At 50.8% G+C, this 59,399-nt stretch overlaps 8 protein-coding genes across 8 annotated transcripts; 2 read left to right on the top strand and 6 right to left on the bottom strand.

Moving 5' to 3' along the window:
- The first annotated feature begins 10,032 nt into the window (after nt 1-10,032).
- On the top strand, nt 10,033-13,562 carry LOC34621542 (2-methylisocitrate lyase). Its single transcript, XM_026335517.1, has 8 exons — nt 10,033-10,168; nt 10,982-11,095; nt 11,247-11,355; nt 11,821-11,960; nt 12,251-12,333; nt 12,586-12,780; nt 13,258-13,326; nt 13,488-13,562. The coding sequence occupies exons 1-8, from the start codon at nt 10,033-10,035 to the stop codon at nt 13,560-13,562; spliced, it is 921 nt and encodes a 306-aa protein (XP_026191302.1).
- Nucleotides 13,563-16,533: 2,971 nt separating this feature from the next.
- Nucleotides 16,534-17,554, bottom strand: LOC34621544. Its single transcript, XM_026335516.1, has 2 exons — nt 17,144-17,554; nt 16,534-17,076 (listed from the first exon to the last, which is right to left on the bottom strand). Exons 1-2 carry the CDS (start codon nt 17,552-17,554, stop codon nt 16,534-16,536), a joined length of 954 nt encoding a protein of 317 aa, XP_026191301.1.
- Nucleotides 17,555-19,507: 1,953 nt separating this feature from the next.
- LOC34621545 (trafficking protein particle complex subunit 3) lies at nt 19,508-21,098 on the bottom strand. Its single transcript, XM_022734753.2, has 6 exons — nt 21,039-21,098; nt 20,797-20,894; nt 20,472-20,571; nt 20,138-20,320; nt 19,750-19,833; nt 19,508-19,546 (listed from the first exon to the last, which is right to left on the bottom strand). The coding sequence occupies exons 1-6, from the start codon at nt 21,096-21,098 to the stop codon at nt 19,508-19,510; spliced, it is 564 nt and encodes a 187-aa protein (XP_022589843.2).
- A 59-nt stretch (nt 21,099-21,157) lies between these two features.
- LOC34621547 lies at nt 21,158-24,492 on the top strand. Its single transcript, XM_022734755.2, has 6 exons — nt 21,158-21,174; nt 21,450-21,531; nt 21,818-21,994; nt 22,062-23,315; nt 23,514-23,655; nt 24,395-24,492. Exons 1-6 carry the CDS (start codon nt 21,158-21,160, stop codon nt 24,490-24,492), a joined length of 1,770 nt encoding a protein of 589 aa, XP_022589845.2.
- Nucleotides 24,493-27,896: 3,404 nt separating this feature from the next.
- On the bottom strand, nt 27,897-31,481 carry LOC34622014. Its single transcript, XM_026335515.1, has 12 exons — nt 31,030-31,481; nt 30,691-30,878; nt 30,107-30,159; nt 29,803-29,986; nt 29,564-29,760; nt 29,310-29,372; nt 29,119-29,188; nt 28,874-28,965; nt 28,562-28,637; nt 28,371-28,438; nt 28,183-28,302; nt 27,897-28,073 (listed from the first exon to the last, which is right to left on the bottom strand). Exons 1-12 carry the CDS (start codon nt 31,479-31,481, stop codon nt 27,897-27,899), a joined length of 1,740 nt encoding a protein of 579 aa, XP_026191300.1.
- Nucleotides 31,482-35,195: 3,714 nt separating this feature from the next.
- LOC34622015 (transmembrane protein Tmp21) lies at nt 35,196-36,460 on the bottom strand. Its single transcript, XM_022735197.2, has 3 exons — nt 36,348-36,460; nt 36,135-36,250; nt 35,196-35,788 (listed from the first exon to the last, which is right to left on the bottom strand). Exons 1-3 carry the CDS (start codon nt 36,458-36,460, stop codon nt 35,196-35,198), a joined length of 822 nt encoding a protein of 273 aa, XP_022589197.2.
- A 5,476-nt stretch (nt 36,461-41,936) lies between these two features.
- LOC113146872 (DNA replication licensing factor MCM3-like) lies at nt 41,937-48,046 on the bottom strand. The gene is made up of 16 exons (XM_026335514.1): nt 47,771-48,046; nt 47,324-47,578; nt 46,752-47,064; nt 46,486-46,587; nt 46,121-46,287; nt 45,811-45,906; nt 45,133-45,575; nt 44,671-44,793; nt 44,228-44,479; nt 43,861-44,104; nt 43,405-43,596; nt 43,130-43,190; nt 42,753-42,939; nt 42,509-42,596; nt 42,092-42,192; nt 41,937-41,967 (listed from the first exon to the last, which is right to left on the bottom strand). Exons 1-16 carry the CDS (start codon nt 48,044-48,046, stop codon nt 41,937-41,939), a joined length of 2,931 nt encoding a protein of 976 aa, XP_026191299.1.
- A 6,799-nt stretch (nt 48,047-54,845) lies between these two features.
- On the bottom strand, nt 54,846-58,707 carry LOC113146871. Its single transcript, XM_026335513.1, has 5 exons — nt 58,644-58,707; nt 58,049-58,498; nt 56,706-57,612; nt 55,089-55,889; nt 54,846-54,978 (listed from the first exon to the last, which is right to left on the bottom strand). The coding sequence occupies exons 1-5, from the start codon at nt 58,705-58,707 to the stop codon at nt 54,846-54,848; spliced, it is 2,355 nt and encodes a 784-aa protein (XP_026191298.1).
- Nucleotides 58,708-59,399: the final 692 nt, after the last annotated feature.

Raw genomic sequence — 59,399 nt, 5'->3', positions numbered from 1 at the left:
GGTTTACTAAGAGACGGCAGAATGCAACGATGGGCAGGGCTATGGCATTTGAGAGGCACTCCAAAATAAGATGTGATCTTATCTGCATGGTCTGTGTTTTCTAGATCATACTCATGCACGAGGACACCACCTCGGTCAAAAACAAGCTGCAATGCCAATAAGCGGATGTGCATCCTCAGTATGTTCCTCTATCACAGCGCTGCTAAGCAGCCACCATTAAGGCTTTGCCTGACCCCGATGAGGCATTAACTTGACCCCACTGTACCTAGGTGATATTAGTATAGTTGTTCCCATGAAGCCCCATAACAAAATTACTGGGAAGCACCACCTTTCAATGCCTCATAGTAGCGACTCACTTGAATTGATCAGAAGGATTACAGCTGCTCTCGTCATGTGACTTCACAGACGCTTACTTTATATATCCTCTTCACCTCAACAAAGCAGCGCTCCACACGCGCACTTTCAAACACGAGTATACCTGTATGCCGTTCAGGCTCGACAATGCCCCGGGAAAACTGCGATAGCAAGTTAATTGGGCTTTGTATTGAGCCTCCTGAAAGGGATAGATGGCTATCCTCATGGACGACATCTCAGTATTCAGCCACAACGTTCAAGAGCACCTACAGCATCTACGGCGTACGTTTCAGCTGTTGTGGGAAGGTCAGTGGTGTGTGGAGGCGTACACACGTTGGATTTTAATAAGAATAGTTGTTTCTGGGACTTCATATTTTGGCTATAAAAGTTGAGCCAGATCCGGCAAACGTGAAAGTAATCAAGGCATGGCCTTCACCTTTACACAGCCACAGGGACATTTAGACTTCCTGTTTGCGCACTTCCAAAGTCCAAAGTTTATTTTTTTTGGAATCGCTTCTCCGTTGACCAATATAATTATGATAACGAAGTCTGTGACTTGAGAGAAGGCTGCTACGGCAGCATGGACACCTGGTAATCTACCTCTTCTATACTCGTGCCGCCGGATTGTGACTTATGCCTGCCTAACAACCGAGACTAGTGACGCACTGCTGGATGCCAATATCGCCCAAAAGAATAATGGTATTCCAAGTCACCAAATTGTCTTGATATCCTCATCGTTTCAGCGAAACCAATTAGCGGCACCCACTCAGAAGGAAGGAAGTGCGGCACGGTAATGCGTGGAAACATCGGCTGTGTGTTCATAAGCGTCATATTACTATTCATTCCAACCACGAGTCGTTAATGCATGCTTCCAAAAATCCTTTCAAAAGGCTTAGTAATCCTGGGGTTGCTCGCTGGCTTGGCCGCCTCCTGCAGCACGGCTTCACGGTCAAGTATCTATGACACCAGCACGGTTGCCGACGGGCTCACACGCAGCCCGTTGGTTCACATACGCGCAGCCCGATGGCTCTTCTCTGTAATAATTAATAAATTCTCTTCAATCTGAGTGCGTCCAAATCTTTTAACCCACGTCAAGGAGCTACTATTCTCAAAATCCAGGATGGCAAAAGGCCAAGTCACTACCATGTTTAGCTTGGCTTTTGAATTAGAACAAGGCAGGGCTCAGTCGCTTTCATATTCTGACTTTGTTTTGCAATGCCACTTCGCGCAAGCAGATTTTCACGCTCTTGTCTACAAAATAGTTGTATTAAAACTGCACCGAAAGGCTCCCACGGCCTTTCTGGTGACCTGGGATGATTCCCCTCTCAGAGCAGTAGGCGGTGCCAGACCCCGTTCGTCAGAAGCTGAAGCCTTCCCACTAACTCAAACCACAAATTTTGCAGAAATGCTGGTTCGTGAAAATGTCAAACTGATCTAGATATGTAGTTCATCGTTGGATTGCCAGTGGTCAAGGGTCAAAATAGCATGAAGGTCGTTATCGGCAGGCTCAGCAAAAAACGCCCATTTTATGCCTTTCCCTAGTCCTTTCATGGCTCATGACGCTGCTTGATTATTCCCAGCTTATGTGTGGGAAGCTTTGTTTCCAGACGCTTCCTCAGACAGCGGTTTGAGGTTCGTTAGTACGTTCGGGTGTGCTTTAACGACCCGCCTGCATACAGACTATACCATCACCACTGCAAACAACTCTCAGGCAGACAGGCAGACGGCGCACACCACCCATACTCTTTTGCAGTATCTGAAAACCTGTGCTCACACAAATCCATTCGCTTAGCTTAAGCTTTTCCCTTGTGCTTTGTGGACCTTGAATATAAAAGTACGCCCGTCAAGCCATTGTTCCGCCCCATCCGTGTTCTGCACAGACTTCCTCTCCAGAACGAGCCCAGACCCGGTATTCCGGAGTCAGCAGCCACCCTTAGCAGATCTCGGGTTTTGAGAAACAGCTGACTAGTGCACGCGACTCTATGTGCGGAGCTTAAGAACGACAACCAAACAGAAACGATGAATGGCGGTGTGTATCGTACATGTAGATTGGGTGCTGGCGGACCTCTACAATTTTGAACTGAAGGTCATCTGAAGAGGACATTTGCCGCCAGATGGGCAGAAGCATTTGCCAGCTATCACGAGTCAAAACTTCTTATTCACTCGATTTCCCTAAAGGTTCGACGTTCCGCAGAGCTATCAACGGTGAATTTCAAAGAATTCAACAATATTCAAGCTCTTCTCGTTTTCTGCAGCGGAGTCAGTGGTCGTTGCGAAGGCGAAGGATCTGCGGGGGGCAGTAGAAGTTGTGGCGTCTAGGACTGATAAGGTAAAGAAATTATATGGAAGGTTCTACTGAAGTAGAGTGGTAGCCGCTAGCCCCAATGGCTGATAATGGAGCAGTTCTGGGCTTTGTATTTGTGGAAGACTTTGTGGCTGTGTTTGGGTTCCAAATTAGTCGTCATGGAGTATAATCCTCGCGGTTCAGGGAAACTGTCTTTTCTCATCGTACGTCCTGCTTTTCGCAGCTTCCATCTTCTATGCATTTTGCTCTAGGAGTTTTCTTTTGTTTCTGCTAATGTATTCTCTACACTCAAATTTATGCTCAGGCACGTTCAGCTATGGTGTCCTAGCATCATTTAGGATGGCTCTTCTGAGGCTTGGCAAGTGACTGTACTGCGCTCACCGCCTACACTTGCAGGCAAAGACCTCTATGCAGCGGAGTCACTGTAGAACCAGCGTGTACTTCTAATTCCTTGGCATATTTTACCGGTTGTCTGCTTTATCGGAGAAAGAGGCTCACGTATTTCAGTGATTCGACAACAGCGAGCCTTCGCGCTTCCGCAATCGCTGTGGTACGCTCCCTAATTTGTTGTTGTGTTAGTTCGTGTGCCTTTCTTGCATTTCGTTTATTCTTGCGGCCGAATGCCCACTTTGACTATCTTCCTAGCATTGGGTTTTGCCTTTCTGCCGGCTAGGGGAGTGGCGACAGAGCGGAGATTCTTCCGCTGTCCTGCAGGCATAGTGCATCGAGGGGAAAGAAAATAGCACGAAAGCATGTGTTTGAATGAGTGGGGAAACATTAAGCGACACAGTCCATCCTCTGAGGACGTTCTACTATATTTGTATTACTATATTAGAATAAGTAAACACTCACCTACTTATCTTGTATGTTTGGCTAGCATACCTGCTGCAGAGTGGTTTCAGCTCAAGAAAAAGACGCAATGTTGTGTGCGTATACTCTGGGTGATATGTGCAGCTGACTGCATTTTTGGAGTGCTTAGAGGATGCATTTACTATGATCCTAGCTTGTCTTTTCACCTCACGTCCAAACTCTGAGGGAGTTGCGTAGGGAAAGAAAATAACTCTTTTAAGGACAGTTTAAAACCTGCCGTCGAAATTTGTACTCAGTCTAGAATTAGGCGTCTGTGTAGAGACCCCAGGTGGAGCACTAGACGGGGTGTAAAGTCGTATTCTAATGACGATTGACCTTTTCTCAGGCGCTAGAGCTTGCATACCAGCTATTATTAGGTGAATTTCGCACGGTGTTGGTGGACGACGAAGGCAGCGGTAGTAATCCTAGAGAAACTTTTTTCTGGAATGCGCCTGGAGGGAGAGTGATCTGCGGGAAGTAAACTAGGGGATGTTGCGAAGCATACGACGGTTTGATGGGTAAAGTGTCGAAGTTAGTAGGAAAGCAAACAAACTTCCCACACTGCAGGAACGATTGGACGAGAGGCCTCAGCCCAAAGCACAGCCTACGTGTCAGAATCGTCTTGGGCAAGTTCGCAGATCTCAGAAAGTGTTTCGCGACCCATAAGTGATGTCTACATGGTTATGATACACATGGAACAGAGGTGGTCGGATAAGGGCGTCCTACAATTGAGCAGCCGGCGGTCACTCCAAAGCCTAGAAACGGCGCCCCAGGCACATCGGCTAGATTTCAATCAAACAAAAACTACCGCCACTCAGCACCCTCCGAAACCAAATTTTAAGGCTCCAAGCATGTTCCGGTATTACAAGGAACCCAATGAATGACGCTAACACAGCTGTGCCTATGTCTGTGCCGGGCAGGGGTCTCCCTCGAATAGTCACCCAACGTACCGCTGCTAACCCTAAAGCTACGTCAACACCACAGAAAATCCTTTGCCTAGTACACTCACCGCTGAGGGCATCTGGAAGCCGCAAACTGCGCAGGCCAAAGCGCAATGTCACACCAGATGACGCGGTGAAGGCTCTGATGTCAACATGCAAGATCGATTTCTAGAGGCAATAGGAGAGGGTTCGTAACCTCTCTTCGACTTCCTAGCGTGTGTTAGTTGTCCGATAGTCGTGCCACTACATGCTGCAACCCTCATTTATGGTCTTCAGTCCTAATCTGAATGAACATTTAGTGCACATGCATCAGCTTTATGAAACTCTGGATCCCGAAGAAGAAGAGGCGATTGCTCACCTCCCAGTCTTCCTGACAGGCAGACTTTGCTGAACTACTACAATATTGAGGATCGGGCTGCAGATTTAGCGTTAGGGGAGTGGAAAGATCTCACTTTTTTTAGCATTCTGCGCTTCAGGATCAAGCTGTCATCTACCTTTAGGCGATTAAAGGGGACAAAACACACTGAGGACTTGGCGAAAGTGTCGATACGTTTGCAGATGCCAAAGCAAAAACAAACAACCCTGAATGTAGGTGTTTAAGCAACAGTTTACCGCGTCATACTACAACATTTTAGTTCGTGAGTGCAGGCTATAAAAACGCTCTAAAGTGAACGCAGTACGATTGAAGCAAGCTGCGATGTGGTATAAGAACACAACGGAAAAATTCCGGACAGAGATTTAGAGCAAGCCAGAGCTAGTCAGACAAGGTAAAAGCTGTTGAAGCAGTCTGCGGATATACCGCACTGATCAGCACCATTCAGACAAGAAAGATTTTTTCCAGGGGTGGAATGGGCAGCGTTTTATGGTGCATAAAGTTTCGAACCCGTCAAGAGTATTGCAATCATTTAAGGAACTGCACTCTTGCAGACTAGAGAGGATTTAGTGAAGAACAGATACAGCAGCCTTGCGAAGACACCAACCAAGGCGGGAACCAAGATTATCCGTTGAGGAGCAGAGGCTTTGTTGGGCTGAGGCTGAAATGGTCCAAGTTGATGAGAAGAAAGGACCCCAGAAAATGCGCACTGATGGGCCAAGGCAAGGCGCGCACAAGATGCGTGATACGGAGCAACTCAAACGCATGGAAGTGGCGGGCATGGCCCGCAGAACTTTGGAACGACTAGCGACACAGACCCGCCTGGTGCTGTAGACTACAAAGAAGAAGCCAAGGGCAGACTTTGATAGTGCGCGGCCTAGGGTGCAGACCCTAGATGTAGTTGTTGGCTTTCATTCATGATTTTGATATACAACTTCATTTTCCTGCTTATTAGTTGCTTCTGGTGGCGAAAGATAAATATAAGTGCTGGATGCAAGAGCACGGGGGTCAAGAGCTCCAAACTCACGGTGATACAGTAGCCAGCAGGTCGTTCCTCGCATTAAGCGTGCTCAGGGAGTTGGTGTCGAACTCACCGTGCATTACCCGGGAGCTCACCTTTAAGCCGCTTTTAGTGATTACTTTGTCACTTCAGTTTGGTGCTGAGGCTCCTACATTCTTAGCAAGAGACCTTCCGAGCCATTACGACTTCCTGGTTGCCCATGTTACCACTATCACTTTTATCAATGCAGATGGGCCATGAAGGAACCGCGTCGTCTAAGAGCTCAGATGAAGGAGGCTCTAGGTGTGCATACGCAATGTATTTTGCTGACTGGCCTGAGTAGTCTTGGCCAGCAGCGAAACCCGGCACCACCTGCCGAAAGAAAAACAGAGAAGGCTAACTAGAGTCGCAGCTGCAGCGCACCGCCAGATGGTGGAGGGCATTCAACGGACGGGATAGAGGGTAGGAAACGATCTTTGAATCGTAGCGGTTAGAGACATGCAAACAATCAGAAACCGCGACCAACTCGTATCAATAAAGCATATGACTTGGGAGCTGCAGCTAATTGACAGGAGCACGCAGAAAAGGCAAATAGTAGAGACAGGATTGACGACGAGTCTCCTAAAAGTAGTAACCCAGTTGCAGCTGAGAGGTGACCTGGTCTGGATGCCCACCAGCGTCATGAGGTCGCATGGAACACCCATATTTAGGGCCCGTTTCGGTGGTGCATCCAAAATTCTGGACATCAGCAAACGTGCCTACAAAATTCATCTTCCCCACAGAGTGCTGCAACATCCTTTAGTTTACGTGTCTGTCTTGCAGCACGACCCGACACGTCCCCGTCATATGCTTGAGCTAAAATGTTTGGAGGAGGCCATTCCAGATATTGCTGGTGCTGATCCGGAAACGAGCATGATTTCCTGCTAAAGAGCCGTGGAGACGGAGAGGAAGAAGAGCTGTCAGTCAAGCGGAAAGGGTCTCCGGGGAGGGCCGGGACGTGGGAACCTCTGTAAAGCTTCGGGTGTAGCCAAGACCCTATTCTAGCCTTCAGAGCTACCTGTACTAGTCTTAGAGCCTGAGAAAGCGTGGTGAACTCGGCCTGCCGGATGCAACTTGAAATGGTATGTGATGGCTATTTTCTTCAGAGGGGGGGCAAGCTGGAGGAACTATGGGGCCCCTTGCCGCCCATGGACGGTGCTCGAAATGAGCAAGAAGAACAAAGGTTTTTTAATAACTTGCCTGAAGACTGCTAGCTCCTTGGCTTTGGCAAGAACGCATGGAACAATGTCGATGCATACTGTGTGAAGCAGCCTATCTACACTTTCCCCTGCCTAGTGTAGTTGCTCGCCACTCGCGAAACGTGCTTTGTGTTCATTTTTGTGAGGTTCAAGTAAGTTTGCTCCAAGTTCTTGTCGATAACGTCATCGCGTAATACATACCAATATCAGCAAGTGCATGACCCCATAACGAAAGTAATTGAAGTCCAGAAGTAAATTATGGAAAGGGCTTTTGCTGTGTAATTCAAATCATGTCAATGAGGATCCGTGCTACATTCATGCACTACAAATTTCATATTTGCGTGTTTCCCCCCCCATGGCACTACACAACACCCTTGCCTTCAGCTGCCTTCTTTGCAGTTGAAGGCTGTATTTCAGCACTACCACCTCAAGACCTATAGGCCTGCATGCTTATAGTCCATCAGCGCCTCTAGTTCGTCAACATGGTTAGTGCAGATGCATGACTGTCCGTGAGCAAATAAGGATTTCGCGTGGCTACAATACCTGGGGCGAACGGTTTTCCAGACAATGTCGTACCTGCTTGCCATTCGCAAATATTGAGGAGTAACAAGGAAATTGAGCTTACTTTGGGGCACGGCTGAACAATGAGGAAATAAAAATGATGCTTTGAGCTAGCTGCTTGTGAGTGATGCGGCATGACGCCTACTGGGGCATTTAGAAGGTTTTTGCCCCATTCCCTAAATTTGCTTGCACGAAGAAGTGCACGGAAAGACTGACTTAGATTACCAAGGAAATTCAAAGTGCTGAATTTGTGTAGAATTTTTCGATGTGGTGAGCCAGTGAATAGTGTCTAGTACCGAAGGCTTTTGATGTGGATTGTGGGTCGTGACTTGCAATTTCGTAGCAGCCGGCCAGTCGCACGTGAAATCGCGATGACAAAGATTACAGGCCTGAGCATGTTTGCAGTACTTGCACAGATTTACAAAACATGATGAGTGACACTCCTACAAAATGTTTCCACAGGGTTGAGGAGAGTGGACATCGAGCCCAGGATCTCCGCTCACGCGCTCAGCCCGCAATGGATGCTCTTGCTGCTGCATTGAGCGAACCAACCTTAGGTCAGCAGCAGAACTTATCGGCAAGCTGAATTCCAGGGGTAGGTTGGCTTCGAGTTCCCTGGACTCCGGTGGGAGGCTGTACGATTGCGGACGGGCTGTCTGGCCAAGAGCTTCCGTGCCTGTTGGGGTAAAATCAATTTTTGCAAGGCATTTTGCCGACATTACGACCCTGGCGTCTGCCTGATGGGGGTTATTGAGTGGAGCTTCACTCTCTGCTTGGTCCTCACGCGCCTACGCTGACAAGACTGACTTTCCCACGCGCATACTTTTGACCCCAGCACCTACATAGAGCCCTTGTTACTAGACACAAGCCATTGCGTCAAAGGTGCGAACACATGTGTGCAAAGCCGTCACTCAAAGACTGCTGGACATCGTGAATTGTATGCGGGTTCACTGATGCATGCAGAGGAAGATAAGGTTTGGGAATACTTGCATCTCCGCAATCCCAATGGACGCCAGTGTCGGTGGCTACAAGCCGATCGATTATCCAGGAGATTTTACTACTTGAACACTCTCCAACACTTCTATGATTGATCGGCTTTTTTTTTGTTAAGCTGAGCAGTATCTTGAAGCATCAAATTACGGGGCAAATGTGGATGGTCTTCTTCGCCACAGTGAGTTTAGTCACGACACATTCCTATTTAGCTTTCGATGAATACGCCAGCATTCCTGCAGTTGCCCGAAGGGCCAGAGTACCCTTTAGTTCGAGTATATATAAGGCTCCTCTTTCTTTAACTTTTAATGCCTTATGAGCCTTTAGCTGACCAAAAAAAGCTCGCGGCCAATTGTGGGTGTAGTTCGTTACACTACTGGACATCGACCGGCGTACGAAATGGAGATAGTCATTTAATTTTAAAGGGGAAGGCGTTTTCCCATGTGGTCTGTCAAAGTTCACACAACTAACTGGACGTCCAGCTGGCTGCCGCCAAGCTTCTGACTTTTGGTTTAGCTTTGCCAGTATATCCTCATGTGAGGAGTCGATAACAGTACGTCCGAGAAAAGGGGAGGCTGTCCTTTAAATATAAAATTACTGGCATTTGTTTTGGGCCTCCTCATGGAGAGCCAAATTTGGACACTTTGCTATACTCAGATGCAGCGTTGAGATATGACCGAGCGAACCAGGCGGAAGAAACAATTATTCAGTGCGCTGCAGAGAGCAGCACTATAAAGCGTTCTTTTCTCAATAGTAAGTTTATATTGAAGTAAACAATGAAGTGGAGTAAGGGGCATCACATACACTTGTCTCGACTCTCCTTACCGACGTCCGCTTCCAGCCATCCCGCCTGCTGGGTGGTTGTCTTTGTTAAAAGTATTTCACAAATATTTGAGCCCTACGGCTGTTTTCGACGTTTCAAACGATGTGTTATCCTGCTCAAAAACACTCTGTAGAATGTTCTTGCAGTACCCTGTTAACAAAGAAATGTGCGACTGCGACCAAATCCCGACTACCGAGTGAAATGCAAACTAATGGATTGAACCGCACTTAGACTATTCTGCTAACACTCCTCATATTTTGCAAACATCATGTAATTTCACGTATAAGAATTAGCTCTCAAAGAAACTGAGGTCCAGTGATCAGCATGCTACGAAATGTGAGGCGGGGCTGAACATAAGTTTGTTCATTATTCCGCATTGACCTTCAACAGTTAATGGAAGCCATGGTATGAGCATTTTTATTTTTATAGGAAGAACAGGCTAGTGGGCGGCAGTGGACTTCGCCATATTGGGCATCTAAGCTGCTCTGCTGTAGAGCCAACGCCTGGCAATGCGATCTTCCATCACTTCTCATAAATCGTATTTCTTGAAATCGATTTCTCGATAACTTGGTAAATTTCACTACTTTTTGTGTGAACAATGGCGTCAGGCGTCCACGCTGGCCGCAGACTGCGCACCTTGATGGAGAAGGAGTTTCTGCTTATCCCAGGAGCGTTCAATGGTATATCTGCCCGCCTTGCAGCACAACAAGGCTTTAGGGCGCTCTACCTCTCAGGTCAGCATTTGAATGCTAAAGACCTTACAAGCTATACAAAGAAGAATGGGAAAAGGTTTCAGAAATGTGTTGTGTATGGTTGTTTAGTGATCAAGTATCAACTCACAAAGTGTAGTGCTGTCTCCTTGTCATTTTGTGCTGCTCTACTGTGGATGCTTTTTACTAAAAAACTCATGATTGGCAGGAAGGACTTAAACCATTCAAATACATACCTAAAAACGAGCACACAAGAAAAGAGCTAACATTTTAATTGCTCTGTCCGGGCCCTCTTCGTCTCATTGCCTTTTCTCTCAATTTAACTTGCTGCAGTGCACATACTTCTGTTACCCTGTGCATTATTTGCCACTTCTCCATATATATTGTGAGTGTGAGTAAGGGGTTTATAGCGCTTTCCTCATAATATGATAGAAACCCTGGGTCGTACATACTAGTTGCTGCAATAAGCAACTGTGCTTCATCTTAAGACTGAGAAGGTATCATAAGAATGGAAATCACAAGATATGTAGATATCCTCTAGCTTTAATACAAGGAAAGCAAATCGAAACAGCGATGTAGCGTGCGTGGATTTTTCCCCATTACCTTCAAGGGTTTATTGCATCTCTGTGACACTTTATGTTAAAGGGAAATCTAGGTGAAGAGTTAGTTTCTAAGAATGACCTTGTGCATTTCTTTGAGAAGACTGCAATGTTCGTAGATCCGTGAAGCAACACACACCGAATCCTAGGCTTGGAAATTTCGCATTGCCCTGTATATGTGTAATGCGTAGTGGTCATGACCTGGGATTTATTATGGCTTTTGTACATTTAATTTCAGGAGCTGCTCTGAGTGCTTCCCAAGGTTTGCCAGATATTGGATTAGTCCCATCAGAAGATTTCTGCCGAACAATCCACGAAATGAATCAAGTAACTTCTCTTCCTATCCTAGCAGGTCAGGCAGTAAATATGAAGATTACATTCTTCTTCAGGTTTTATCTACTGTCACAATGATTAGTTATAAGGCAAGCTTGTTGCCACATGACTCTTTTGTAGCTTTTTCGCTTGCTTATTGTTGTGCTAGTTCTTGCGTTTTGGGATGCCAGATGCAGACACGGGCTTCGGTGGAACAGAAAAAATAAGAAAAGTGGTCTTCGACTTCCACTTTGCTGGTGCAGCGGGGCTGCACATCGAAGATCAGCAAATGCCTAAAAGGTATTGAAAGTAGCAAAAGTCGTGCGCCCTGTTGTTCCACCCTTATCAAAGGTCTTACCTCTGAGTTTTGTATTGAGCGCATGACTGCTGTCAAGGAAAGCTGTTTCTTTAGGTGTTGAGGTTTATTTTGGCCAACAATTTGCGTCGATTTCCGTTTCCCTAGCTGCGTATTATTTTTGTCGTCTAATTTGCTAAATTGTGCTATAAGGGGGCTACCTGGGGCAAGATGTATCGGAAACAATCGTTTGGGCTTTTTGATGCCTACATTCTTTTTCGTCTACATGTGACCATCATTGCATCCCGCACGAGCTGAGAGGGCCGCTTAATCACTGATTTGTGACTCCGTCTTGCGTTAAAATTCTGTACCAATCGAAATGAATACGGATAGATTAATCATACCCGTCAACAGCTGTTTGCCCACCGCCTATATATCTGTATGCAGTCCCAAGTTTCTTATGTTTTCAGGTGTGGCCATCTTTCTGGCAAAACACTCATATCAGTTGATGAAATGAAAAGGAAAATTGAAGCCGCAAAAAAAGCAGCCGAAGATTTTACCAGCGGAGATTTTATTATTTGTGCTAGAACGGATGCATTTGCTGTAGAAGGTGAATACCTAGCAGTCCCCTGTTTAACGCATGATTAGTGTGCAGTCTACATAGTGCATTTTCACTCTGTAGAGAAGTTTCAGTGCAATGCTAGCTTTTCTGTTGTTTCATTTGCACTTTTGATGGCTTAGAAAACTTCATCTGCAAGTTCCGCATTTTACTTCTGCACATCCATGGGAATGCCTTTCGTCTATTTGTTTGCTTCGTTCCATTCGTCGTGGGGGTTTTACACTGACATTGATTACTTCTAGCAAGAAATGGTATCCGTTCCTCTGCTGACGTAATCTTAGGCTTGGAGGGAGCAATCGGCCGCGCTTGTCGCTATGTGGAATCCGGTGCGGATATGATCTTCCCAGAAGGACTCAACTCTTTGGTCAGCAAGACTAGTTTTTCTACTCCTCCAGTTGGCGGTTTTTTGTGTTGCTTACCTTTCTTCATGTTGCCGTTCCACTAGTTGGTCTTCCTTCTATCACCCTGTGATCAATTCCTTAGTCGTTTACCCCGTCTCGGCTCCTGAGCCCACTTTGTCTCGCTGTACCCACCTATCCATGAGCAAATCTACTTGCGCTTCTTCGTTCAAGTTATAGTGTTTGCCGCTTCTTGTTTTTCTTGTTACTTTCCTCAGTCTGCGTTTTCTTCATTTGCTACTGCCTTAAGAGACGTACTGGGCCCTGCTCCTGGAGGTGGCCCTTTCCTCTTGGCGAATATGACAGAGTTTGGTCAGACACCGATGCTAAAGGCAAACGACTTCAAGGACGCTGGCTTTCATTGCGCGATTTACCCTGTTTCCGCTCTCCGTGTCGCCATGAAGGCTATCCGGGTGCGGTGACAAGAGAAGGAATCGACATAGAAAATAAGGGTTCCACTCTAAGTTTAATTGTTTCACTACTTCCCCAAAATAAACGCAAAATTTTAAGTAATCAATATCGCTGTCAACACCAGATGTTTAGTTGGCTAATTACATGTTAGACAAAGCCAGGAGAAGGAGCAAGAAGCATGGAGGTATTTTTACGCTGTACGTACATGGAGAATTGTAAGCCTTGTGTGTGTATACACATATATGCAGAATCGTACATTTGCTGGGTTGTTTTCCAAGCGACGAAAAGGGTTTACAGGGGAGAGGGTCTAACAACTCTTACATTCACTCACGTTCAAGTAGGACTATAGCAACCTGACGCAGGCATCCAGATACATGGATATACTTCGTGTCTCTGCATGTTTTAGATAGCACATACTATTTGCTACCAGCCTTAAAATGAGACGCATGTGATTGCTTTCTGGGTACGCCTGGTGGTAGGAGATGTACAGTGAGCTCAGTACCCTTGAGACCCTTGAAGGCCAAGTTCAAAAAATGCTTTCAAGAAAGGTGATTACAAGCAGGCCACCTTCATTTACAATAATAGTAGACGCCTACCAAGGTCATTTGGGCAGCTAGCGATATGGTTGGCTGCATACACGTATACGTGTAAATATTTCCTCAGCAGGCTTGCTGATCACTCTGCTATCTGCGTTGTTGCTTGTCTTTAGGATTTATATGAGACGCTGCATTATAACCCTTCAAAAGAGTGGTATTTTCCATCTACTGCACTTAAGTCGCCTTGAGACGCTCCTACCAACGCGTGGTGAAGTTGTGCAGCTGCACCATAACTCGATGCAATGTGAAACAGGAAAAACAACGGTGCCGCTTTGCCCAGTACTAGCGGACCAATTGATGTTTACCTAAATTTTTGTACGTTGTACCTTTCTTCAGTACACCCAACATATGTTCCTGTATACATTTACATACACGGGTTAACATATGTACAACGGTGCATTTCAAGGGTTGTGATATCGATATGGAGGGTTACTGCAGGCCTGTTTTCTCCTATTCAAGCTTTTCTGTAGCTTCTGGTGCTTCCCTTCTTTCCAGAAGGCATTTTTGCAACTCCTGCCTATCTCCTGTATATAAAGGCTAATTAACCTATAACTTCTACTACACCCATATGGTGTCCTTCGCCTTCACCAAACAACGGGTAAACACTGATTAATAGGAGATAACAAATCGGTTTAGGCTCTTCATTGGGCGTGAGGAATAAAAATATTGCATAGTATAGCCAGGATGCAGCACTAATAATTCTGACAGTTCGTTTTAGAAGCCCAAAACAACTAAAAGTAAAACCCTAAATGTTGAAATTTTATTCATTTTGTCAAAACCATATTTCAAGCGTAAAAGCCCATAAAGATACCAGACAAATGCTAGAAGAGATTAGCATACCGCTAAATCCAACATCTATTTTCTTGAGTGCGTCTGACTGAAGTGGTAAAGACTCTCCTGATTTTGACTTTGCTCTGACAATCGGAAGTAGATATCCCAGTTGCTGCTTCAGTAGTTCATCCTGATTCCTTTCAAACTCCCTCAAAAGTGTAATATTTTGGTGCTCTTGCCGTAGTGTATCGCTAAGGGCTTCTACATCCTTCACAATTTGACCTCGGAGCTTTGAGGATATCTTCGCTGCTTCTTTTAAAGCCTTAGCCTCAGCTAACCCATGTTCTAGCATGTTAGCCACCGCAGATGCTCCCGACCGCAGGGCATACATTCCCTTGCCATATGTTTGATCCAAATTTTCTTGCTTATTTGAAACAAGAGAGCCGTTTTTATTATCATGTAGTGTGGCATTTGATGCTCCAGAATCATCAGTAAATTCTGCTCGAGGCGTTGCTGCACTTGGTACTGCTGTCGATAGGCTCAGTTTGCTTGGACCATATTGAAGGGGGCTATGGTAGTGTGAGTTGTTTACCTTGCCTGCTTTCGTCATGGATTTAATGTCAATTTCTCTGCCTTCTGCTTCCTTCTCTCCCAGTCCTGACAGCTCCTCTCTCCCTGCTACGTGGTGAGGTTCGTATTTGTCCTGTGATAGAAAGCTGTCGTGCTCCTTATGATTCTCCTCATCAGTACGTACACCCGAATGCAGCAAAGGGAAGCCGAAGGGCGCGTCGGCGGCAAAACGGTGGCGAGTAGTGCTGTTCTTCGAAAATGAGAGACAATCGCCCATTTCAGCTAGAATTAAAAGCAGGAGTAACTGCAAGTTTTTCTTTAAAAGTAAGCCTGAGTCTAATTTTAGCGCTGAAAAAGCCGGCTTGGGCCAATGGCTCTCGCTGTCGGCTAAGCCTCGAGAGGGTAGTGCGGGCTCCATTGCGCCCCTCCACCAACCACAACCATCCAAACAAAGGATACGAAATAACCTCCAGTCTTGGCAGCCTTATGATCTAAAAATAAAAAGATGGGGTAATTTTGGAAAACAATAGTTGAGGCCACAATGTTCTGAGCTGAGCCGGGAGCCCCAATGGTCATCCCGTACCCCAAGTCCACTCTACCCTTGTTTCGAGGCACTAAAGCAACGTCAGAAGACTTAAATAAAAGCATTACATAGCAGTTAAAAAGGCTATTTTATGAATGAAGCAGGACCGAACCCCTCAGCTCGGTGGATTTGTCTCCTTCCCTCCCGCACCGGCAGTGACCCCAACAAACCCACATTCCTCTGCTGTGCATCACTACCCACTCTCGAGCTAGTCACTCCCAAACACAGTATGTAGCTCAACCAGCAATCAGAAGTTAAGAAAATGACTCAGAGTCGAGCGCCCATCCATTATCCCCACCGCATATTTTGCAACGTTTCCATGCCACAGCCTCTCCCCTTGACCTTGAACTTCCGAAGATGCTAGTGTCTTTTTAACGAAGAAGAGTCAGCTTTGTATCCTTTTATCCCTATGTACGTCTGTTTAGCTCACGTACAGAAACCTACACTGTTGCCATTCTATGCTAATTGCTAGACCCTCAAATGTTTTACGCCTTCAGTTACGTCACGGTATGACCGTCTACATATAGGCATACATACACATAAATGCCTTTACACATGGACTTCAAGCAGAACAATATAAGTGTGGCTGTGCTCTATTGATTCATACGGATACCAATGTGCAATTCTTTACACATTTGTACATACACACGTATACGTATACTCCGCTTATCACACGCATGTTTCCATGTATATCTTAGTTCGAATATGTAAGCGGAAAAGGGTTCATCCTCTGCACACATGCACACCTACAAGTGAAAATCAGCTACCATCAAAATTACAAGCATATGGGAAACGCACTGTCTGAAAAAAACGTGTTAAGATGTTGCTGGCGTTGAGTCTTATCCCCCAAATCTTGACCACCAAACCCTAAATCCCTTAACACCGAAAATTGGAATGAATTCCCAATATCTTTGAAGCTCACCGAGCAGCCATTACACAATTCACGTGAAAGGCACAACTATTGTCGAGTCTAAGCCAGCACATTGCTAGCCAGCAAACAAACGTCCTGCCAGCCAGATAGCTACTCACATTGCCAACCCTCATAGCCGTCCGGCTAGAGACGCGCACGAGATTCCGCCCTTTGTGGTTTTGTACAGGACTTGCTGGTGGCTGATTGCCGTTTGCCGAGCGTATACACGGACTCATGACCATTGCAGATGACGGATTTTCATCTTCCCCGATGTTTGTGTCCTTTCCCAACTGACTGACCGTGTTGTGCTGGTTGCTTCTACTGCTTAGCAACTCTCGAGAAGGTCTTTATGCGCTGCGCTGGGCTCGTGGTTGAGGAACTCCAAGTCCTCTGGGCCGAACAGATCAATCTCCTTGGCAGCAGATATCCCACGTTTAAGAATTTCTTGTGCTCTTTCGTCCATCTTTTCACCATCTCTCAAGAAGAAGGGAGGCACGATGTTGTTTAGCCTGTCTGTAAAGTCTAGCTTAAAAGCCATGCACTCTACTCCCAGTTTTCCATCAAAGGTTACGAGTGGTGACGGGGGCAAGAACTCGGTCAGAGGAACAGGCTCTTTCGGATCTCCCGACCGTTTTGAAAGTGACTTTGCAATTAAGAAAGTGCTGAAAGACAATATTGCCTTATCCACCCGGAACGAATGTTCTCTAGATATGGAAGGCTCCAAGGAGAGCTCTCTGCTTATCTTCCTCTCAATCATGCTGTTCAATTGTCTGCTGCTCAGCCGTCCGATTAATTCTTCTGGGACCCTAACCTCTTCCCCTTCTGTATCAGACGACGGTCCCATTTCTGCTGTTTCTGTCGTGTCCACCTCGGGCCCGCAGGAGCAACAAGATAAACATGGTAGACCAACCTAGCACACAAACTCAAAACACTACGGGCAAAGAACTAAATTCACTCTCAGCCTCACCGCTGGCTACTGCTATAGGCGCAGCCACCAGAGGCACGCACAAAGGGCTAATGTGCAGAGGGCCTAGGTCTGATGCCCCTTGTACCTGCTCTCTCCCCCTCTTGTCCTCTTCTAAGAGAACTGCCTCTGCTAGCTCTTTGGCAGCCTTCAGAGCTCTTTCTTTTTCTTCTTCGTCGTCAAAATCAGGAAGCTCGTCCTGAGAAGGCTCTGGAACAAGGAATGTTTCCTCTCTTGGAGCAAAATGGATGGACTGAGCGGTGCCTTGGTGCCGCGACCGTTTGCCATCATGCACCAAGATGGATCGCCGAGAAGAGGGAGTCAAGGAGAGGGCACCGGTAACGGAGTCGAAAGATGCTTGGGGTACAATAGGAGTTGCCATTTTCTTCGTCTGCTTGTAGGGTAGGGCACGGAGAACAATATCAGCACGGACGGAGGGGATAAGGGTTGGGGTTCCTGGTAGTAGTCACGGACACAGGGGCGCATGTAGAGGCAGGACGTCAATCCACGGCAACCCAAAAGCTGGTTGGATGACAAGCAAGCCAGGCGTGGGAAAAAACGACAACAGGACACATAGCCAAGATAACAGGATCAAGGTTCAGGCAGCAGCGAAAGCAGGATCATGAGCATGTATGTTATATCTTCCTTCCCTCTTAATGAAACAGCCTTAAAGGCGGCTCATAATGAGTGTATGCATGAAAGGGATGCTAATAAAACATCGTGGGGAAGCCCCTCAACCCGCTTTTTAACTCTTCATGTTTGAGCAGAGGAGATTCACAATAGTGCGCGCCCCCGTCTAGTTCAGTCTTTTCGTGCTTTCCTATGGATTCCTGCGTTCATTTAAAACAGTATGGGGAACTCACTTAGGACGGTTCAGGATTTTGCTGGGGAAAACGGAGAAACTTATTGGCTAGCTGTCGATGCGCAGGCAGAGGAGATGTTTGACGTGTAGAGGCAGTAAAAAAGGAGGAACATGACCTGTGGAAGCGTGAAAAACCTTTTGACATTAGTTATACCTTCTGATACCACATAAATTAACAAAAAGGAAAATTGTGAAGTGATAATCTTGGGGAAAAGGTGGTGAGAACCTCCACAGCGGAGAGAGAATGGCCTCCAGTGCCGGGTGCTCCTGCTGTGCTTGATGTATTTTAGTCGGCTCTTGCCATCTTTAGTTAATTGTTAAGCCTTTATATATTCCATTTGTGTTTTTAAGGAGGAGAGGGCTCAAAATATTGTCTTTTGGCCCATGTGTAGACCTGAAGGCACCACTCTTTCTTGTGCCCCTCTGGTATACCCTATAAACGGCATCAAAATATAATGCGGGAAGTAAGCGTCTAATGCTACCTCTTCTATTGTTCTCGTCTTGTTAAATTTGCTTGTGACCCTCCGGCATTACTGTACACATTTGGGAACAGTTTTCATTGAAATGGGGGGGGTGCGCTGTAGGAGGATCGAAGTCGAAATGCATGCACGCATGTACAGCCGCGTACAGATGTTCCCCATATACGACTGGCTATGCGCATTGGTGTGCATAGCTTGAGGCGAAAATGGAAGCGTATGCCTCCGTACACGTGCATGGGTCACACCCAGATGGGCACAAATCACGTACAACGGTGGTACATCTATATCCATAACAATTCCATATGAATAGATAAATAAATGTATATATATATAAGCATCCACAGACTTATATTCAAGTGCAGTGTCTCTGATTATTAATGTAGCATACTATTACACGGATCTTAGGTGTATGTGCTGGGGCATCCCATTTGTATTCGCACACAAGCTCAATGGTATGCATTAATGTGCAGGCATCTACACACACACTCAAACATCAGTGATTCGTGTGTAGCGAATGCCTGAATAGCAGTCAGTAGTAACTTTGTATTTTCATGGAACTGCATCTACGTGCGCGTGCTAAATGGTGGGTGTGGAAGCACGATTGGTTCTTTCCGTTGAGAAGGCCAAGGCCAGAAAATATCCAACGCAGGTGCGTCCAAATACAAAATGTGTACAGAAAAGTGATATGGGTTCAGGGTCTACAGACATCAGTCCGCTTTGAGTGTCTACGAATTTATAGGGAAAAGCGTATGCTTGAGCACCCCAACCGATATCAATGCTCGTTCGCAGTTCCTCTTCGACTGGAGCCCCTTGATGCGTGTTCATACCAGGCACTAATAGGCAACGCTCTATCCTGATGCCTACACCGCAGACTAACAATAATTAGCTATGCGTGTATGCAGCATAATAGACTGCGCAAAACCACTAGAGCACAAAAACCCGTTCGGCTTATGACGCCACAACGGCCTAGAACTGAAGGCTTGGAGCTCTGGGATCAGAGGTCATCGTCGTCTTCAAACTCCTCCTTCATCAGCTGTACGTACACACCAGCAGTGCAGCAAATAGATAAATGGCCTAAAATGAATGACGCTCCAGGAAAAACCAGACACGTTAAAATGGCTGCCAGTATGAAATCCTCACGGATTCAAACCAAAGGAGCAATGGAAACAAGTATGAGAGCTCATCAAAGTAACAGCAGCGCCAAGACTTTAAAAAGTATTGGCAAGAGGCTTCTACCTCTTTAAGCTCGAGTCTGATTTCATAGACATCGTCTCCCTTTAGCATGTCCTTGACGAAGTAGCACGAGACCCGCATCCGCAACTGCAACAAATAAATCCCAAACCGTGGAGGGTGGCATGCTAAAAAGGCGATTCCCAGTACAGTAATGGAACCAAAGCGAGGCACAGATACAATCGACCCTACACTGGGGCCCCTCCAAGAACCCGTAAGCGCCTTAAAGGAGCTGGGGGCATATGTACACGGATTTGGATGAGCGCAGAAACCTCCACACATATATGCACTGCGCATACAATAGAAAGTGTGTATGCACATAAGTGTAGAACTATGTGCACGCAAGTTTCCTCGAGGGTTATTGCGCTGCGTCGCGATATGTGCGGCAGGATACCTGTTCTAATGCCCCCCTGATTACGCCACAAATGATGTTGGAGTAGTTCAAGTTTGCAAGTGCCGGGGGAAGCTCTACAAAGTCCGTTAACGGGTTTTCTGTCAAGATAAGAGAACAGCTCTTCTCCTGGGAGTCCCATGAGGCCACCTCAGCAGACACGCCGAGAAACATGCGCAGGCCCAGCTGTAGCAGGCAGGATTGCACACAGAGGGGTAGCAAAGGCAGGGGTTGTTCACATGGAAGCGTAAATGCATTCAGACAACAGCCAATTCCTACACAGCAACAGATGGCCAAGCCAATAAGCTGGGCAAAATTCGACTTCCACCAGCCCCACCCTTGCAATAACTTCAGCGGTTTCTCTGAAGCCTGCGCATGCGCCAATTCCTGACTTTGCGAGGAATTCGTCCACCAGACGAATCCCAATGTTATAGCCCCTAAGCGACAGGAGTATCACCAGCAGCACCATCAGGGTCAGCGACAAAAAACACACACATAGCGGCAGGGAGTGATACCTGTGCCCTGCTGCTACGGCGCGCGCGTGCTGCGGTTCTGCAGTTTGCAATTTGCGCGTTGCAAGCGACGAGAGCATCTAGGATCGCCTGGATTCGGGGCAGTGGCCAGTGAATCAAGCTTTTCAGGTTGTTGCCTAGGCCTCGTACATTTTTTCTAGCTGCTGATTGATCGCCTCCACGTGCTCGAAATCCTTAAGAAGTTGAGATACCAAAGAACCATAGGTCAGACACAACAACTCGGAATTCTGCGAAGAACGGGCCCGCAGCCGCATCAGCAATTTCAGCCGCAAATAAACATGGTGTAACACCAGAACCGCTTCACTAGTCGCAGTCGCACAGGGAGAGGAGGCAGTAGAGCAGCAGTCGCTAGCGGGGGTGGTGTGCCTCACAGCCTTTTCGATTCTTTGAGAGATCGCCTCCCATTGCTTCTGATACTTTTCTTTCGACATCTTCCTAAACCCTAGGCCGTAACCCTGGGGATGTGCGCTGCCGACTGAGGCACTGCAAAATGCGCACTGCGGCAGCGTGAAAAGCTGCAATTTTCAGGTGTTATTGCAGCTGCGGCAGCAGGCACGGGCCTGGTTGTCTTCCCGCCAAAGAGAGGCCCTCCAGATGCGCCAGCAGCAGAGGGGCATGTATCAACGGTTAAGGAAGGAAGGACTCGTGTGTGTTGGAGCAGGGGCCCCCCAAGGTTCCCGCTGTGACGGTTTATTGCTGCTGCTCGTGTTGCAGCCAGTGCGTGTTACTGCTCTCCCAGCTGCGAGGCTGAAGAGCGATTCTCGACAATTTTAGACTACAAGGTTAATACCTTCACCCCAGTTCTCAGTAGCAGCTGCTGCAACAGTAGGTGCGCATGCAGCAGCTGCGGCGGCAGCAGCTGCCGCAGCCAGCAGCAGCGGCGGCAGCAATCTGTAGCTCTTGCGACTAAGAAAAGAAGCGTGTGGCGCAGCAGGCTCCCGAATGAATTAATGTTCGGAGTGCTACTACGTATTAGGCAAAGAGGGGAGGGTGGGGGCTTCACGCGCTGCTGCTGCTGCTCCTGCTCCTGTATTGGGCAGCAGCGGCTGCGGCTGTGTAGCTACTGTGCGCATTTCGCTGTCTATTAAACTGCTGCACCAGCAGCAGAAAAAGGCCCCGCCTCAAGGACATGGGACCTCATGGGCTCGAGAAAAAAAGCCTAGGGAACTGGTGCTGCAGCCGATGGACAGCTCGGGGGAACGCCTCCCGACCTGGACGTATCGCTGAGCAGTGTCGAGGGTGTCGTAGAGCGACAGCACCGTCACCACTAAGAACAGCCGCAGCTGCTGCTAGAGCGGCGGAAGGGCCTTCCAGAAGGCCTCTACTGGCGCCAGTTTGCTGCAGCAGCCACTGCAAAAGGCCAACTTTCGCAGGATTTCCGCTGCACTGGCTAGTCTCCTGAGTGTTTCGGGGCCTCCAAACCCTCCTTGTCTACCTTGTCTGCACTGGCGATGCTGGGCAGGCGGAAAAAGCCAGCAGGGGGGACTGCCCTTTCCTCGGGCACTGCTTCAGGGGGAGGGAGTGTTTCTGGAGGCTCAAGGGCGCGTTGGAGGGAAGAGTTGGACGGGGGAGATGCAGCGGTGTTGCCAGCTTTGAGCGAGGAGGACTTGCGGCTGCTGCAGGAAGACGAGGAGCAGCAGCAACCGCAGCAGCAACCGCCCCAGCAGGGGGACGCTGCCTGCGAGGACTCGCAGCAGCAGTCGCAGCAACAACGGCCAAAGAAGAGGCGGCGGTTCGAGTGGATGGACTCAGATGATGAGAGCGTCACGGCGAGCAGCAGCAGCGGCAGCGAGCAGGAGGAGGAAGCGCCGAAGGAGGACGGCAAACCGGAGCAGCAAACACAGCAGAATGAAGTGGAACGGGAGTCCTCCGACATGTCTCGCAGCCCCTCACCCGAGTCTTCGAGTGCGGACCCTATCTCCCCCGTAGCAGTGGCACATACTGCACAGAGGGGACTGGACTTGTGCTCTAGAGGCAGAGACAGCAGCAGCAGCGTGAGCAGCGCCTCTCCGGGGGGCCCTGCGCAGGCGCACGGCCCCCGCAGCTCGAGCTGCGGCAGCAACAGCAGCGGCAACAGCAACAGCAATCCGGCTCTTTCTGCAGCGTCTACTCTGGATGACCTCACTCCAGAGCAACAGACGGCAGTTGATTGCCTGCTCCTCACGAATCTTCCCTTCGAGGTGTGCATACCCTCCGTGCGGTCCTGGGTGGAAACCACTGCAAACACCAAAGTTAGGGCCATTGAAGCAGCGCCCTTCCTGCCTCCAGGAGCTCCTCACCACGGGTCGAATGCCACTTTGCCGGGGGTGCCTGCTGGTCCCCTGCACTACCAGAGCACCCGCTGCAGTGGTGGGGGGGCCCCTCACTTTTTTGGAGGGCCCTCGGGGCGAGCTAGAGAGCACTACGGGAAGGTGTTTGTGCAACTGGAGGGCTCTTCGCTTGTACGTGGGGCTATAGGGGCCCTTGAGGGGGCCCCTCCTTTGCAAGGACGCCGTGTGTCGGTGTTCCTCGCCTACAGAGTTGGTGGCCGATTCTGTCCTCTTCAAACAAAGGCCCAGATACGCTTCTTCGGGAAACAGCAAATGTGGAAACACAGAGATAGGGAGCAAGAAAGAGAAAAGAAATTTAAGCCTCTTGATGGCGGCTGCGTCTGGCTCGCGTAGGGGCCCGCGGTAAGGCTACGGCTGGTGGTGTTAAGCAGCCTCTCTGTGGGTAGTAGCTTCGACTCACCTGGGGTCACCCCGTCGCTAACTGGCTCGCGTGCTAGCTACTTAAGCTGCTGTCACAGCGTGCTTGGCTGGCAATTTGTTATATAGCGTGTTCGCTAGAACACGAGCTCTTCGAAGAGCTTCTCGTGCGCGTGTGCGCTGATGGCTCATGGTACTGCGGACCATGAAAGACTTGCGTCGCTAGCTAGCTGGCAAGCAAGCTGGCTGAAGCCAGCTAAAGGCATTGCTGTTATCACACGTCCTGCCTTCGCGTGTGGGGGCTACCTCTATACATTTGCAACCGTAGCTAAGGGGATATTCGTCGTGGCTCGGGTATGTTGTCTTAGCTAGCGGGAGCGATCTACATATAGCACGAAACGGCTAGTATGCACTAGCAGAAAAAGGAGAACGGGGAGAGTAGAGGCTGACAGCGGGGTAGAAGCAACTAGGGCGGACAGCGCTAGGCCACACTCTAGGAGCAATGGAGAAAGATGACAACAAGGCCCATGGGTCCTTTGAGAAAACAGAACAAACGTTACACGCTGTTGTATAAGGCGCTGCAGATTATGGTGGCCTCTGCAATGTCTCGGAGGGATCCTGCGCAACTTATAGCCTAGCTCCTAGTCGCGTGTTATGCGTTGCGTACCCCAAAGCAGGGTGAAACACGCGCCTTAGGGCGTACAAGTCAGCTGCTCTCCCCCGTCCTTCCCCCTCTCCCCAGCGATGCTGCAGAGCTCCATCTTAAGAATCTTCCAAGGATCGACAGCACTTAAGATTCTAGCTAAAGCAGAGGGGCCTCACCACTCTCCTGTGCCTCTGGGCTCGGTTTGCGTAACAAGGACTCAGCCTCCTTACGCAGTTTGCGTGGTGTACTGTGCCTTATGACTCGCTGTTATTCCAGGCGGCTGCCGCTGCATAGTAGCTTCGTCATGTTCGTCTTGTTGTGGACCTCCCTTCGCTCCCCTCCCTTTGTCGAGCTGTTCGCGATACTGTTCTCCCTGATGTCCAAATCTCCGGAGTCTTGGAAGCAGGGGCAGTAGCAGCAGTTGCTGTCCCTGCCCCTGTCGATGCCAAGATTCCTTCGCAGGGGATCCTCTTTGGAGCTCGAATAAGGTAGGTAGGGATGCTTGTAGGTCAGTTGTTACCTCCTTATCAATCGTGGACACCATAAACAACTAGTACAAAGATATGCGGCTCGGGGCAGCTGCCTTTCTTTCCTGTCTTCCTCGCAGTTCCTTCTGCGAAATACTGCCAGCAACTGCCAGCGAGTCAAGCAAAGTGCTGTAGCAAGTACCCCAACCACATAGCTTTTTGTTGCCATTGATTTGTTGTTTTGGGGGTTCTTGCTGGCTTGGCTCCTGCTGAGCCTCTTACCCTTGCGGCTGCTGATCTTGCTGCTGCTATTCTTGTTCTTGGTGGTCGTGCGGCTACTTCTGTTCCTATTGCTGTGTTTGGAATTGTAGTTGTGGATCTGGCTGTTGCTCCTGATGCTGATTCTGAAGCGCCTGCTGGTCTTGCTTCTGCTGCTCTTGCTCCTGCTGCTGCTGATGCTGGCCCTGACGTACGTGTTGGTGCTGCAGCTCCTGGTCTTGCTCCGCATGCTCTTGCTCCTGCTTGCTTGGCTCCTGCTGCTGCTGATGCTGGTCCTGATGCACTTGTTGGTGCTGCAGCTCCTGGTCTTGCTCCGCATGCTCTTGCTCCTGCTTGCTTGGCTCCTGCTGCTGCTGATGCTGGTCCTGATGCACTTGTTGGTGCTGCAGCTCCTGGTCCTGCTCCGCATGCTCTTGCTCCTGCTTGCTTGGCTCCGTCTGCTGCTGATGCTGTTCCTGATGCACTTGTTGGTGCTGCAGCTCCTGGTCTTGCTCCGCATGCTCTTGCTCCTGCTTGCTTGGATCCGTCTGCTGCTGATGCTGGTCCTGATGCACTTGTTGGTGCTGCAGCTCCTGGTCTTGCTCCGCATGCTCTTGCTCCTGCTTGCTTGGCTCCGTCTGCTGCTGATGCTGTTCCTGATGCGCTTGTTGGTGCTGCAGCTCCTGGTCTTGCTCCGCATGCTCTTGCTCCTGCTTGCTTGGCTCCGTCTGCTGCTGATGCTGGTCCTGATGCACTTGTTTGTGCTGCAGCTCCTGGTCCTGCTCCGCATGCTCTTGCTCCTGCTTGCTTGGCTCCGTCTGCTGCTGATGCTGTTCGTGATGCACTTGTGGGTGCTGCAGCTCCTGGTCTTGCTCCGCATGCTCTTGCTCCTGCTTGCTTGGCTCCTGCTGCTGCTGATGCTGTTCCTGATGCACTTGTTTGTGCTGCAGCTGCTGGTCCTGATGCACTTGTTGGTGCTGCAGCTCCTGGTCTCGTTCCTGCCGCCTTTCCTCCTGCCTCACTTGCTCCTCATGCTGCTGATGCTGTTCCTGATGCACTTGTTGGTGCTGCAGCTCCTGGTCTTGCTCCGCATGCTCTTGCTCCTGCGGGTTTGGCTCCTGCTGCTGCTGATGCTGGTCCTGATACACGTGTTGGTGCTGCGGCTGCTGGTCTTGCTCCTCCTGCTTTTCCTCCTGCGTCACTGGCTCCTGTTGCTGGTTTGGCTCCTGCTGCTTTTGGTGCTCTTTCTGATGCACTTGTTGCTGTTGCGGCTGCTGTTCTTGCTCCAACTGGTTTGGCTCCTGCTGTTCTTGCTGCTGGTGTCCTTGTTGCTCCTGCTGCGGCTGCTGCTCTTGCTGCTGCTGTTCCGGCTTTTGTTGGCCCTGTTGCTCGCGCTGATGCTGCTCGTATTTCCCCTGCTGTGTTTGCTCTTGCTGATCCTCCTTTTTGACTTGCTCTTGCGTTTGTTCTATTTGGTCTTGCCGTTGCCGCAGATGGTCCTTTGGCTGCTGTTCGTCCTGCTGCTCCTCCATTTGTCCCTGTACTTGGCCACGTTGCCACTCTTGTTGCTCTTGCGTATGCTCCACTTGCTCGCTCTGGTCATCGGCGTGTTGTTGGTGCAGCACTCGGTGCTGCTCAAGCTCCTCTTGCTGGCTCTGCTGCTCTAACTGCACTTGGTTTTGTTGCTCGAGCTGCTGCGCTGTTGGCGTGTGCTGCGGCTGGTCATACTGCTGCAGGTGCTGCTGATTGCCCTTTCGCTGCTCTGTATGAAGCTGCATTTCCTCGTGATGCTGCTCCTGTCGCTGACCGTGCACCTGCTCTTGCAGTCCCTGATGCTCGTTACACTGCTGCTGCTGATGAGATTGTGTAGGGTCAGCATGCTGCAGATGGCGCTGCAGCTTTGCTGAATTCCCTTCCTCTACCATCTCCTGCCTCCTTGAACACTCGCTCGAGAACCGCTTCCCTGTGGTTCTCTGGACATCTGTAGGTCGTTCAGCCGGAGGTTTAGAAGGAACAGCAGACGTCCTTCTCGGATCTTCAGCAGCAGTGCTCCCACGGGCCTCTCCCGAGAGGTGGCCAAGGGAATCTTCTTCTTGCGTTGAAAGCCTTGATCTGCTGCGAAAGCTGCTCATTCGCTTGTTGGTCCGCGGTTGTGGCCTCTTGTTGCGGCTGCTGAGGGATTCAAAAGGTTCGCTGATAGAGAGGGTGAGTTTGCTGAAGATGTTTGACTCCCTCTGCTCCTTCTTCGGCAGCAGGCTCGAGTGAGACGCCGCAATAGGTCCTCTCTCATGACGCCCCTTGGATGCATTGAGAGAAGAGCTCTCTCTAAGGGCTTGTTCATTCTCTAGAGATTCTGCTGGACCTTCTTGTGCAAACAAAGCTCCCAAGTGGGAGCCACCAGGCGCGAGTCCACCAGCCGCAGAGGACCGGATTGGCTGCCCTTCCTCTCCGTCGCAGACAGTTGGAGAGAAGCTTTCCAAGTCGACTCCATAGCGAACGCGCAACTTTGTAGCCAGCATGTAAGCGTCGTCAAACACTGAAGGCAAACATAAAAGCGAGAGTGAGAAAGACAAAGCTATTTGCCAATTAGACGGGGCGCGAGAAGAAGGGCGAAAGACGCCTTATGATCGCCATCCTGGTTGCCACCGTTCAGCTCTGCGTATAGCCTCTGTTGCAACAGAACGCAGCCATAGTGGACTCTTTCTATGCCTTTTCTGAAACCATGGTATGAGTGTCAGCCGTACGAGGGTATTTTTCTGCAACGTAGTCAATCTCCTTCATGCTCTCCGGGGAATACAGAGCGTATACCTGCCGGAGGCGATTCTGCAAGCACATTTCATTTTCCCATATGTTGGCGGTGGCTTGATAAATCCACGTAGATGCATAGCAAGCCGTACAAGAAGGCCTAAGTCGCTCGTAGCTGCCCGTGCTTGTACTGCTCTAGGTGCTTACCTGGGGAGGTGGCTACCAGGAACACTATTTGAGTATTAAGGGAAATCTGTATCTAGTTGGCTACGGGGTACGCCTCTCCAAAATTGAAATTAAGATACACTCAACTGCCAGGGACCCCAAAGCACACCGGCTGTATCCTCTGCTGCGCTGTAGATGCAGTGGATTGAGTGTTAGGCCCAGGCGCTGTACGCTGCTCAATATGCCCAGACTCCCCCAAATTTAACTTTTTGGAGGGCTGGCTAGACTGGGTACCGCAAACAATGCGGGATTGTGGCTAAGAGAGGCGTCTCTACAGTGGAAGTTGACCTTTAAAAGGATGTTGATTCCCGACTTGTATCTTTCTCGCAGAAAGGTGTCAACCATTGCAGGTTTGAACAGGGCCTGATCCGCCACTGCCTGCACATTCACAGGGGCACCTCTAAAGGTGTTTTGATGCAATTTTTAACACAGCGTAGTCCAAATCGCCCCCCATTCTTCCCTGCAGACGAAAGAGGTCTCTTCTCGCTCGAAAAAGGGCAGCCTGCGAATCACTTGCTGCACTGCTGCCGAATCCTGCAGCAGCCGCTTCAGCATGTATGTCGCTATCCTGCCCTCTCATATTCCCTAGTGCCTCGTTATCCTGCATCTAGCTTTGCCTCTGAATGATCTGTCTTTGTCTGTCCTATGCTTCTACATCTTTTAAGAGGGATTTACTTCCAGTTTGAGGGAGTCTTGGCGCCGTTTCATCAACTTGAAATAATCCACCAACATTGCCTCTACACCTAAAAGCCGCAGGGAACACAGTGTCCGGGAGGGGTTGCCTATCCACAAGGCCCAGCATTCAAGCTCGAGCTTTTAAAACCTAAACGCAACGCGGTAAACCCTAAAATCGTGTTCCTGCTGACTCTGCTTGCGTCTGACAGAGCAGTTCGTCATGTCCACCCCGTAGTTCTTCCTTAGGAATTCATTTAACCGCCAAGACTGACATACAGACCGCACAGGAGAAGGTGCCTTTTGCCTAATGCATTAGCGGACTTTCTATTTCCGGCGGCCTCTAGTTGACTGCCTTGACCTACAACCCCTGAACCCCCAAACAGCCACCCGTACCCTAAGAGCTTACGCGAAAGGTAAATCGCAGACGTGCATAACGATAACTACCAATCCCGTGGTTCAGCAAAGCTATACGTGAAACTAAGGGTTAAGCTTTGTAGCATTACGTCTCCATCAAAGTCTTCAAAGATGCGGTCAACTTGGGACAACCGCTGAATATCATGCTGCCTGAAGAAGTTCACCAGCTTCCGTTTGTTAACTGCAGAGTACAGGGATAAAACCCAGACCTTGATGCAGCGCATCTACCTGACTCGTTGCTAGGCATTGAAGAGTCATTACTGTGGACAAGCAGCTGGTGCAATGGCGTTTCTAGGGCTCAACGCTTTTTGAGCTGAAGGATGGAGAGCCTCACTGTCCCTAGCCTGCTGTCTGACGTCTGTTAGGTCTTTCCCGTGTGCCTCTTTGAGCTCCGCATTAAACTCCTATGCACATATGGAACTCTAGACTCTTTATCAACAAGACGAAGCCCTAGACCATAGGTTGTCGTCATTGAACCTTCAAAGTGTGGGCATTTACCTTTTGTCGCGAGATATTGAGCACGACCATCCCCTTCGCCTTGGGAACCATGGGAGGGTTAAAGCACGCATAAAAGAGTTTCAACTCATCCTGCAAAAACAAGCCCCAAAGCCAAAAGCCTGCGTTTTGGCGCAATAAAACGACCTGTAGTGTCTCGTTAAACTCTGCCTTAACTGCGAACTCCAAGCAAAAGCCGCAATTCCAATTTACTGAACTGCAGCCTGATTTGCTCATTTTTCAGATCCTCATGTGCAATCCGTAAAGCCCGGCCTGGGTCTCACGAGCATGACATGGAATTTGGCGAGCCGGTATCCAAATGCCCTTGCAGCGATGGGTGCTGTCGATTGCACCGCTCCTTTCGACACCTTGGTAATCTCGCCCGTTAAATTAAAGGCTTTCCCACCAAAATTAATCTCCAGCTCTCCCTTTCCTAAGACGCCTAACGTGATGTACATGTCTATCGAGCCTGTATCCGTCGCTGAGGTGACACTGCCTCGAAGCCGACGTTCCAAAGAGTAACTGAGATCGCCCTGTGCGGCCCCCCCAAAATTTCTGGTGCGTAAATCGCCTCGTGGGGAGAGCTCGGCCGCTGACTCCGGGAGCAGTATATCTGGACACCTCACCTCCCATTCGGGTATTCCATTTAAAAAGAAAAGAATTTTCCCCGATCTACGGCAGAACAAGCAGCCGATCACGTCACCCTCCTACAGCACATTCAGGCACCAAACGATAGGCAACCGCGTATAAGGCATACAGTGACGATCCGTATGTAGTTTCGAAATTAGCCCTAAGCCCTAAGTAGCTGCGCTCCACAAAGAGCGTACCATTAAAACCTGCCCATCCGCTGCCGAATGCTGGCTGCCCACACACACTTGTCCTGCATAAAACAGCGCACAGACCTCAGCGAGGAGTGTTTGATCCAAGCCCACCTCTACTAAAAAGACGCAACACACTAGCATGATCAGTGTGCTGTCTCCTCAATAATTGTTAACCTTTGTCCCAATCCTTTTCTTGGCGCCTGGCCTGCTAGGGATCTCGCTAAGGCGCTAGCTAGCCAGCTCGCGAGCTTGCTCCATTCCGGCCCCCTAATTAGTAGGCTCGCTTACGGGCTTTCTATTTAGTGAACAGTTGGGTGGGTTTTCTCTCGCACTTGTGAATGCCTGCTGCATTTTTCCTTCCTCACGAGTACTAGCTAATAAAACTCTCTGATCAGCACTTGGTGCAAACTACCTCCCTCATAGTGCCTTTTGCTGGTTTAGCCTCTCCAGCAGCACCAATAGGGGGCACTCATCAGTAGGCGCGGCTAGCATCCCAGTAAACATATCAGGAGCAGCCACAAGACTTTTCTACGCACGACTTCCATATACCGTGGCTCTGTAAAAGGCGTATCTAAACGCGCGCGTCGTACCAGTGGAAAGAAGGGCGCAAGAGCCCGGAAGGAGGCCAGGGAGATGGTTCTGGGGGTATGGGGCAGTGGCAACACCAATTGACACGTAGGACTTAAAAGGAACAAACGACAGGAGCTCTACCTCGCAGTAAACCTCTGACTGAGCAGCCGCACACCAGGAATACGCCAAGATTTTAGGGATTGAGTCTCTAATGGCATGGGGAAGGCCGTAGGTTTCGGGGAGAAAGAGACGGGGGTAGCACATCTACAGTATCGAGATGCAAGCTCCCTTTCTAGTTGCTTTATCATATAACGTAATCACGAGTTACCTGCTGGGGCAATGGAAGGGTGGACTGGAGCACGATAGGTGAGGCCTCAATTAAAACAGCTTGGCAACTCGCTTCCGGTTGTTTCTTTTCAGCGAGTGGGAGCGCAGGGCTAAGCCTTGCATACTTCTGGAGCAGCCCCTTCTCGTTCAGCTGGTCTACGAGCTGCCGCATCGTATCGAATCGCACAGTGCAGCATCCAGCCTGCAGTACCTCTATTTCACAGAGTTTGGCGTCTCCTAGAGGAGCCCGAGTGGGCCGCTCGGAGGTCCCTAAACCCCTATCCTCAATCTGTGAGGAGGGGCCTCTCAAATTAAGGGGTAACCCGTCGACCATTTGCACCACGGGGGGGCGTACACCCATCACAGAGCTCCACCTCCTGCGAGCGCGGGCAGGTATAGCGGAGGACTCCTCTGATGCTTCTGTACACTCTTTTTGGAGATTAGGCGGCAGTTGCAAGCGCCACTGAGATGGGCCCCTATCCATCACCTCAACCCTTAGCAAAAAAAGCCGCAATCAGTATACCGGGGTGCTGCTCAATGATTTGAAGAGGGAAAGCTCATAAGGCACCCACTATATCCTCGAGAAAATAATCAGCGAAAAGAGGAGCTCCTTCACCTTGCGGGAGCCGCTCCAGACTACAAGCCGAATTCTCAAATGTTTCTTGCCTTATCCCGGGGTAGGTGCGGCAAATGCCACTAACAGTGGCAGATATATACATATATATGAAAGAATCGAGGACCCTAAGAAGAGTGTGATCCTTCACTCTGCCTCTTAGAGCAGGAGTAAATTGACTTTTGGAATTACAGCTCCATTCTACACATATAAATCTATGTTCCCCCAGCAGTACCAGCCTTTACTCTTTATAGGTCTGTACAAAAACCTGCAACTACACCCTAAAGGGAAGCTGCGAAGGGCTAAGTCTTGCTTCCTACTGCCTCCAAAGAACTCCCATAAAGGCGGTGTAGAGAACTACAATGTTGAGCGAGCCGCCAGCAACTCAAGATAAGCAGTATAGTAAAAATAAGCAGCTGCAGCAAAATTAATATTGCACTCAGCGGCAGCACCAAGAAGAATGACAGCCGCCAAATCATCGTGTGCCTGAGCATCTCACCAATCCTGATCAGTCAGTCTGGCAGGACGTTGATCGGCAATTTGTCTCTGGATCTTAAGCCCTTCTTCTCTGTATTCATCGGAAAAGAGCCGGCATATGTCCGCCTCTATCCCTGCGGTTTTGGGGCCAGAACCGCAAAAGTTCCCCATTGTTCTGCGTTGTAGTGTGTTGGCTCTTTTCCTCTCGCCCCTCTCTGTTCTCCTTGTCTTGTCGTGGATCCTCTATTGTCTTGATTTCCGTTTATTGTTTTCTGTTTGACTGAGTGATGTTGCTGTAGACTCGGGTAAGACCCTAATCGTCGCCGTTTGTTTTACCGAGTACTAATCCGGCCCTGAATCTTGGAAAGGCTCACGGAATTACACTTGCGGAGCGAGTGAAAGCAGAAGGCGGTGATGCTGGGAGAGGCTGGGAGTGAGCGGAGAAGGGCTCTTAAGGGCGAACAGTTAGCAGAAGGGGGAGGCCGAAAGGACAGGGAGTCGAATGCCCTCTGTCTCGCCTTGTGTGCATGATTCTAGAAATCAAGCCATAGTGAGGATGTCAAAAGTCACGGAGTCTGTGTATAGTGGTCTTTTTCTTGCTTATTGCATTCCCTGTTTCGTCTATTTGCGCTGCTTTCTGTTTTAGCGAGAGCAATAGGCGGCAGGGGCTCGGGGCTCCCTCACTCCCCTGCTGCATCATTTCATTTCATCCCTATGAAACTACTATTTTTTAATTATATGTGACTAATTAGCATTTCCTCTTCCTTTCCTCTAGCCAAGCAGCCAGCAGACAGCAGAAGTATTGCATGCAAGGTCCCCGAGGGCCATCGAGATGCTGCTGTTTTCTCATGTCGGTTCATGTACGCTATATACGCAATCTTGGTTTATAAGAATCAGCTCTTTAAGTGCGTAAGAGGTGCATGAGGCTATATTAGGCTTATTTATGGTTATGGCTTGTGGCCCTATCGAGGTGACCTTTTTTTCAGTGCCAACGGCTGAAAGGAAGAAGGTCTTTTTCTACATTAGTACTCCACTACCTGAAATATATGTGCAAATCGTCAATAAACACATCACCTATCGACGTGGAGCTACCTAAAAAAGTACAAGCAAGCATGCTTCTCTCAGTTCAGGTGTGTCAAGTCAAGCGTTGTACGATTGTCGAGAGGTAAGTGGGCGCATGCGAACCAAGAAAGTAGAACCCTTCATTCTGCTTTTTTGTAGCTCATACGCTCATTAAGGGCTAGAGGTCTACCTCCCAAAATATATTTTACTTTAGCAGTCCTTTTTCTTTCCTGGAAATTGGTTGTTCGCCCTTGCCCTGAGGCCACATACTCCTTGGCTACAGGAAGAATGAGACACCCGGGCTCCGATTTGCTAAAATTGCATCAAAGCTACAGATCGGTGCACGGAAAAGGCTACACGCTACATAAGACGCACGCCCCAAACTCCTACAGTGAAGGGCCCAAACCTGCTCTAAAATGCAAGACAAAACAGGCCTTTCTGTTACCAGTTCTTGTGCATTGAAGAACCAGCTACCAAGTGTATGATGAAAGGTGCTTTTTTAGGAAGACACATATCTCCAGAATCAAGAAGGAGTATAAAAGCTTTGAATGCTATCAATCAACAGAGCTCCTCCCTGCCAGCGCTCTTCAGAGCTCCCGATGAGAGGACAGGGCCAGATAGGGTGCGCACAGCTCCACTCTCTAAACGATGCGAGCATTCACAGTTGAATGGGCAGATCATCCAACGCACACGGAGATAGCGCTGTGTAAACTCATATGGAGCTAATCGTACTATGTAGTACTAGGTAGTCAATTCTCTATCAATTCTGTCAAGCCTAACGAATGTGGAAGAAAGTGTCAAAGTTCAGCTCAGCGTGCTGCAAAGTGCACGTTTTCATTGTTTTTCAGCATTGGAGGCGACGGCGTCCTCCCTTCACTGCCTCTGTACACTGCTCCCTGTCCGCTCAGAGGATTGTTAGCTACATGTAAGTCTCTCTCTGCATCTAGATTTGCGCATATTATGTACTGCAGATGGCTGCGTATGATAATAGAGCACTGTGCGGTTTGTGTATACCCATCTAACCACAAAACGCTAGCAGATGCATCCCGCTAACTCAAGCGTAACGCTCCTGTTAGGTATATGGACGGATTTGTCAGCATGAGAACGCACGCTTTAAAACTTTCAATATTCTAAAATCCTACACAAAGCCCTTTTTTTCAAACCAGACCAGACCAGAGGCCCGACTTGAAGAATAAGCACTTAACAGGTCAGCAGGAAACAGGAATGGCAGCTTTGTTTTACGTGTTTGTACACCCCCGTGGGCCTCGCTTTATGGAGTCCTGGTAAGAGACAAGCCTCCATCCGCCTCTCAGCGCTTTGCAGCGTGCACGCACTTCTGCACGCCGATAGGATATACGTATATAAGCATATATATAAAGATGTGTACATATCAGTATAATATATATACACATACATATGTACATATGCGTACATGCAGAAAGCCCTATCCGTGGGTCCACAAGTGCAAATATATAAATGTAGCTAATGTATTTGCATCTAGGTATGCATGCTCAGGTGTATGCAAACTGGCTATTTGCACATGCAGCCCAGCATGCTCTCTCACAGTAAATGCTGCTTTTTCTCTGCCTTGGTCCGTTTCGACACATACGTACGGATCAGAAAAATAACAGCGATCCATCTGCATATCCTCCCTGTCGGCAGTCTGCACGTCGACGTATATGAATGGTGGATATAAATGTGGAAGTGCCCACATCATAAATGCACACATACGCCCATACAGGTGTATATATATACTTGCATAGATGTGCATACGAACGTGTAAAGACACGTGAGTATATGCACTGATGGTAATAGAGATTTATATATCTTGCATTGTACATACAGATGTCCGAGTGCCCGAAATGGATTTAGGGCACACACACATGGATGCGCGCAAACGTGCACAGACTCCATGTAGATATCTGCATAGCTCAGTAGACATATAAATCTGTAGGGATGCGTATATACATTCGCATGGTATAGACGTGTATGTGCACAACAGTAAATGCCTGTACCGCTGATTCCTCCTCGCCCCTATTTTTTCCTTCATATGATTTTTTTGGATCTGAAAAACCTCTTGAAGAAGAATCCGGAGATGACACTTGATGCCACGAGGAGAAGTATGTTGATACCGCAATAAAAGATAAGCCTGCTGGCCGTTGCTTCGTTTTCTTGTCGCATATGCTCTTCCTTCTCTCGCATAAACAAAATGTTGTTGTGATACAGCTTCAGCTTGTCTTGCAGCTGCACCAGCTGCACCATGACTTCATCCAGATGCTCTGCTTTCGCTAGCTGACTGTAGTCTCTAGCTGCTGGGCCCCATAGAAGCTGAATGTCAACTGTTATCTGTTGCTTCGAGATGTTCTTTACGCAAAACATGTGTACACCCGGCTTAGTGCTCGTGAAACCTGTCTTAATCTTATCCCTGCTGCTCTGCTGGAACACCGGTGTCTTATTTACGGGGTCAGTTACTTGCACATGCATCAGCAGGGGCCCTGTGGCTGCCCCAGGGGGGCCGCCTGTTGATGGATGTGTCACTTTGAACTCGCCAACAATCAAGACATGCTTGCTTAGCTGCTCCCCGATACAACGGCGCTGCGCCGGCCCCAAATCTATCGCAGCTTCGAAGCCAAAGGTGCCTATACACCTGAAAGAAAGGAGGGAAAATAGCAGTAGCAGGGGACAAAAAAGAGAGCACTGACCCATCTTCGTCTCGCGCTGGATGAGGAGAAGGAGAAGGAAGTGTCTTTTTTTTGGCTGTCGCGTTTGTCAGCTTGAGTCTAGAGTTCAGGGTTGGGCGTTTGGGGTTCCAGGGAAGGTAGACAGAGAGGGGCCCTGTTACGTCTGAACCCACGGGCCCACCCACTACCAAGAGAAGAATACAGTCACTGGGAAGAGGGAGGCGTGAAGGATGCTTTCTTTCGGTTGGCGCTCAGAAAAAAAGAGAAAACGAGGAAGAGCAAAAGGAATAATACAAAAGAGCACCGACCGCTTCGAACTTCACATCAACATGTGCATGCATGCAGCGCCCTGCGTCTTGCGAAAGGAGTAGACTACTGTACTTTTTCGTCTGTCTTTTTGTGGATTCTCCTGTATTACTCCTTTGAAAATCAATAACCACAATAAACACTCATTTTCCATGCTTTCTCTGTGCGGATTATTATTGGCTTTCCAGCAGGCTAGAGCAGTCGACTATACTGAGACGGCGCAGCTGGTGTTTTGTCGGAGTTACAAGCTGCATTACCATTACTCTTTTGCTTAGGCCTGACCCATCCTTTTGTCGTTTTTGACGTTCGATGTGTGATCGGCATTCGACAGCATGATGCTACTAATCACTCCGGTTTTTGCTGCGATGACAAAGGCAAAGGAACCAAAGTGGAGGGACAGTGAGAAGTACAACTGATATGGGAGGTGGCAGATGGGGAAACTCCTTCCCAACTGCACTGTATAATTCGCTTCTTGACCTATGGAAGCAGCAGGCAAATGCTAGGATAAAATTCGAGTAAGCCAACTCAAACATGAGCGCCACCGGAAATTGCTTGTAAAAGAATGCTTTTGTCGGGTATACCACGTTACATTTGACTAGAGCGGGCTACGGCAGGTCGCTGAATGTTCAGTAATATGCGGTGGACGGATGTTCCATTCAATTTCTCACTCACAGTCACCGTAGGTATGGTGCCACTTATGGCTGATCCCCCGATGCAGTACCTTTCGAATAGCCGCCGTAGGAAGACTGTAGCTTCTCACGCAATGCTCAAACTCGAGAGTTAGTTCTTAAGTATTCCTTGTGAAGAGATTCAACCATCACCCCACAAGGTTTATGCATGAGGAGAGCGAGGACAGCCTGAGTGCGCGTTGTTGCAGCCTATGAGGAGTAAAACACTCGCACCCAGTTGCACGCAATAGCCTAGCGCACAGCCGCATAACACCCACCATCGAAAATCAAGCTAAACCTGATGTGCAAAAAGTAGAGGTTACAAATAGCCAAACCTGTTTGTAAGTTCTTATTGGTCTTGAAGAATTTGCTTCAGACTAATTTTGTGCAGGAGAATGTGCCCTAGTGTAGATTGACCTTCAACATCGGGCATAGGTAAAACATAGGAGTACTTGTTTTGATCCCAAACGAATACATCTGAGCAAGCGAAAACCTATAGATGAACATGCATTGATGAGTGCTGTGAGGCCATTTCGATATTTGTTAGTCTGGGAGCTCACATAAGCGTACACCCTCGCCTTGGAATATCGAAGAGTTGTTGCACGTTACGAGAGCTGTATTGTAAGCTTCCACATATTTTTATTACATCCCTAAAGCAGTGGAGCTGCTGCAAGTGTGCCCTTGTTGCATTCATCTTCTAGCTCTTGCGAAGCCAGCGGACGCAGTTGGCACCACAGTTTGCTGCCGGGTGCCACGGGTCTGTTAATATAGAAAATACTTTGGCTTTTGCTGCAGTGAGTTAAACCTTTTTCACATCACAAAATAACTCAAGGTATTCTTGAAACGCATATCACCGTTGGGAAGTCTTAAACCTCTGATACTCCCGAAGGGACCTAGAGCTGTCTACATGGGAAACCCGCGGTACGCATTTGTTTGTTCAGGAGCTGTGTCCCAGGCGTCTGTGTGTAAGAAGATCTCTATTTCGTAAGGTGACCAGGCCTCTCCAGTAGTTTGATGAATTTCGGTGAAATGACATTGTAGATATGCATGTACATTGGTCTTCTCGTGTCAACAATATACATGATATACTTTGCCTCTGCTGCTTCGAGCAAAACTGTCAAAAGGAATATATTTAAGGTGGAAACGGAAAGAAGGGCACCACGATTTGTACTTTAAAGTCGAGACAGGAGGATAAGACATTCACATCTACATCAGTATAGATATGCATACAGCTACATGCCTTTTAATGAGTTTATATAGTTCTATATAAGTTTCTTTAACTGCAAGAGCTTCTGGTATCGACTCAGATTGTACCCGGTTCTCGTTGCATTTGCACATCCTCCCACTCTGTGTACCAACGTTCAATCCCTGTGCATGATCGGAGCTTTGATGCATCCTTTTCCAGGGAAAAATAAATATACTTCCATTTAGAAAGAAATTGGCGGTAATTTGCCATTATTGGATGACTAAGCCTGTATACACTGGCATGGGCGTACTGTCGATTAGTCTAAATGCGCCCATATATACATCGTCATGTTTCTTTGACATCAGACATGGATTCAACCCCGCGGGTACACTTGTTTGCTGCCACCAATCCGCGGCTACGTATTGCATATGTGACTGCTCGTCAAGGATGGGCGTAGACGAAATCGTTCCTCGTATGGTTTTCTGTTTGGAACCTTCGTCCAAAAGCCATGTGCAATGCAGATGCCTTAGCTATTTAGTGGCCCGTTCAAAGAGCTCCTACCCTCCATCCCTGCATTCCAGAGAGGTTCTGGCTTCGGTGTACGAGGGTGTCCAGCTGCATGTCGTTGCACCCTCCGAGTGCATGGAGCATTTACGCGCAGTTGCACGCTGCAGTTTAGCACACACAGACGCAACATCGAATCGTACATGCAATTAGCTCCACTTTGGAGCAAATCGGTTTTACAGGCGGTCAAACCATTCAACAAAATTATGGTTGAATTCTCCACGTAGTATATCTAACGCGGGGCAATGATCCTTAGTATGACTCTTTTTGTGCGTTTCCGCATGCGGCTATCCGTAAGTAGACCCTTTTAGCCCCAACCCCAACAAAAAGTAGTTCAAAAGTTGTTAGTGTCCTTTTATAGCGGGCAAAGTTACACTTTAACGCTTTACACTGCATCAGTTAGATTTAATCGAGAATTGGTACAGCGTCGACTAAGTAGTTTGTCCACTTGTATATCTTGATTACTGCAGAGTACGATTAGCTCCATACGAGAGTACGCAACGTCGTTTGCGTGTGCACTGATTCCACATGCGAATGCTCGGAGTGCTCCGTGAATGCATCTGCGCACATCTTATCTGCCCTTCTCACCTAATGTCGGGAACTCTGAGAAACGCTGGCATGGGAAGGGAGGAAGCTCCTTTGACGAATATAAGGTAACTTCATATTACGTATTTACTGAGTATGGAGTTCTTTGTCTGTCCATGGACGTCGAAGATGGAGCGTTACACCCTCCGAACGAGGTCATTCCTCTTACTGCCCTCAGCTTTTACGGTAATTGAATGAGGAGGAGACCAACTAGGGTGCGCGTTGCTGCACCCTCTATGAGCTCTAAGCATTAACATCACTCAACAACTAGCGTATACGCACCTAACCTTCATCTTTAAGATTGTTGAACTGGCCCTGAAATGCAAGAAAGAGCATACACTTGGGAATAAAATAAAAACTGCTTATTCTGTACTAATGCTCAAGCAGGTATCTGCAGTGAAGAATTTGCCGATGTGTTACCCTGCCCGCTAGAGCCTCAAACATACTACCTCGGGCTCTCTTCCCTCCCCTATACATGAATATTTGCCATTATCTCAGTGAGTCTGCTGATAACTGTGACTTGTATGTCTACCCAAGAGAATTTAAAGCGTTTTTGTTCTTACCCCTTTTTTCTCGGATAAATCCGATCTTGGCCTTCCTCCCTCTTACTTATCATATATGCGCTTTAAAATGAAGTAACAATACATGCCCTTCACGGTTGCTCTTTTAGCTTCCAGACCCTGTGGTACTGTTGGCTGGGGCTGATCCATTAGATACTCTGCAAGCCCTAAACCATTAAATTTCGGCCATACATCGTAGATTTAGATATAGCTATCATTCTTCTTCTTTTCTTGTGTTGATCCCCTGCTGTTGCCACAGAAAAGCCTTGTCTGTCTCTGGCGTGCCGGGCCCCTCCTCGCATGTATGGGCTGGTATCCAGCCTGTTCTCATCAGTTGGGAGATCTACATGTAAAATTGTTAGAGCCCGATATAGGTGCTGCCATTATATTCACGCCGGTTTTCTAATGCCTTCAGCAGTGACAGAACCTGGCAAGCAGGCAAGGAGGTGCCCGTATACCGTACTTGGCGTCCCGAGGGAGGCATCCCCCCGAACGCTAAGAAGGGCATTCAGGCGTCAAGCCCTCCGGTGCCACCCTGATAAACTTAAGGGGGGGCTCCAGAGGGGCCCTCAGAGCTGTGATGCCGTTGGAAGCTCCGCACAGGAGCTCTCTTCTGGGACTTCGGGGCACTCTCCAGAAGAGACTTTTAGTTTTCTAGAGTTGGTTGAGGCGTATGAAGCACTGACGACCCCAGAAGGGCAGGCGAGCGTGGAAAGCGAAGCTTTAAGTGAGCATCGGGCGTTGTTTCTGCCCTCCGACAAGTTAAAGTAGTGCTATATGCCTCTCCCCTTGCATTGAGGAACACTTGCAGCACTAGTCGCAAGGGAAGGGGGAACCACATCAGTATCTTGCTGTACATAACATACTTAATCTATGGCACGCTGTTCTTTGTTGTACCTACGCTTTCCTTTAGTGCTTCACGTACCATCTCACCGCGCTCTCCTCCCTTCAGTGTATGCAGCATGCCACCTTTTACATTCTTCCTGCATATGAGTTTATGTATTGCTCCTTTTGCAGAAAAAGGCATTCGGCATTGCGCCTGGGTCCGTCTGAAAGAGACCGAGATCCTTGAGGATACTCTGGCAGTTTTTTGCTGCCGCTGTGGTGGAGAGCTTGTGCTTAACCCTCATGAGATCAGACAGGAAGGGCCACTTCAAGAAGAATGTAGCGAGTGCAGCATTAGTTACATATTCTATGATGGATAGAACGCATTGTAGGGACTGCAGGGCGGATCTACGGCGGCCTCCGCAGAGCTCCCCAGATATCCCGCGGAAAGCTTCTCAAGACCTCGATAGTAGACCATAATACACATCCGTGTGCATCCACCTCATGCACCTAACTAGCCACACCAAGAAGGATTGCAGAAGCCTTGACGTAAGCATTAGGAGAGACCTTTTGGGAGGCCGTGGGAATGGACTTCAGAAGGGCCCGAGTGGCGGGTTCCGAATACGCCCTCTACGTTGCCCTTAACAACGGTGACACCTCTCGAGGGGCTCTGGCGAGCCTAGACGGCGATCTAGGTTGCCTGCAGCTTTTTATGTTCTTCAGGGGAAACGCGTTCGCTTTAGGGGTGCAGGATAAGCGGGGAGAGGCAGCCGAAGCAAGAGGAGCGAAATTGCTCCTCTTCGACTAGCCGTCTTGGGCGTCCCATTTTCTTGCAAAATAGGGTTTTTTGTCGAGTGTGACCTAGGGCTTTCGTACACTCAGCACATCAGCCCATTTCACTTGGCTAGCTGATTAGGTATTTCATCTGGTCTGCTACGACGCGGTGCTTATCTCCGCCTTTAAATGTAAAGTTGGTGCCGTCGTCATTAACGGTAGTGGAAAACTTCTCTTTAAACTCTGGGAACTTCCCCGTCTTTCGCCCTTTTGTCAAGTGGAAGGGCCAAAAGGGCCTTCTTACAACGAAGGCGTAGGGCCTATAGGGCGTAGGGGCCTTCTTGGGGTTCCCCGGGGGCCTCTGGAAACATTTGGGGTGGGGTACTCTGAGGCTGGCTGAGACTCGGAGAAGCGCCGCCTCGCCTCGCAGCCTCCATAACGGGGACAACAGCCAGTTAACACAGGTATCCGTAGTAGCATTTTTACTAGCTGACTGAATGCTCGGAGCGCCTAACTGGCCATTACTGCTGGCCGCCACACGGGAAGCAGCGACTAACTTCCTAGGGCTATAGCGGGGCGAAGCAGCTACACACCAACCCACTCGGGCGTGGACGAGCCGTAGAGCGGGGCCTCCTATTTTAGCATTCATACACAAGGCCGTCATGCACCCTGAGAAACAAACACTGGAGAGCACCACACATTTTAGTCTCCACAGAGAGCCACCAAGACCAATCGCTAAGCTGCAATCCGTGAGTGCGCGGGCGCTTCACCCATACACGCAGCCAAAGCTCACAGAATGGGTGCTGAATCCTTGGAGTTCAGTTCTTGGAGGGCGGTGGTGAACTCCTCGGCTGTGGGGGCCCTGAGGTTTCTCGTCTCGGCGCGAGCGGCCACCTGCAAAGAGGCAGAGGCAACTCAGGATGGGGGACAGAGGAGTCACGGGGTGAAGCGGACGGGGTGGCCTCAAAAGCGTTGGGGGGCGAGTGGCGATGACGAATGCGGGTGGTGCCAAGGAGTGCGCAATGGGGAGAGAAAAGACGAAGATCAGCAGAGAGCTGTTCGGGTGAAGCTGGCACAAGCGAGGGGAAGGGGACTACTGGCCTGAAGAACCGACACAGCGGGGGAAAAGAAGACGAAAAATAGATGCAACGCCACAAATAAGAAGGTATGTGTGTGTACTAGGGGGGATATGAAAACAAATGGGCCATACCGCTTTGAGGAGGGCAGCTTCACTAACACCGCTCCCCTCATCAAGTTCCTTTAAGCAATTGGTGATCAGACTGTGCAGAACGTCGCCGCTGCAACACATGTAGCGACCAGCAGCAGCAGAAGACCCTTCATGCACTACTCAAGGCGACAAAAGGCGCACGTCGAAGAAGTAGCGCACCAGAAGAGGCGCCGCATGCAACGAACGCCAGTCGAGCAAGCAGCTAGCCAACCAAGAATCAGCTCACCTCAAGCCTTGAGCGTGTAGTGCCTGAAGGGCCCCTTGGCGCTCCTGGGGGTCTACTGCCCTGCGGGTTCTCCGCTTCTTGGACTCGGCGAGGCCAAGCCCTTCGAACTGTGAGGCCACTTCATCCTCTGTAGCAGTGCGAGAAGGCACATCAGCAGCGGTTCTGGCGTCCTTAGCGGAGGCAGTAGCTCAGCAGCAGCACGGCAAGCGCATGCGGACATAACGGCAGGAAATCAGCAGCAGTCGGCGTGCAGAGAGACAGACCTTCGACGATGGACTTGCCGCCACGAGGCCTGCAAAACAAAGACAAGAGGAGCCGACATTGCAAAAATAAGGTATTCTCAACAGTACAGCTTGTCTTCTTTATTTCCTTCTCACTCCCATCTTCCCGCAGCCCCCGAGCAATTCCCGCAAGAGCGCTGCTAGGTGCCCAGCGAAGCTTGTGTGTGACGGAGCTTCGATTCAGAGGGAGCTGTTTACGTGAACATAGCGTGCAGAATGGCATCCCAGATAGAGCTCTTCTCATCGTGCAAAAAAATAACTATCACCGTTGCTTGAGAAGATGGTAGCTTCAGAGGATCAGCACACACACGAAAAAGCCAGGAAGCTCACCGCTTGGACGTGTCTGCCGCTTCCCTCGCCTTTCGTCTTGCTGCTCTGTCCGCTGCTGTCGTTCGTCTGACAGGAATATCGTCTTCATCAGCGTCAGACTCGTCGTCGTCACTTTCTTCCTGTGCGTCGCTGCTCTCTCCCTCGGACCCGCTGCCTGCACATCCAGAGTCCCCTCCCAGTGCCTCCCCAAAGAGGCTAAATAGCAACAGCTGCTTCGACACCCGCACGTCCTCCTGCAACAGCAGCCACAATGGGCATTTCGGAGCGCATAGGAACTGCTGGAGCACCAGGAGTCACCTGTATCGCGTTAGCACGCATCATCGAACGGATGTACACCCGAGGCGAGCGTCGAACAGCCAAAACAGCTGCAAGACCAAGAGCAGCTCGGCACGAAGATCCCAGCAGCAACACTGCGCACGTACTGGCGTTATCCACTTCCTGAGGCGCAGCTTCGCATGCGCTGTTGCAAGGCGCACAGATGCCTCGAGTGTACGGACAGTCACGGCCTGCATGAGGGAAGCGGCCACGCCCTCCTCCGAACCTCCCTTTTTTTGCTGATGCGCTCGCTGCCGAATTTCCCCATAAAACTCCACCAAGGCAGCGGCCGCGTCGTCTGATAGCTGAGGTCCTTCCAGTTGCTGCTCTTGGGGCTGTTGTTGCTCATTATCCGTCAGGCCGCCGCTGCGCACCAGTGCGATGTATTTACGCAGGAATTCATGCGTCAAGCATTCATGTTCGTGCCTGAAGCACACGACACAACTGGAACTGAGCCTATGTCTGATGGCTTGAATAAATAAAGATATATATATGCTCAACGGGCTCCCTCCCTGTGGTTGGCTTTGCTCGCCACTTGCACCGACCGACCCTTGCTTGTCATAGTAGAGCATTTCATTTCGACGGTAGAAGGCCCTCGTTGGCTCTTGTTCCTCCTGCTGCGTGTCTGTCCTGGAGGGGTTGCTCTGCTTGTGCATGTCTCCCTGGGGTTGAATGAAGCCGTCTGCCTGATTTCTTCGCTCCTCAGCTGCCGTCGCCGCCGCTGCTGGCTTCGCCTTTTCCGTCACATTCCTCAGAACAGCCTCGGCTAGCCGGTCGTCCTCTTCGCTAGTGGTGGCATCTCTGACGCAGGGGTAACAGCGAAAGGCGAGAAGAGAAGAGGCGTGGCGTGCGCATAGGGAGGACGCCGCCGATTGAATGAGTACACCTCGGCGAACCGCTGGAGCCACTCAAGGAGGAGACAGCAGGGACAGCAGCGAAGCGAGAAGGCCATCGGAGAGAGAGAGAAAAACATCAGCCTTCTGCAGGCTAACCTGACGATAAAGATGAGATCGAAACGCGTCATTAGAGAATCCTCGAAGGCGAGTTGCGAGCGAAAGGACAAATCAGAACTCCAACAGCCATAGAGTGGGTTGGCTGCCGCCAGCACCGAGCACCTGGTGTACAGACGCACGACACAAGTAGACTGCGCAGAGGGCATGGGAACGCACACCAAACAGGATCCACAGGAGGGCACTGACGCATGCGAATAAGAAAAGAGAGAAGGCGAGAGTCCACATGCCATCCTCAGTGGGCTCACACACACGTTGACACACACTTTTTACGAGCCAAACGAAGAAGGGGGAAAGGGTCAAATAAATGGCATATACGGGTGTCGGTGTTGCCCTTTTTCTTCAGCCCAGTGTAGCCCGTAAGCGCCCTTGGGCACGTCCCTTCGCATCGACTAAGATTGGAACTGCCTGGTTTCCAAGCTCCAAGTGTTTGCGCATGCGCACCTGGCATTGAGGGTCGTGTGGATCCCTGCCTTGGCGACTGTGACTGTCTGTTGCTCCATCACTTCATGAATGGCTACGCGATCCGAATGCTGCATCTTGTCGAACTCGTCGATGCAGACAATGCTCCGATCGGCCAGCACCATGGCACCTCCCTCCACTCTTCTTTCACCCGTATCCGGATCGGCAACAACTGCCGCAGTCAAACCGACACCACTGCTGCCACGACCCGTGGCGCTCACTGCGCCTGGCACGAGCCCAAGCACAAATCGCAGAAGCTGCGATTTCCCCGCTGAAGGATCACCGACCAACAAGACGTGAATATCTCCGCGCACGCGATGCCCTGTCTGGCTCCTTCGCTCCGAACCTCCACTCAGCATGAGCATCAAGCCTCGCTTGATGGTCTCGTGGCCGCAAACTGCAGGCGCTAGTGAGCGTGACAGGACCTGCGGCGAGCATTTTTCGGAGACACGCAGGGAAGGCGAGAGATTGCAACAACATCCGCTGAGCAGCGGGGACGCAAGGGTGCTTAGGAGGCCGACTGGTGATGCAACACCCGTGAAACAGACACCTGCAGCATGGCGAACGCCGCAACATGCGTGGCTCCAAGCGGGGCTCTCGATTACTCCCGTATGCGCAGCGCGGCAGCCAGAGAAAAACGGAATCGCCACGTGCTGTTACCTGAAGAAGGTCTTTTCGGCTGGCAAATGCCTTCAGGTTCAACAAGTCTGCCGGCACGGACTGCAGCATGGAAGCTCGCGCGGCTGCACTCAGCACCTGCAGTAAGGACCACGCCACACGATTGAACGGAAAGTGGCGCATCGTGTTGAGACGCCTCTATGCAGTGGAGGCAAGGGGCACTGAAGCACAGGCAAGCAGAGCCTGCAGAAACACCATCGGTAGGCGCACACCACCAAGGCCTCCTCCATGGCAAAACGCTGAGCGCCTCCTAAAAGCTCTCAGAGTGCTGCCTACACCTCCGGAGCCTAACCTCGATATTATTTGCCACCAGCAAGGGCCGCACATAGCCGCTTGTCTGGTTGTTCACTGGGCCTGCACGGGGACGGTAGACGCCGTAAACGCGCACTCTATCGCCGCACTTTATGCTGTCGCAGAGATCACCCTCTGCCGCCACTTCAACCCATCGCGGCAGTTGCCCTTAGCATCAAACATCAATCACACACACACACACATACATACATATACATGCATGCACATACATACATGGCGGCATGACCGTGGCATGGGAGTACACACAGACGCCCCCATGTCTTGTGCCCGCCGCCTCGTGCGCCTAAACAATCACCCCCCCTAATACGGAGATACGCGATGATCAAATCCGCCAACCAAACACACCCGTTGGGGATGTTTCGGGGGCTTCTTGAATGTAGAATTTCTGGTGGTTCTCGTATTGGCAGTAGCCAACTTCCTGGCGGTTCACTTTCCGCCCCTCCGGATCTGCGAATACACCGTCCATGACGCAGTGCAGAGAGCTCTTCGATGGGTAAGTCGTTGCTCAATGAGCTTCGCACTCGTCATGAGGCAATAAGAAGACGGGGTGGTGCCTCTTGAACCCCAAGACGGATGCATTCGACTCCCCCGTTTCACACTTCTTCTCCTACCTTTCTCGGGTGGAGGCTGAGCGTCTCGAATGTCCTTGTCCAAGTCGGTGGCGTCAAAGAAACTCCGCAGGTGCACCTCTCTCTCTGGATCGGGGAGGGCCCCCTCGGGGGCCCCTCCGGCGCCTTGCGGAGGCTGCTGTAACACGGACTCGGTTAGGTACACCGCACGTTGCAACTTCGGGTGAACAACAGAGCATCGATTCACAACGCCCTCCACGCACACCAGTCGATTGAGTTTGCTGCTGCTAAGGCCTCTAGGCGTTACATGATCGGTGCCCAGCCAGCCGGAGACACCCACGCGCGGCGGGGGCCCCTGCAGTGGTGCCAACAACAACGCATCAACCAAGACAGGTTGACACACACATACAGAAAACGGCAGACAAAAGACGGAGCGCACCAAAAGTGACGCAGAAACTGCATCCGCAATCAAGCGCTCTCATCCCGCTAGACTCTTGTACAAGGCATTTGCAAAGGAGATGGGCAATATGCACAAACCTTCGGGAGGGCTGTCTGAGCCCGCTCATGTCCCCATCGGCCTACTGGAAGTCGAGAAAACGTGTGTCAAGACATACCAATGCGCCTCGAGCTTTCCACTCCTCCGCGACTGCCGCTTCCAAGGCAGGCAGGGCAGCACAGGGATGCGATATGATGGGATGCGCGTAGAAGGTGAAGTCTGTCAGAGAGACTAAGTCTGCCACCGGAAGAAGGAGCCGCGGAGACAGCCCAGAGGAGACCGGTAAACGTCCCTCCTTATGGGGAGGGGGCGCAGAACCAGTGCAGATTGCAGCTGCAGACTGCTGCAACACGTCTAGCTGTTGCACGACACCCTGCGTAGCAACACCACGGCCAGCAGCAGTCGGGAAGCAGAGAGGAATGAACCACAGAAATGCGAGTAGGAGGAGGCAAAGAAGCAGACGAAGAAATTCTGCGTTGATGGGAAAGACGATACGGAAGCACTGGAGGCAACTGGGGGGTGCATCTGCTTGCAATGCAACAAGCCCGTCGGTGTGGCTGCTTACGGGGAGAGCGGCAAGACTTTGCTGAAAGACTTCGGTGAGCGCTCTGACTCTGGCGGTCCTCTCCCTTGAACTTTCGATCCCCAGTTGCTGCTGCGCTAAGGCCTCTGCTCGATGGTCGATATCTGCCTCGGTGGCTGTGGCAGTTGCGACGGATGTTGCAGCGCGCCTGCTGGGAGCCTGTGTCATGTCCAAGGAAGTTGCACCCATAAGGTTGCCGCCTTCCGTGGGGCCCCCACCAAGGGTGCCCTCGATTTCATCATCTATGTAGGACGCCATCTTGTTTTGCTGTTGTCTCTCGTGCTGCTGCTGCGGCTCCCAAATATCGACTGTGGCTACTGCAGTTGCCGCGGGGGCAGCGGAGAGTAAAGCGGGAAGACCTCGTGTTACAGGCAAGAAAATAAGCCACCGGGGGTCCCTGGTGCTGGCGCTGTTGCCTTTGCTGCTGTGGCTGTTGCAGAGCCTGCTGCGAGAGTTTTTGCGGGTGTTGTTGTTGCCGCTGCTGCCGCACGGCCAGAGGCTCGTGGAAGGCCCCGAAACGAGAAATAACAGGAGCGGAAATAAGGAAGGACACAACGGAGCAGCAAGAGAAAGAATACGACGAGGTTCGGAGACGGAGCCGTGGACTTTTAGGAAGATGCAGGTGGTGGGGTCGTAGGGGGGGAGATACCAACACCACCAGATCCGAACTCCAACACCCTATTCACACACGGGGTTCCCTTAACACAGCATAAACCAGATTTATTGCAGACCACATAAATTCCAGAGGCGAGTTGCCTTATCAACCATGTAGGGTAAAAGCCCTTAAAATCCTTAAAACTCTCGCACTCTGCAGCAAACGCTGCCGAACACGCACGCCTTCCTTTACCCCGAACTCCAAGCCCCAAACACTTCTCCTGTGATATTTATCTGAAAGTTGCCTTCTTATCACGAAATTACTCCGAAGACCCGGAAATCTTCAAACGCTCAATCTAAGAAAACGTAATGAAAAAATTGTGCGCAGCCCTTCGGACTAGACTGAACCTTCATCCATCCACAGTGCAGTTGACCTACGGTTTTTTCTGCAGTTTTACAGTTTTCACTTAATATTTCGTGCACCCATGCGGCAAAAACGGAAACTTGAATCCCCGGGGGCCTAGTGAAGATGGGTGCTCGTTGCTAGATTTGCTCCTCTTCCACTAACAGCGCCCGAAGGTCTGTCTTCCCCCTCTTTCCATCCCTCACAGGATGTATGCCCCTCACACTGCCCTGTAATTTCCTGGACATACGCGAGGCCAGCGACATCGGGCCCCTTCTGCAAGTGTTGCTGCAACAAAAGCAGCAGGAGGAGGAGGACAAGTGCATGCTGTAGCCGCTGCAAGTGCAGCAGCAGGAACAGAAGCAGCGCTTGCTGTTGCTGCCATCGTATTCTACAGCGTGTGCACTGTGTCGGTCCTCATCAGGCTTCGGGGAGCTGTAAATAAACCACGGCCGCTGTCAGACTGCTCTCGGGGCCCTGTTTAACTGAGGGCCCCCAAACGCGCCACCACAACATTGGTGGGTGGGGGTTTTGAACTTTTATCAGCAGCATGGTTTCTGGTGTACACGCGAGGGCCCTCAAGCGGGTGGCCACTATTTCCGCGAAATGGGGGCCCCCGGGGTCCCTCCTTGCTCGCCCTTTGTTATTTTCCCCTCAGCTCTTCTCCCGCCAAGGTTCATCCCCTGCTTTCTCCTCCGCAGCCGAAAGACTCCCAGCTCCTGCTACTTCCGACAAATCAGTGAAAGCTGGTGGCACTCAAGGGGCCCCTCTGCCCCGGGCTCCTCCGCAAACGGCGAGCAATACAGCGGGAGAACCCTCCTGCCTCGGAGATTCTCAGGGAGGGGTTCCCCTCACCGCGCATGCGGAGACATGGCAAGCGCTTGTCGCTCAATACAGCAGTACCTCTGCTGCGGTCGCTGCCGTGGTCGAAAAGCAGAGAACTGAAAGGGCAGTAGCACAGCAGGTTACCGCTCGCCGGGCTGCACTCGCCGCAAAAGCGAGAAAAGAAGGGGCCCCAGCAAAGGTCTATGACGGACCACTCTGGTGGCGTTTCTGGTCAAGAAAGAAGCGACCAGGTGCTCGCAACTAAGTGCAGCAGCTGCATCAGCATGCAGGCATGCGTTCTGCGTCTGCTCTTCTGGTGGGGCCCACACCTCTGAATGAGGCCCGGGAGTGCCTGGACTGCTACATTCGCCGAGGCTCCTATGTGCAGAGCGGCCTTCGCTCTTCGTTTTTAGTTGTTGGGCTTTCATAAAGTCAGAATGACGGCGGCTCTAAACCGTGGGGCTTTGGTTTGAGGATGTAGTGGAAGCTTCCCCCAAAGCAGGACTGGTGTGCGCAAACAAATGACACACGGTTAGTGCAGAAGCGTCTCTTCATATATATATATACACTACAACAAAGCTGCGGCCGCAAACACTGAAATGTTTAGGGAGGCATACACACTTTACTCGCTAGGCTGAATGGCTTGCTAGCGTGTTTAATGCGGCAGCAGCTCTTTGCTGCTGCCGTCTACTTTAGCGCCTGCACTGCTGCAGGGGCACGGTGGTTGCCGCTGCCGCGTCTGCTGCTGCAGTGTTCTGATGCAATACTCATTCTACTGCTGGCTCTGCTGCTGGCTCTGCTGCTAGCTCTGCTGCTAGCTCTGCTGCTGGCTCTGCTGCTAGCTCTGCTGCTGGCTGCTGCTGCGGCTTCTCTTCCTGAAACTATCAATGCGGCTATCTTCAGTGTAAGGGAATTAACAGAAGCCTCTCCCGTAAGAAATTCTTCGTGGAGCTGCTGCTGCTGTTGTTGTTGCAGCGAGAAACAGCTGCAAAGCGATAGGAGGAGCCGCGTGCTGCTGATGCTGTCCAGCCCAAGGTACTGCAGTGGTTGATCCTGCAGCAGTTGCACTGCAGGGGGAATGTGCTGCTGTGCAAGAGCATACACCTGACAGCGCACGGCTTCTAGCTCCTCTGGTGTTCCCAGTCTTCGCTGCCTTCTGTGTTTTTCGAAGGACATTAGAGTGTCAAGGCCCTCTTCTACTGCTGGTGGTAGCCTGTGTTGCACATGTATCTGCTGCGGCTGTTGTTGCTGCTGTAGCAGATACGAAAGGACGGAGACAACCAAGCCTCCCATTGTCACGCTGCTGTTGCTGTTGCCGCTGATCTCCCAGTAGTTGCCAGTGGAGGAGAAACCTGAAGGCGCCGTGTAGTGCGGCACTCCAGTTGTGCAGGTGTCAGTACGCCGCGAATCGAAGGAGAAAGGGCCGCTGTAGCTACAGTCGGTGCTGCTGCTGCAGCAGGGCTCCCCAGCCGAGTGTACGAACGCTGTGCGAGACACTAGACCCTGAGCAGCGGCCAGGCTGCCAACTGCAGAAAGCCCTGCATGCAGTGTTGCGCGGCCAACAGGAAGCGGCAACTGACTGATGATTGGACGGCACGCGGTCTGATGGCCGTGCAAGCTGCGGTGCATTGCAGGTTCTGGGCGGTCGCTAGTCTTAGATGAAAGCGTTGCTTGAATGCCTGCTTCGGTCCCTGCCACATCCGCTTTCGCTGCTTCTATGTTCGCTTTGATTTCTGCAAGCTTGGCTGCTTCCGCTTCTACCGCTACATCTGCAGTTGGACGAACTGCGTCTGCCGAAACGGTACCTCCAGGTGTCGCTGTGTCTGTGGACAGGGCCACGTGCCTTAGGAGCACTCCCTCCTCCGCCGCTGCAGCTGCTGATGCCTCTTTGGCTGTGGCTACATCTGGGGGCCCCTCTGCAAGGCTGCGCCGGTAGCTGACAGAAACCCAGTACTTCAGGGAACCACCTATGGGGTGGCTTCGCAGCACCTGAAGCAGGTTCTTCGCCTGCCGTGCTCTCTCCACTAGTTGCACGCTTCCGCCAGCGCCAGAAGCTGCATCTGCTAAAGTATTTTTGCCGCTATTTTGGTTGTTGATCTGCTTTTCGCAGTCCTCTTCATCTACTAAGAACACCGCGGCGCGTATTGGGTGAAGCGTTTGAAATTGCATCAGCTCATCCAAAGCAGCGGCTATCGCTGGCGCAGCTGCACAATTGCAGTGTATTGGCAATAGTCCTTTCTGTTGCTGCGCCTGTGTGTTTGGCTGTTGCAGCAGCATCGCGGCACCTGCTTCAGTTCGTAGTACTTCCGGTAGTTGCAGCAGGGGAGTGAGCAATACCACATGAGAAGCCCCCTCACCCAGGAACCAGCGACACGCAGACACCGCAACGTTGCTGCTGCTGCTGCTGCTGCTGCCGCTTGATGCATCTGCCACTAGCACTGTGCATGCACCTTCGGCTTCCCAACCCTGCAAAACCGTAGCAGGAGATTGCACCCATTGTGGGTGTCCTTCTGCTAGCAGTTGCAAGTCATCGCCCTGCTGCTCCGATTTCTGCTTGTTCTGCTCCTTATGTTTTTGCCATTGGGGAAGATGGGGTGGTGCCTCGTGGCTAGCGTCTTCTTGACACTCCTGCTCAGCTACAAGCTCGTCGGGCAGATCCGCAGGCTCTCGGGCAGCACCCGCTGAAGCGTCAGGCAGTGCTGCAGCGAGCTTACGCGGCAGGTTATCAAGGGACAAAACGACGTCCCCAACTCGGCTTTCAGAAGCAAGAAGGGCATACGCATCGGCTGCTGCCGTTGCTGCTGCTGCTGAGTCCTGCTGCGATACTCGCAGTAGGGCAGCCGGCGCGTGGGGGCCCCAACCCTTCTGCAGTATCTCAAAATCCTTGCTGCACCAATTGGAGAGGTTTGGAGCTGTGCATGCTCTGGCGCTGTCTCCTGCGACAGCTGCCGCGGCGCTCTGCTCGTACTGCTGTTGCTGCTCCCAAAGGGAGAAGGGTGACACACATAAATAGTGGGCGTCCGGCCTCTCCTGCCTCAGCTCTTCTTGCAACTGCAGATCCTTGAAGCCTAACTGCAGCAGCCAGCCCCCAAGTGATAGCTGGTGCAGCGGCAGTTCTTTCAGGTTCACACGATGCGTATAGACGATGAGGTCTACGTCGTCCTGCAGCAGCCCTTGCTGCTGTAGCTGCTGTTGCTGCTCCCCATGGGCTGATGGAGGCAGCATGCAAGGCTGCTGGACTCCAATCTGCTCTAGCAGAAGCTGTTGCTGAGTCGAACGGCAAGCAGCAGCAACAGTAGTTCCTTGAGACACCAGATACTGAGCCAACAGGAGACCTGCTCCCGACGCCGCACTGTCGATGTATACCCGCAGTTGGGTGGACACGTCAACCGCCGCTGCTCCTAGTTGCTGCAGTACTTGCTGAAGCAGTGCCAAGTCCAGCTGAAGTGTGCAAGCTGCCTCGTATGAGAAACCAGGGTATACAGGGACCAGCAGGTTTTCCCGACACAGGACGTAAGTGCCTATACACCCTGGTGCTACGCCACACACGGCAGTACCAAGCCTATACTGCTGCACCTGCTGCTGTTGCTGCAGCGCCGGCTCTAAGAACGCGGGGGGGCAGCAAACAACGCCGGCAAAACGAACTCCCAGGGAACCTACAGAAACGCAAAGGGAATCGCATTGATCATACAGAAGCACCGGCAGTAGCAGTAGCCTAGCACTCGGAGAGAAGCAAGACTGTCTGAATCAGTAAAGAGAGCAGCACTTTCCAAACACAAGATTGGAAGGATCTGCGTCTTACACGTCACTCCTTCGGGCTGATTCAGCAGCTGGAGGGCCTCCTGAGCATCAAGTGCAGCGGCCAGCACACGAACGCAAACGAGATGCCCCAGAGGGCTATGGGCCTCGTCTTCGCCGTGCTGCAGCATCCGGACACCAGTCTCTGCATACATTCGTTGCAGTTTTCTCTCCCGCTGTAGGCTTTTGACCAACTGCTGATGTTTCTGCTGCTGCTGTAGCTGTTCCAGTAACAGCCGCGAAGCATCCTGTAACACAAAAAGGTGCATGAGACCTTCCCGTCGGTGCTGCAGCACCGAGGCCCACGGGGGTAAGGGAGAGGGCCCTCCCAGTCGCAATAAAGTTACCGCTCTCTTCCCTGCTTCATAACGCAGACACTGGGGCCATCCGGCTACTGCGGAAGCAGAAGCAAGCGCCTTCAGACACTCCTCAGCTGGTTGTTGCTGAGGCGCTCGTTGATCGCCTTCGTACATTACAATGGAAAGGCGAACTCTCTGTCTGCTGTTAGAGCACACGCTGACTGAGGCATGCACCAGCAGCTGTAGCAGCCCTTCTTGCGCCCATTTAGCAGCCTCGCAGGAGCAGGTGGTGCTGCGGGTGCTGCAGCAGGTGCCTCCGTTGGCGCTGCTACCAGGTTGTACCTGTAGAAGCAGCAGTACAGGGGGCAGTTGGTCCTGGTGGTCATGTACCTTCAGCGTGTGTAGCAACAGCAGCAGCAGCTGGTAGCTTTCAAGAAGCCCCTTGAAATAATGTGACTCCTGCTCTTGGTAGTGCTGCTGCTGTCCGTGAACTGCAAATAGAGATGCATCAACAAATGCACCGAACACAACACAACCCCAGGATGCATGTTGCTGATGGTGCTGCTGCTGGAGGTGGTGCCAGCCACCGCGTTTCTGTCGCTGCTGATAGTGATCTGTATGCGTGCCCGGCAGTCCTTGGTGGTGGTGGTGCTGCTGCAGTAGCATTGTAAGCAATTCTCGTTCTGTGGTATCGGGGTGGACACCCCTCACACAGACCGAAGAGCCACTGAAGCACTGCTGCCATGTTGCTGTTGCTGATACCCGACTTAAAAATAACAGTGGCTCTTTCGAAGAATTCTGTATTGATACAGTTGCCGTTGATGCTGTCAGAGCGTCTGGAGGACCCCAATAATGGTAGGTCAGCATGGGGTGTAGCAGCTTGCAAAGACCATGGGCCTCCTGCGCTTCATCTTGCTTCAGCGGCAGTAGTGCAAAAGCCGTACGCTTCCACGAGACAAGTGACGCCTGACGCAATAAGTTAAAGTCGAAATTAGGGTTTCTGCTGAGTACTGCATGCGCAAGCGCTCCGCCGAAGCCCATTGAGGTGATAAGCGCCATAGGGCCCTCCTCTGGGGGCCCTTTGGAATATCGGGGATTCTTACGGGGTTTCCACACTTTAGGGTTAATGGGGAACGGCTTAGATGGAAGGATAAAACGCGATCCTTTCCAAGCACGCGCAATATTTGGATGAAGCTGCTGCAGCAACAGATTCGGAGGAACTAGAAGATACTGGAGAGAGAGAGCAGCTTTCAAAAGGCTTGAAGGACCCCCTGCTGCCTCCCCATGGCCAATGCTCGGTTTGAGACAGCCGATGGCAAGGCATCTGCAGCAACACCGCCTAGATGTGATGCTGTTGCTGAAACCGCGGCTGCTTAGATACTCTAGCTCCACGTCCTCCCAGTCGTCATCGTGGCTGAGCCGGTGTGCAGCAGCAGCTGCTGCGGGCCGTCTATGGCCTTTACGCCCCTCCTGTTGTAGCCGTTGGCAGTAGGAGCAAGGCAGTAGAGTGTCTCCAGCAAAAGTAGCCGCAAGTGCGGCGGCTTCCACCGCATCCCCAAGGACAGTCCCTGTCCCATGTGCCTCCACGAGACACACGTCAGCTGTGTCTACACCAGATTCTGCGAGCACACGCAACAGCGACTGCTGCTGGGAAGCGCAGCTTGGGGCTGTTACACTCTGCGTGCGAGCTGACTGCTGTACAGTTGTTCCTTTTACATAGCACAGCACGTGGTGCTCCCTGCTGCTGGGGTTGCTGCAGGCGCTGCTATCTACTCTTTCCAGCACGAGAGCAACGACGGCTTCCCCCCTAACGCATCCGTCAGCTTGAGCGTCAAAGGCTCTACAGCGGCCAGTGGGTGACAGAATTCCTGCAGCAGCGAATGCTCTAGCTGCTGTAATATCTAGGATCAAGTTGCTCGCCCCCACCACAGCGCAGTTGCTGCCATCGAGGCCAATCCGCTTGGTGCCTTTGCTGTTGTTGCGGCTGTTTATGTTGTTGCCGTGAGACGTCAGATGTTGTTGCGCAAGATGCAACGCTGCAAGTCCTGAAGCGCAGGCGGCGTCAACAGAGAGAGAAGGTCCATGGAAGCCAAATTCTCTAGAGATCCGATTGCTAAGAAGTGACGAGGCGCTGCCTGCCAAGGAGTAACCTCCCCCTACTTCCACATCCAGCACCGCACGCCTGCATGCACAACCACATTTTTAAGCGTCTATCCTAATTATTAGGCCTCCTCAGCACAAGATCACATTTCTTTTGCTGTTGCTGTGGCTATTGTTCTAACCGCACCAGTCAACCGAGCTGCATCCAATGTATACTGCCGTGTTGTCGCTAATAAGCCCGGATGTCTTCGGCCATTGCTGTTGTTGCCGACTTTGCTGCTGCTGCCTCTTCGTGAAGAGCCCTGCCATTTGGATTGCCTCGTGGACAGTCTCCAGCAACAGCCGCTGCTGTGGATCCATGCAGCTCGCCTGTGGCAGCACGATTGACATACAAAGAAAAACAGCATTATGCCTGCACTTTCAATCAAGTTTAAGCTCTTAAGTGCACCATTACAGGCACCGAATGCAGCAGGGTGTCTTGCTACTGCAGCTGTATGTCCTGCTTGTATCCTCTGTGCGATGCAGCACGCTTGCTGCAGTAAGAAACCACCGGCTTGATAGTTAAGGGATTGGCGCCTGAAGAAAGCGTTTACAGGACCTCGGCGGCGCAAATGCCGAAGCGAGCGCAGTCAAATGAAGTTACGTCTTCAAGATATCCTCCCTGCAGCCACCCAGGGCCTCTTAAGGAACGCTCCTTTTGCGTCTGCTGACAAGAGGCCAATTGCAGCTTTGTTTCCTTTACGGAGTGCCCTTCCAGAGGTCCTAGCAGCTTTTCAAACTCCGGTAGACACCTGCATCAGCAGTAGGTCCTGCAGGAGCTTCAGTTCAAAAAACGGTGGGCAAAAAGCAGGTGAAGCCTTTTGCCAATACGATTTTGGGCGTGAGGTTTAAGTGGTACCTGTTACTCGGATAATTTCCAACAGCAATGCAGCCCTCTAAGAGGTGTCTCCACAGCTTCTGCAGATCATTGCAGCCTCCAGGAAGCCGACAGGCAGCGCCTGTTATCCCCAAGAGTGGTTGCGTTTGCTCGTGCTGCAGCGACGGCTCCCGAAGCGGCCGCAGGCCACCAGTGAGTAAACTGCGGCGCTTCCAACCAGCCGAACCCTTGCTGCCTCTGACTGCACTGGCAGCTATGAAATTCCCATTGATGGTGCTAAAACTGTACTGCTCAGTACGAAACCCTTGCCTAGCCTCTGTCCGTCCCTTCACTGCTGCTGTAGCTGCTTCAATTGTTGCGTACCCCTGCTGCCTTAGCAGCAGATCAGCAAGTTCTCTAATAGTCTCTGCCTGAAGAACGTCCTGTGGGGCAAGTGTCAACCGAAGCTCGTCTTCAGCAGCTGCTGCGACTTCTGCAACAGCTAAAGAATCCATACCGAGCTCGTGCAAGGACGCATCGGGATCGGGATAAACGCCTAGAGTCTTGGAGACGCATTGCTGCAGTTGCCGAAGCAACACTTCGCGCACAGCCGCCACCGAATCACCGGCTGGCACTCTTGTAGATGTAACTGATGATGTCTCTGTAGGAACAGCACTAATGTGAGCCTCCGCAAGTAGCGAGTTGGCGGTGAATGCGTACAGGATGCAATGGCCTTCCGCACTAGCTGCGTTGCCTTGTCGTTGCTGCTGTGTTTGGTGCTCCTGGAGGCGCAGCAAAAAATCGCGTGTTGCCATGCGCTGTATTTTCCCACTGGTGGTTTTTTTGAGAGAGTGTGGCCGCAGCAGCCACACCTGGTGCAGCGCGATGCCGCATTCCCTCAGAACTGCAGAGGCAACAGCCCTGCCAATGGCCACTCCACAGGTAGCTGCTGCGCACAGCCCGCACGGCAAGAGTTACAACGGCAGTAGAAGCAGTGAATTTAGCCGTCTGCTACACGAGTTACAGTTGTGAGGGTGCACGCCCTATATTGCCACCTCAGTTGCTGCAAATGAGAAGCAAAGGGCATATGACGGTCTAGGACACTGAAGCCTTCACCAGAATGAATGGTGCAAAACATGCAGAGAGCATCAATGGTGGGGATAGCACGAAGGTTATATGCGGCCAATGCAAGGCAACACAGAAAGCAAAAGTCAGGGAAACGGGTAAGGAAGGATAAGGGGGAGCTTCTGACTGAAGAGTGGAAAGCCAGAAAAGCAGGTAGGATTGAAGCAAAGATGTAAGGAGGTAAAGGAGCGGATTGATCATGCAGAGAGCTGCAAAGGTAGAGACAGCAAAGATGGAGTCATGGAGAGCAAACGACTCACCGTTTGGCTCCACTTCCAGTGCGAGACCAACGCCTTCCCCATTCGGAGTGACCAGAGGGAAACCAGCGCATGCATGTGTCCTCACCAGCGCCTGCCCTTCCGCCACTGCTGAAGCCGCAGCATTTGCCGCCACGGATTCTATGGTTTGAGGCGCGATTGAGCGGCCATTTACTATGATACATTCCTTAAGCCGTCCCGTCAGAACCAGCTCAGATCTCCAGAGGAATCCCAAGTCTCCCGTTCTAAGAAAACGCCGCTTTTGTGTCTCTGCTTTCATTGTTGCTCCCTGTGATGTTCCCGTAGCTACTGTGCCTGCGGCTATATACACAAAGCAGTCCGCCTCTGGAGACTCTCCTAGGTAAAAGCTCATTAGGGCAGGAGAAGACACACATACTTCCCCGACTGCTCCCTCCGGCAGGGGCGCCCTTGTGCACAGATCAATGACAGCAACTGCAGCAAGCACAGCCACAGAGATGCAGAGTGCAAGAAGGTGGGGTGCGAAGCTGAAGCCCTTCGGCTGAGCAGAGAAGGGCAAACAAATGGGGTTTAGGAGCATTCTGTTGCAACTGCTGTTGGTGCTACGTTTGCTGCTCACTGTGCACTCCGTAGTTGGGGGGTCCGCAGCTGACGAGCGCCTTTTGCTGGCAACTTTCCTGCATCTCATCTCCGGCAACTGCGAATCCCTAAAGCGCAACAAGGATGGGGCACCGTTTTAAAGATTACAGGAAGGCGGAGTGGCCTCAGGGCCTCACTGAGTAAGAGCAAGACCACTCATGCTTCTCACGCTTGACAAACTCCTGCCGCGCATGTTTGCAAAGGGCCGCCCCTTATGGCTTGATTCCAAATAATCCTCAGTGGACCCGCAAGGATGGGGGCAGGGCCTACTCTCTCAAGGTCAGCCGTTCTAAAGTTCAGCACTTGTGGTTCTACGGAAGTGCAGGAGCAGCTTGCGACAGTATCGTTTGTGCAGCAACCAAATCTACTGCCATTGGAGCTGCAAGTCCGTTTGCCTCGGCGGCGTGTAGTGACAGCAAGGCAGTGTTCTGCTAGACCGTATGCAGCAACAAGGGCCTGAGGTCTGAGGCCGGAGTTCTCAAAGGCCTAAGGAGGACGAGCATCAGCAGTTGGCAGCCATGAAGAAGTCGTCATGAGCACCTATTAATCCAGCACCAACTGCTGCTTCAAGTACACAATTACGTGCCGTTGCTCCTGCAGCATGGAGCCGCAGCTGGAGACAACAAGGCCTGCAATCTATGAGAATCTTGAGGGCTTTAAATGGTCGGTCGGCCTAGGCTCCGGGGCTTAAAGGCTTTACCTGATTCATAAGAGTAAAAGTGTGGGATTGTATCAT

This window comes from Cyclospora cayetanensis, unplaced genomic scaffold, assembly GCF_002999335.1.
Source record: "Cyclospora cayetanensis isolate NF1_C8 unplaced genomic scaffold, CcayRef3 CcayRef3_contig_70, whole genome shotgun sequence".
Lineage (NCBI taxonomy): Eukaryota > Apicomplexa > Conoidasida > Eucoccidiorida > Eimeriidae > Cyclospora > Cyclospora cayetanensis.
Note: the sequence above shows the minus strand (reverse complement) of the source record. Positions and strands in the feature narration are given on the sequence as shown.

What these genes read in the sequence shown, in the direction of transcription:
- LOC34621544 (XM_026335516.1), bottom strand. Translation starts at nt 17,554, where the DNA reads ATGGCAACTCCTATTGTACCCCAAGCATCTTTCGACTCCGTTACCGGT. An exon ending in GTGAATTTAGTTCTTTGCCC is followed by an intron (nt 17,077 to 17,143) that starts GTAGTGTTTTGA and finishes TGCGGGCCCGAG; the next exon opens with GTGGACACGACAGAAACAGC.
- LOC113146872 (XM_026335514.1), bottom strand. Translation starts at nt 48,046, where the DNA reads ATGGCGTCCTACATAGATGATGAAATCGAGGGCACCCTTGGTGGGGGC. An exon ending in TCAGCCTCCACCCGAGAAAG is followed by an intron (nt 46,588 to 46,751) that starts GTAGGAGAAGAA and finishes GTGTATTCGCAG; the next exon opens with ATCCGGAGGGGCGGAAAGTG. An exon ending in AAGCTGCCCTCCTCAAAGCG is followed by an intron (nt 42,193 to 42,508) that starts GTATGGCCCATT and finishes GCCTCTTTGCAG; the next exon opens with GTGGCCGCTCGCGCCGAGAC.
- LOC113146871 (XM_026335513.1), bottom strand. Translation starts at nt 58,707, where the DNA reads ATGCAGGAAAGTTGCCAGCAAAAGGCGCTCGTCAGCTGCGGACCCCCC. An exon ending in CCCCAACTACGGAGTGCACA is followed by an intron (nt 58,499 to 58,643) that starts GTGAGCAGCAAA and finishes TGCTTGCTGCAG; the next exon opens with TTGCTGTCATTGATCTGTGC. An exon ending in TGGGAGGACGTGGAGCTAGA is followed by an intron (nt 54,979 to 55,088) that starts GTATCTAAGCAG and finishes GGGAGGCAGCAG; the next exon opens with GGGGTCCTTCAAGCCTTTTG.
- LOC34622015 (XM_022735197.2), bottom strand. Translation starts at nt 36,460, where the DNA reads ATGCCGATCACACATCGAACGTCAAAAACGACAAAAGGATGGGTCAGG. An exon ending in ACACCAGCTGCGCCGTCTCA is followed by an intron (nt 36,251 to 36,347) that starts GTATAGTCGACT and finishes TGATTTTCAAAG; the next exon opens with GAGTAATACAGGAGAATCCA. An exon ending in TGTGAAGTTCGAAGCGGTCG is followed by an intron (nt 35,789 to 36,134) that starts GTGCTCTTTTGT and finishes TCAGGTGTATAG; the next exon opens with GCACCTTTGGCTTCGAAGCT.
- LOC34622014 (XM_026335515.1), bottom strand. Translation starts at nt 31,481, where the DNA reads ATGGATAGGGGCCCATCTCAGTGGCGCTTGCAACTGCCGCCTAATCTC. An exon ending in TTGAAGACTTTGATGGAGAC is followed by an intron (nt 28,638 to 28,873) that starts GTAATGCTACAA and finishes TCTGTATGTCAG; the next exon opens with TCTTGGCGGTTAAATGAATT. An exon ending in AAGACTCCCTCAAACTGGAA is followed by an intron (nt 28,303 to 28,370) that starts GTAAATCCCTCT and finishes AGGCAAAGCTAG; the next exon opens with ATGCAGGATAACGAGGCACT.
- LOC34621545 (XM_022734753.2), bottom strand. Translation starts at nt 21,098, where the DNA reads ATGTCGAAAGAAAAGTATCAGAAGCAATGGGAGGCGATCTCTCAAAGA. An exon ending in CCGCTGAAGTTATTGCAAGG is followed by an intron (nt 20,321 to 20,471) that starts GTGGGGCTGGTG and finishes TGCCTGCTACAG; the next exon opens with CTGGGCCTGCGCATGTTTCT. An exon ending in TCAGACTCGAGCTTAAAGAG is followed by an intron (nt 19,547 to 19,749) that starts GTAGAAGCCTCT and finishes GTGTACGTACAG; the next exon opens with CTGATGAAGGAGGAGTTTGA.
- LOC34621547 (XM_022734755.2), top strand. An exon ending in CTGCGGCGGCAGCAGCTGCC is followed by an intron (nt 21,532 to 21,817) that starts GCAGCCAGCAGC and finishes CATGGGCTCGAG; the next exon opens with AAAAAAAGCCTAGGGAACTG. An exon ending in AGCCTCTTGATGGCGGCTGC is followed by an intron (nt 23,316 to 23,513) that starts GTCTGGCTCGCG and finishes AGCTCTTCGAAG; the next exon opens with AGCTTCTCGTGCGCGTGTGC.
- LOC34621542 (XM_026335517.1), top strand. Translation starts at nt 10,033, where the DNA reads ATGGCGTCAGGCGTCCACGCTGGCCGCAGACTGCGCACCTTGATGGAG. An exon ending in GGATGCATTTGCTGTAGAAG is followed by an intron (nt 11,961 to 12,250) that starts GTGAATACCTAG and finishes ACGTAATCTTAG; the next exon opens with GCTTGGAGGGAGCAATCGGC. An exon ending in AAAAAATGCTTTCAAGAAAG is followed by an intron (nt 13,327 to 13,487) that starts GTGATTACAAGC and finishes GCTTGTCTTTAG; the next exon opens with GATTTATATGAGACGCTGCA.